Raw genomic sequence first — 72,089 nt, 5'->3', positions numbered from 1 at the left:
AGTGGCAGACCAGAGCACCCAGAGGCTCCAGTCTCTTACTCAGAGGAAGAAGCCCAGGCTCCACATTCCTTCCTGCAGCGAATCCATTTTCTTTCCTCTGAGGATTCCTCAGGTAGTAGGAAACTCACCTTTCCAAGGACTGCAGTTATGTCCTTGGCATGTTCTTAAAATTCTTCTTCCTTCTTTTTATGCCTCCTTCCTTCTTCCTACTACTCCCCCTCGCCTTCACTGGGCAGCCACCCACCGTCAACTTACTCAGCCTCTCCAATTCTTCGACCCTTGGACAGACATCCTCTTTGAGGGGTGGGAGGTGGAGGTGCCTCCAGCCCTAACCCCATCCCACCGAGGTCAGCGGAGGCCATTGGGTTAGGCCAGTGCATTTCTTCAGGTCCAACCCTAAGCAGGCAGGGCCAGCCCTCCAGGCTTGGCCAGAGCTGCTCCCATCAAAGGGATCTGGGCCGCGTTCTCCAGACACGAACATTCCCTGGTGGCCTGAGGCCGAGCGTGTCCACCCGCGGTTCTTCTCCTCCCCCAGAAACGTGGCCTGGGGCCTTTCCCAGCAAGGGCCTCTCCCTCCCCCACGCCTCCCCAAGCCACCCACCCAGCGCCGGCTCCAGCACGTGGCTCCGGGCGCAGATTCCCTCCCCGCCCAGGCAGCTCCTTAGGGCGTTTTTCACCCTCTCGGTTCCCCTACCCCCCGTGACTTCTTGTAAAAAGCTCCGCTGGTCCCCACCCACCTCCACCCTCCCGCGGCTGCCAGCCCCAGCCAGCCCCGTACCGCCTCCCCCGGAGGTAGCGCTCTCTCCCTGCCCCTGGCAGCGGGCTCCGCTTCGGAAACTGTTGACTCAGAGGGTGGCCGGGCGGCCAGCGTCTGATGTCAGCTTGGATTGGGGCCAGGGGAGCCGAGGGGCCGGGGGAGGAGGGTGCCGGAGGCGGGCGGGAGCGGGAGGCGCGGGAGGCGTGGGAGGCGGGAGGCTGGAGGCGCTGGGCGCGCGGGAGGAGCCAGACGCCGGTCGCGGGGCGCGGAGCCGGGCCCTCCCGGGGGCCGCTCGGCCGCGGCGGGGGTCTGCGCTCGGCGTCCCGGCTCCGCGCTGCGCGCTCGGCGGCTGCGGCTGCCCAGGCGCCCGTGAGTCACGGTGCGTCACCGGAGCAGATGCCCAGGGAGGCTGGAGGCTCCCCGGCTCCCGCTGACTCATCAGAAAGCCCTGCTCCGCGGCCAGGGAGGCGGGGGGCGGGGCGGGGGAGCGGCCCGGGCCGGCGGCTGCCGAGGTCGTTTGAGGCGCTCCGAGCCGGAAAACCCCAAGAAGGCGGCTGCGGCGGGGGCGCTGGGGGTGCTCGGCGGGGAGCGGGGATGACTGGCAGCGACCGGGGTCACCTGCGGCGCGGGCTGGCGGACGCCCCGCTGTCGGGAGGAGGCGGTTCCGTGGCTCCAGCACTGGCCTTGGCGGCGCCCGAGGTCACAGGGTCCTACCCCTCCCTTTAAGACTTTGGGTCTGTCTGTGGGAAGAGACTGCGCCAGCATTCCAGGGACTCGATGCTCTCATCCCCTGCCTCAGTCTTTCTACCCGTCCCTCCCCAAGGGAAGCTGCTCTGGTGCTGCGGACACCACGTGCTGGGTCAAGGCCTGGCCTCAGCTCTTTCCTGTCGCTGCCTGCTAACCACAAGCCCCCCTGACACTCCGGAAATGGAGCGGACGGGCCAGAGAACTATCAGGAAGGGGCATGAGCAGAGAGGATTTATCTTTGTGGCTGTCCACCCTGTCCTGGAACAGGGACAAATTCTGTAGCATTCAGGAAAAGCGTGGGGCTCCTCCACGCAAGACGCCTCCACCCCACCCCCAGAGACAGGCTGGGGCGGAAGAGGCACAGAGGAGTGTGATCGTCCCCGCCCTTCCTGCATCTACAGCCTGGCCAGGGAGACAACCCTGCGCACACCAGGGCAGTGACAGTCTGGGAAGGGGGTACAGGCGCTTCCAGAAGGCGCTTCCAGAAGGTGGAGGCTTCCTGGTGGAGCTGGCATTAGGGCAGGGACCTTGAAGAGGAAGGATTTCAACAGATGGGGAAAGGACATTCCAGATGGAATCAAATGCCGGGAACCAAAACCTAGAAGGGGAAAGATCAGGGGGAGTTCTGGGAACGGCAAGCAATCCAATTGGACTGGAAGAACTGAGGCGCACAGGAGCATCAGGGGCCTCTCCCGGCAGCACGAACGTGGATCTCAGAAGCAGGCACAGTGGCCCAGAGGGACCTGGAGTCACGCTGGGTTCCTCCCTCTGTCCCTGGGCACCGAGTCATGCCAGTTCCCAGACGGGTGGACTCTTTCCAAGTGTTCCACAGTCCTGCTCAGCCACCGCCGAAGGAGCCTTCCTGCCTCGGACAGCTTTTATTAGTTGGTCTCTAACGCAGACCCTCCTTTGTTCAGATATCGAATGCTTTCCCATTCTGTCCTTTGACCACTGTTTGTATTGATCTCCCTCAGTGTTTCTCAACCGCGACAGCACTCTGGAATTACCTGGGGGTGCTTTAGAAATCACAAATGTTGACACATGGGCTCCCTCCCAGAAAGGTGATTTCACTGGTCTGGGGTGGAGCCCAGGCATCAGCATTCTTTCACTGGGCAGCCAGGAATGAGAACCACTGATGCAGATGGTCACTGTCAAGAGTGTCCAGATGAGGCCCACACTCCCAGAGCGGGGGCCCCCTGGCCTTCAGACTTCCCAACTCCAACAACCCCCCACCTCCCCCGAGAGCGGCCTTGGCAGATCTCCAGGAGCAGTTGGGCTCCCCAAGGCTGGAGTTGAAACGTGTTTCCCAGGCATCCACTCTGCAGCTGAGGCCAAAGTTTCCAACAGGAAGGGAGGGTGAGGCTTCTGTTTGTTTCCCAAGAGCCAACTGGCCTTTCAAGCCAGTGATAACGACCATGAACCTCACTGGCAGGAGAACCAGGCATCAGTAGGAACTGCAGCCATTTCCTGTCGACAAGGCATACCTGGAAGAGGCCCTAGGTGGAGGTGGCACCACCTGTAACATTCTGTCCTCAGAGGTGGAGGAGGACCCAGCTAAGGACAGATTGGGGACCTGGGCAACAGGTCCTCTGCTTTCTTACGGGCAAAAAGGAGGTGATGCTTCCTGCCTCAAAGGTTCTTGTGAGGGCCCTGAGATAAATCACCCCAGCGTGGAGGTAATTTTCAGTAAGCATTCTTTTCTTCCTGTTTTGCTAGTAAGTCACAAATTTAGGGAAAATGTCCATGTCTGGGCCTCTCAGCTCTCTCAGCATTTGTCCACCCGCACCTCCTCAATCTACAGGATTTGGGGAGGACCCCAAAACCATATCTGAAGCCAGGGGTAAAGGAAGGTCAGGCTGAGGAGCTTGGCAGTGGCCTGTCTGCTGCAAGGGAAATGACATTAACAAGGGGGGAACCAACGGTCCTCTCCCAGGACTGAGAAGCAGAAATATGGCCTTGAACCTGGGGAGGATCTACAACTAGGAAGAATTTCCTGACAAATGGCAATGCTGCCTAAAGGACTCATGAGAGTTTGTGGAAGTCAGAGATCCATCCTGGATACCTGAGCCTGTCACCACCAAGCAGTGTTGTGTTCCCATTTGACAGCTGAGAAAACTGAGACAGCGACATTCAGTACCTTGGTAAAGCAGGCACAACCAGCAAGTGGCAGAGCAGTGACTGAAATGTGAAAGACCAGCAGTTAAGCATAGTGGGGCAAGACCTCCCCCAACCCCGCTTTTTGACTCTAAGATCTTGGGATTTTGAGTTTTTCATCTCAAGCCTTGTTTGCAATCAGAGCCCTAGAAAAGCCAAACTTAATCCTAGGGCGGACGCATTTAACCCAAAGAGAAAGTGTGTCACTGAAGTGCTTGTGCACTCCTCTCCCTTTGAATCCCCATTACGGAGGAGGAAACTCTATGAAGGGTAACTAGTGTGTATTGGAAGGTCTTTCCTGGGCAAAATGAGGGCGAACAAGAGATTGTCGAAGGCCTTGGGAAATGCAGTAGAGACGCCACGAGATGGCCCTTTCTTGGATTTAGGAATGGATAATTCTTCCCTCCCTTAGAATTCTCCCCGGCACATCTCCTGGCGTCACAAGGTTCCTGGTGTGAAACCTGCGGGCCTACTGGGAGGTTAGGTATTCCTTTTCCCATTTCACAGATTAGGAAACTAAGCTAGCACATCTCCTGGCGTCACAAGGTTCCTGGTGTGAAACCTGCGGGCCTACTGGGAGGTTAGGTATTCCTTTTCCCATTTCACAGATTAGGAAACTAAGCTGGACCGAGGCTGGGATTCAATATTGGTTGGATCTGACTGCATAAATTCCTTCCCTCGTTCCTGAGAGAGGACTGACCACCTACGGCGGACACGACTGCTAACCTGGCCGCCCTCCCAGGCCAGACTCTCCCCGCTGCAGGGCGGCCCGGGGCGCGGCAGAGCAGAGGAGCAGAAGGAACGGAACCGGCGCGACACGCGCACACGCCGAGGCCCAGGGCGGGGGCCCCCGAGCGCCAGGGAGGGGCGCATTTCCCTTCCCGCTCCCCTGGAAACCCGGAGCGGGGGGAGGGGGCAGCCTCTGTCCTCCCCATCCGCCCCGGCCGCCAGGTGCCCAGAAACTCGGCCTCCGCCCCCTCCCCCCGCGCCTGTTCCCGGCGCAGCCCGTATCTCGGCAGTCACGTCTCCCCATCCGGCTCCAAAGTACGAGTCAGCCACGGCCCGGCCAACCCCGCGGAAGGGCGGAGGCAGGGAGAGGGAGGGCGGCGCCGGGTGCGGAGTGGGGGCAGACGGCCCGGGCGGGCGGGGCCGCGCGCAGCACCCCCTCCTCCCTCCCTCCCGCGCTGCGCGGGCGGGTCTGCGAGGAGCCGGGTACCGCCCACCGCGCCAGGGTCGGCCCGGACTTAGGGGCGAGGCGCTGGCTAGGTCCGAGCAGCGCGGCCGCCGCCCCGGCTCGGTGCTCTGCGGGCGGGGGCGGGGCGGGTGGGGAGGCCCGGCGGGGAAAGCCGGGAGGCCGCGCCTCCGGAGCGGCGCGCGGGCGGGTGTTGCTGGGGAGAAAAGCGCGGCCGCGGCCCCGCCCCGAGCCCCGTGAGCGCGGCGCCCTCTGCTGGTGCGGACTCAGAAGTGCACGGAGACTCCCCCCGCATCTACAGCGACTACCCGACTGCAGAGGCAGAGGAGGGCTCCGGTCCTGCTGTAGGTTCGTAGAAATTCCTAGTTAATTAAAGATCTCCATTCTCTTTTAAAAATAATAATAATAGGGCTTCCCTGGTGGCGCGGTGGTTGAGAGTCCGCCTGCCGATGCAGGGGACACAGGTTCGTGCCCCGGTCCGGGAGGATCCCACATGCCGCGGAGCAGCTGGGCCCGTGAGCTATGGCCGCTGAGCCTGAGCGTCCGGAGCCTGTGCTCTGCAACGGGAGAGGCCACAGCAGTGAGAAGCCTGAGTACTGAAAAAAAAAATTAATAATAATTCCAAAACGAGTGCTGAGCATTAGAGGAAAATTTGGAAATGTGGAGAAGAAAAAAAGAAAACAAATTACTCATAATGCCTGTTTTAGAATTTTACTGTCTGACCTTCAAGTACTTCATATCTGCAAATCTGTGTGTGCATCTTTTATAGAATTTTAAAAGTACAATTTTGTCAGCTTTGTGAACTCATAGGCCTTGTTTTGTTCACTGCACCATCCTCAGTGTCTAGAACACTGTTTAGCAGTGTTCTGAGTGCTCAAAAACCAATTGTTTCTACCAACATGGGATCATGCTTTTCACACTTTCAAGACCATCATTTTTAGCATGCTTAAATTTTCTTGTATGCTCCCCTGAGTAGTAAAAGACTGATGATAAAATGGTCCACTAGCCCCCTTCTAGAATTTGAAGGAATGTGTTTGGAATTTAGAATTATTCACAGTATCTGTATAAGGTGACCACCCCCCACACGCCACCACCACCAGCTGCGGGCTCTGGAACAGCACAACACCCTGTAATCAAACACACCACATTCCTGCAGCAAAATGTGTGACTATTCGCACCAACTAGGATAAATAAACACTATAAACAGCTTCATGTCCCTTCAGGCAGGTTTTGAGGCCAAATGAGTTTGCACCGAACTAAACAAAAAACTTTTGAGTTTCCAGAACATTTTGAATTTGAAGAGACTGCACTAACCTCAGGTACAAGGGTCTGAAGATGTGAGTCTCTGCTGTGTGCGCTTGTTTTCCCATTTGCCTCAGTCTGTGCTCGGTAATCACAGGTAATTGAGGTGCCAGCTGATGAGATGTGAGTGAATGTGGGGTGCCCTGTGAAAGGGTAGGATATGGTTGGATTAGACTTTTGGATGTGGCCACACCTCCTTCTCTACTCCAGGCTTCCACCTTCAAACCAATGGACGTCACCACTTGTGTGGTTGCCTTTGTTTCTTCCTGGATTCACTTCTAGGGCTACGCTTGTCCCAGTGGACCCCACCTGGGGATTTTGGAAGAGAGCCGAAGTCCCCCAAAACACCCGCACCCACCTATGACCAAAGGGGCACGACAGTAACTTCTCCAAAAGGGCATGTCATTCGGCTGACATTCTTTGGTTGTGCTGTTACCACACGCACAGAACCATACGCAGCCTCTGGGCTGGGCCTCTCTCTGAACTCCAGACTGAGTACCCAGCCTCCCACTGATATCCCCACCCCAAAGTCACCTCAAATGCAAACATGTCCAAGACCACACTCACAAGCCTCCCCTCAAAACCTGGTCCTCTTCTCTTGTGACCAACGTGTCAGTGACCGAGCCCATTATCCAGTTACACAAGCTAGAAACTCAGAGGCATCCTCCCCCTCCGTCTCCTCCATCCTTATATCCAACTCACCACGTCTTGCCCATTTACCTCTGAAGCAGCCCTTCACTGCACCACCACCATCTGGTCCCAATGCCAGAGCCTAACCAGGCTGCCACGCCCAATTCTTGCCCTCCTCAGGTCCTTTCTCCACAATGAAGCCAGACAAATCCCTTCGAACACAAGCTCAATTACTTCCCATACACTGCAGGACCACCAGGAGAGGCTCCAATGTTTATGGCTTCACCTAGGATTTCTGCAGAATCGTTTGACAGCTCTGAAACACAGCCCACCTCGAGCTATAAAAGGAGTAACGCCACCCCTATCTTTCTTAGGATAAAAATAGAAATCCATTAAAAGGCTGGTAGAGCCCTGCCTGGGCTGGGGCATCCTACACAATGCTTGTGCTATGAGTCTCCATCCTCCAGGAGCACTGACCTTCTTCCTCAGGCCCTTGAATTTCCATCTCCTGGCCTTTGCACTGGCCGTACTCCTTGCCTGGAACATTCTCCCTCCATCTCTTCACCTACTTAACTCCACTCTTCATTCACATCTCAGGGCAACTATCATTTCACCAGGAAATCTTCCTGACCAAGCCAAGTGCCCCATCATCTGCTCTTTAGCACCAGTGCTGTTCCTTCAAAGCTGAGACTCTTTTGTAGTCTTGCATGTATTTGTTGATTCCCTCAGGACATGGTCCTGTCTGGTTTGCCCATCATGGTGTTCCCAGCACCTGGCCCAGTGCCTGGCATAAAGTCAGTACTTCTTGAATATGTATTCCATGAATCCGCTATCTTGTCTGCTCGCCCATCTTGAGACAACCCCGGAAAGGAGGCGGTGTTTGTGAGTTCATTCACCCACCCAACAAAGAGCATCTGTTATGTGCCGGGCTTTGGGGATATGAAAAAGATACAGCCATGACCTCAAGAGCTACTGGAAGATGGCAGACTGAGAAACCAGTTGACTGACTGCCTTCAAGATCTTAACTTCTAAATCGCAAAAACTGATTCATGGATCTAGCAAAGCCATAGTCACATAGAAAACATTCCCCACAGATCCAATCAGCAAGAGTCCCTTTTCTCCCAACCCACCAGCCCTAATCATTCCCTGCTTTTCGAGCTGGCCTCAACCACTTGATCCTACAAAAAGCCCAACCTGACCTTCAGACTGAGAGGGTCCAAAGGCTTGCCTGGTGTTTGGGTTCCTTGGATGCATCAAGCTATGTAAAGTTGGTTTTGTGTGGCCATAGGTATGTCATTGGTGGACCTGACATCCCAACTTAGAATTCAAAATGCACCTGGAAAAAGCCACAAAGTTTAACCACCACATTCCTTGAGTGCCCAGGTCTTCTAGCCTTTGGTTATATTGTCTCACACCCAGGAACAAGGGTCCCCCTTGGGCTCAGAGTTGTCACGGTAACTTGTCAGTGGGCTCAGCTCCAGCAGTTGTCATGGTCACTGCAAACCTGTACTCTGGGATTTGCAGTGGCAAAAGCTGTTGCTAATGGGGGTGGGTGAATGGAGGAGGGGAAGGAAGGTGAGGCAGAATCCCCTCTTCCTCCTGGCTCCGACCCACCTCGAAACCCACTGTAACAATGGATTGGGACAGAGAGGCGGAGGCTTGTGTGGCGTTCAGAAACATGCTAGAACATAAGAATTTAATACTACGTGAAATCAACTAAGAAAACCGAAATTGCTTGCTGCAACTTCGAGGGGGCACTATGAGCAAAGATAATCCACGAGCGCCATCTAGTGGGAAGATCAGCCATTGCCGCCCAATCCCTGAGCCCTTCTTGAGTGGCAGCGATGTCTTCTATGTTTCCACCAACAGGGAAGGCCAGCCATCTGCATCTGGGCCCTTGCTAGAAAGAGCATTTTGAGCTTAATTGCCCCTGGCACTGTGCTCTGCACTGTGGAAAGAAAGCTTCACTCATATCCTATGGATGCTTTGAATTTTGTTAACATTTTTAAAATTTGAATTTAAAGTGTTTCCCTTTTAACTCTGGCTGCTAGGAACCTCAGAGACAAAGCGTGGTCAGACTTTAGCAGCACCTTGTGATGATGACTTTTGGACTAACCTTGCCTCAGTTTTATCTAATATTTAAAGTTGTTTTCCACTTTACTGCCATATTTTTCTTTTTTTTTTTAATTTTGCGGTAAGCGGGCCTCTCACTGTTGTGGCCTCTCCTGTTGCAGAGCACAGGCTCCGGACGCGCAGGCTCAGCGGCCATGGCTCACGGGCCCAGCCGCTCCGCGGCATGTGGGATCTTCCCAGACCGGGGCACGAACCCGCGTCCCCTGCATCGGCAGGCAGACTCTCAACCACTGCGCCACCAGGGAAGCCCAACTGCCATATTCTTACCTAGTTTCTATCTTTTTTTTTTTTTTTTTGGCTGCATTGGATCTTAGTTGCAGCACATGGAATCTTTCCTTGTGGTGCACAGGCTTCTCTCTGGTTGTGGTGCACGGGCTCTAGAACACACAGGCTCAGTAGTTGTGGGCTTAGTTGCTCGTCAGCATGTGGGATCTTAGTTCCCCCACCAGGGATCGAATCTGTGTCCCCTGCATTACAAGGTGGATTCTTAACCACTGGACTACCAGGGAAGTCCCCTCTAGTTTCTATCTTATATGAAGGATATTTCAAAGAATTTTTGGAAGAAGGTAGAGTCACCAGTAATTCCACACAGTCTCCATTACCCAAAGCATCTTATTCAGGAGTCATCAGGAGCAAGAGGGTTCTAAGCCCCAGGGAGATTCAATGAGCAGGAACCCAGGAGATATAATGGCAAACACATACTGAAATTTTACTACATGCTGAGCACTTTTCTAAGCACTTTAAATGTAAAAACTCATTGAATTCTTACAATCCTATTTTTTGTAGATGAAGAAAAGAAGCTCAAAGTTTGGGGGCAATTTGTTATACATCAATACATGGAAGAGGTAACTGAGGATCAGAGAAGTTAAATAACTTGTCCAAGGTCACACAGCTAGTAAGTGGTAGAAATGGAGTTACGATACCCCAAGTCCACGTTCTTAACCACTAGGCTCTACTGCTGCTTCATGAAGTCTGAGTCAGGCAGCAGCCGAGGCCAGAATGGGGAAAAGCAGCTTTGTTTCAGGGTCGCAGACTGAAAGAGGAACTCACAAGCTGAGCTGTGTGGCACAGAACCACCTGCAGTTGTTGGTGTGTAATTGAGGTTGTGTGGATATTACACAGTTGCTGACTCTTGTCCAGCCCAGCATCCTGGATGAGGGATGCGGGGGACCCTGAAGGGTCAGACCACTTACTGTAGCAGGCCGAAAGATAAAGTGGGGGCAGGTCCATCCCTCAGAATCCAGAAGTGAGCTGAAAGCCTCTAGGAGGCCTCCTGAGATGGAAGTGCCACGTGGGCCGGGATTTAGGGTATTTTGTATACTGCTGTCCCAGCAAAGTGGGTGATGGCCGTCTGGGGGCTGAGTTGCGGGAAGAGAGAGGTTAAAGTGTTGACAATAAAAAGGGGCCACTCAGGTTGAGTGGTGGTGACAGAAAAAAAAAGGAGTGGTGACAGAATTGTAAGCACAGGCGAACAGGATGAAGTCTGGCACCGTCATTTAGGAAAAACTCTAACTGGAAGCTGGGGCTGAATCTAATAAGATCCTGCTGGTTTACCAAAGGATCTTTCTTCTCTTGCACTCTCATGCAACCCCCCCTTTTTTTTTTTTTTGCGTTACACGGGCCTCTCACTGTTGTGGCCTCTCCCGTTGCGGAGCACAGGCTCCGGACGCGCAGGCTCAGTGGCCATGGCTCACGGGCCCAGCCGCTCCGCGGCACGTGGGATCTTCCCGGACCAGGGCACGAACCTGTGTCCCCTGCATCGGCAGGCGGACTCTCAACCACTGCGCCACCAGGGAAGCCCCAACCCCTTTTTTCTATTGCCAATACATGATCACTTCGTCTGTTAGCCAGCTGTGGATTAACTTTGCACTTTCCCATAATTGACCCAGTGCTAAATTTCTTCCTAATCCATCAACTACAAAGGGTTTTGACAAGCATAAGCGGTATTATGGTAGAATCAGGATTTCAAAGATTAAAATGGAACTGCTTTTGAAACTGAAGCCAATATAGGTATAGGTCATGGAATTCAGGAGTAAGAAAGATGGTGCTTACCTGCTCCAAGACAACACACAAAAGCTGGTAGCTTATCCCTTTAAGTAGGTAAAGATCAGCCTCCAGCAAAAGCTAGACTAGAACTAGTGTTTGTTTCTTACCCCTAGGCCAGGTTTCTTCCCCTGAAAGCCTGCATCTGTAAACACTTTATACCATACTTCTATCCCTACTTCAGGATGGATGAGGCAGGGATTAAAGTATTTGTAAGATTTATTCACAACTTGAATATGCAAGATTAAGATTTTTTTTTCTGATTTCATACTTTCAAGCCAATTAAGCAAGCATCCTTTACTACATTACTGCTCAAGTTGCTAATAACTACTGTGAGGAAATCAAGAGTAACTCCCCAAAAAGAGACAAAAAAACCCAAAAAAAAACTGGTGTGGCTTTTTCAACCCAAATTTGCATTCAATATCAGCGCCCACATTTACTTGGAAGGAATATCTAGCTTAATTTATACAGAACTATTTAAGTATAAGTTTAAACCTGTTAGGAAGCTGGTGAATATGTGACCCAAAGAAAAATCTTTGGGCTCACATATATATTGGACTTTATCAAAGCCTTCAGTATTCCGTGTGTAATATCCAGAATCATTTTACCAGATTCAATTTGTTACTATGTGATAAAGCAAGATTCTGAAAGAATGCTTACAAGTTAACACACAAAGCTGATATGTAAAATTACAAGTCTTTCACGACAGAAGCCAAAGCAAAGCAAAACTAAAATGTAAGGAGGAATAAAAACATTTTATCTGTGTATTCAGAATCACACACAAGTTACCTTTACAGTTCAATTTACTATATAGAAATCATTTGGGTTTTATAGTTTCAGTTAAATTCTGAACTGAGATTACAATAGTTTAAAAAAATTGTTAACATTATTTTAAGCAAACCAAATTGAAATACATAAGTTCAAACTTCAGATTTATGGCAAACAGTCTTCAAATACAACACAGATATTTCTTAAAGTTACCGTATCATTCATGTCTTACTTGCAACTCTGAGCTGTTATACACAGAATAGCTCTCCTATAAATATGGCAAAATCGACACGCCATGAAACTCAAAGTTGTATAGTCAGGCCAATGACTCAAAGTTGTACCATCTCTTAAAAGATTTGGCATTTCTGGACCAAAAAGCACAAGTAAAGAAGGTTAGGAACAATTCCTCCTCATTACAGTTAAAAAAAGTTGCATGGTAGCTTGGAATTTTGCATAAAACCCCACATTACATCTTGGAAAAGCCCAAAGGTAATTTAGATGACAACAGATTGGGGTCTTTTTTTTTTAATTAATAGGACCCACAAAATTCAAATGGGAATTAATCAAATCAAAAATATTAAGCACCTACTGGTTTAAGAGATTGAAATTTATTAGAGATTCATGATCAATTTCCTTCCACCTTGAAATCAGGTGTAAAAACCAGCTATTAAGTGCATTCCAAACTTCTCCTATGTAGCACAGGTAGAATTTTCTGTCCATTGGCACCAAAGTGAAGTCACATTTCCTCTTGGTAGACAGAAATTCCACATCTGAACATAGAGTAAGTTAGGAAAAAATGACCCCTGTTGCTTATTACTATTGTGATTCTGAGATCTAGGATAACTAATATACTAGCAGTGAACAACGCAAATTCCTGGCAACAACTGTCATGTTAGTGACTCTAACTCACTTCCCCCAATCACCATAAAATTTTAGTATGAAAAGAATTAAAACTACACTAAGCTGAACAAATGGGAAATAACAAGAAGCTAAGTGAACAGCTAAAACAAAACAAACCCTAAGTCTGAAATCACTGCAATTGAGAAACTGAAAATAGGTGTGCTTCTCCCCACCCCACCTCACAATTTTCAATTTAAATAATATTCCGTGCAAAGGAGCATCAGGTTTCTGGATATAGATGTAGCCCTTCTTTAAGATTTAGTGCACTGCAGTTTTCTGCAATTTTATTTCCCTCCCCCAAAGTTTTTTCAAGGTACTTAAGAGAATCTTCCATTTCAGTCAAAAGATTTGTGATTCAAAGATTTACTAAGGTACTCTATGCATTCTATCTGTACAGAAACACCTATTAATTATTACAATTGGTTTATGAAGGATTAACATTTTTGGTGTTAAAATTGTTAAACAACATGCTTACTGCACATCAACTCTCCATAATGAATCTCAACTTCACAATGATTTACCAAACATTTTACTTAAATTACTAATTAAATAACTGAAAAATGTACTGAGCCAAACTAAACTTAAATGGGCTATAAAGGAAAATAACCTTCTAAACAGTCCATATACACATCTATTTCAAAACTACCTTTGCTAGCTAGCCCCTTTCCCAAAGTTTTAGCCTGAAAAAACAGTAAAATCTACACAAAATTTTATTGCAATCATACAAGGGTTACATTAGGTCAAATACAACAAATACTATGATGCAATTGTACATTTATTAAACTACAGTTCAAAGCACAAATTTACACATTCTAAATACACTAAACGTATCTAATGAAATCACACTGGTCTTCCACTGACATTTGATATATCTGGGTGAAAGACATTAACTTTACAAGACTTTTTAAACACGAATCCTTAGTATAAAAACTGTGTACTTGTATGTAAACGGTTTAATGGGGAACCCAATTAATGGGCTTCCATCTCCACTAAGTCATCCATTTTGTTGCATATTTTATTTTAAACGCTTAAGGGGTGGGGCAAACTGGTAAGTTTAAATGTGGATACATTATCTTAATCTCCCAATTACCCCCAGTGAATTATAGGTGAGAGCTAATTTTGTCTGGTCCCAAACAGCTATTACTAGTAGTTTTTGTTTCCAAGAGAATTAACAGAATAAGATTGTTCAAATTTTTTCCACACTGGAATGTAGACCAGACAAGCTTAACCTGCAACTTCATATCTAAAAAAGCGTTAATGCCTGCTTAAGCTTCAGTGGAAAAGTTGTCTTCCTGGCTCAACTGAATGCAAGAAGGCACAAAGAAGAAGTTCTTCATCATTGTGTCTGAAGTAATTCCAGCATCTTGCATCTCATACCTACATAAGAAAAAAGAAAATTTGAATTTAAGGATAAAGAGCACACAACCACATAACAAATGGACAATGAAATAGGACTGTAAAATAAGTGGTCTTCCAATTACTCTTTTTTTTTTAAATTTTCATTTATTTATTTGGTTGTGTTGGGTCTTCATTGCCGCACGCGGGCTTTCTCTAATTACACCAAGCAGGGGCTACTCTTCATTGCAGTGCGCGGGCTTCATTGCAGTGGTTTCTCTTGTTGCGGAGCTCAGGCTTTAGGCGTGCGGGCTTCAGTAGTTGTGGCACATGGGCTCAGCAGTTGTGGCTCACGGGCTCAGTAGCTCCGCAGCATGTGGGATCTTCCTGGACCAGGGCTCAAACCCGTGTCCCCTGCATTGGCAGGCGGACTCTTAACCACTGCATCACCAGGCAAGTCCCCCAATTACTCTTAAAAGATCATTTTGCTATTACTTTTTAAGTTGTGCGTTCATTACAGAATTAAAATTAGCAAACATTCTGTCACCTCAAATACCCAATCTGCTTTAAAACAAAAACAACATCTTACCAATCACTGTATGACATCATATAATAAATAGCTGGCCTCTGAAAATCATTAAAAGCAGATGGTTCATGGAAAGAATCTGCTCCCATATTATCAAAGATAAGCCAATCTCCCACATTCAGCTCAGGAAGAAGACAGTTTTCCACAATTTGATCAAGCTCATCACAGGATGGACCCCAAAGGCTGCTTGTAAACAGAGGCTCATCTTCCTTGTATTTCTGTAGGAGAAAAAAAGGTGGTTGTTTTGTTAGGTTTTTACTCAGGCAGGCACTGAATTTGAAGGTGGATAAGAGCATTTTTTCACTATCTCAGATCAAATGTGCCCCTGGAAGAAAGGCCTAGAACCAGCGGCAGTGATGCTCCTTAACTCTATCTAAAGGAAGCAACTAAAGGAACTCAGCCAGAGATATGCAAATCCTCAAAAAAGGGGCAACCTTCCCCCATCCTAAAATATTTCTCCAAATATTGGGATGTATCTTAAAAATAACAGCTCGTTCATAAACTGCCATATAAGCAGTTTTTATATTATATGTAATAAAACTTGCCTTGTGAACCTCTGGAATGGTATTTAAGTCCTCAGACAGTTTACTTGCAAAAGAACCATAAACACCATCGTTCATATAATACATGAAGGTTGGTTCATCACTTCCGGTTTTTCCTACTGAAATGAAACAGGAAAAGTAAAGATGAGTTTAGAGTAAAACATCTAAAAGGTGTATTAAAGTCTGAATTAGTATTTACAGAACTGACTTGTAGGTTTCACATTCCTCAAAACATAAACACCGATATATATATACTGACATACCTTAAAACTGTTAGCCTAAAATACTGAACACACTTCACAAAGGAGGATAACCAATGAAGACATGAAAAAAGTGCTCTACATCATTTGTCACCAGGTAAATGCAAATTAAAACTACACACTGAAATACCACCACCATACGCCTACTGAATGGATAAAATTTAAAACACTGACACCACCCCCCCCACAAAAAGTCAGTAAAGGTGGGGAGCAACCAGAACTTGCATATATACATTGTCATTGGAGGGGCAAAATAGTAACACCATTCTGAAATCTTTGCAGACACCTACTCTGTGACCCAGCAATTCTATTCTTAATCATTTACCTAAGAGAAATGAAAAATGTCCACAATTCCAGTAGTACAAGAATGTAGTAATAGTTTTATTCTTTTTTTTTTTTTTTTGTGGTACGCCGGCCTCTCACTGTTGTGGCCTCTCCCGTTGCGGAGCACAGGCTCCGGACGCGCAGGCTCAGCGGCCATGGCTCACGGGCCCAGCCGCTCCGCGGCATGTGGGATCTTCCCAGACCGGGGCACGAACCTGTATCCCCTGCATCGGCAGGCGGACTCTTAACCACTGCGCCACCAGGGAAGCCCTAGTTTTATTCTTAATAGCCCAAAACTGGGAACAATCAAATAATCATCAGCAAGAGAATGGATACAATGAATATACAATGTATATTCATTCAGAAAATGGAATATTAATTGGCAATAAATGTAAAACAAAATGGTTCAGACATTATACTGAGCTGTCTTAAACAGAAGAATATATGTTATATGACCTCATTTATATGAAGTTCAAGAGCAGCCCAAACTAATCTATGGTGGAAAAGTAATCAGAGTGATTATCTGGCAAAGGAACAAAACTGAGAAAAAACTTTAAGATACGAAAATTATTTGTAGCTTGATAGAGATGACAGTGTAAGCCTTCATTAACTTGTCAAATCATACATTTAAGACTGTACTGGTTCCTAAGGGGAATCAATCACGTGGGTAAGTTTATCTAAAATAAGCCTATCTCAACATCAGTATCAAGGAGAGTTGGATTCAGAAAGTCTTATTATGGAATGGGACCTTGGCTAGGGCATTTTGAAAAGCTCCCTAGCTGCTGCCTACTGATGGATGAAGACCACCCACAACTTTATAATCCATGAAATGTCCTACAGTAAATTTGTACCTGTGTAGTATCTGATAAACTCATCTTCGAACTAACTGGAATTACCTACTAACAGAAACAAAACTATAAACTTTTTAACTTACCTCCAGAGGAAAACTTATTTTCAACAACTTTCTTTGCAATGATATTAACTGCAAGTGTAAATGCAGAAGACACATAGTAGCTTCCGGGTTCAGAAATTATCTTAATGCCGGATCCTTCAGGAAAGTAGACATCCAACAAAGGGCTGATAACATGATTAACCTATGGATTTAAAACCCCACATTATGGTTTTAATATTGGATTAGATAATTCACAATATTAAGAGACTAATAGCTATTAAATTTTCTAGGAAAATTAAGTATTTGAATTATAGACCATGAAGCTTTGTGATAAAGCAGGCTTTGAAGTCATCAAAGTTTATTTTCTAACTATCATAATGGCATTAAAAAAAAAATTTTCTTAACTCCAATGGCAAATGGCTACTGGTGATTGTTTAAAGTCATGTCTCTATATATTCAATCACTATCAATGAAGGAACAAAATTTCAAATCAGTTTCTATATATTAGGAAGGTGAGGAGTGGTGTGTATCTGGATAAAATAGCTCAAGCTCTCCAAGTTATGAATTCATCTGTGCCATCAAGTACTGAAAATAGAAACTTTCTGTGATAAAATTATGCTATAGAGTTTAAACTTTTCAAAGTTAAGCTATCTTCTCATTGCCTATTCATTTTCTTAGAATAAAATTTTAAACAATGTTACACCTTTAGTTGCTGCTGTAAAAACTCTCGTCTACAAATCTACCAGGTAAGCAGTAAAGAATGAGAGATTATTCCAGTATGTCCACCCACTGAACAAGGTTTACCTCTTCCAACTGAAATTCGGTTCCTGTGAAGCCTCCACCAATGTCTAACATGTTCATTGTGAAGCCAAATTCTCCCTAGAGATGTGGAGGGGGGAAAATCTTTAAATGCTTTTCCAAATTGTAATGCATATAGGGACATTTCAAAAAAAAAAGGGAGGTAAATAATCTCTGTTCTGACCTTTAGTAAATTTCTTGCTTTCTACTAATAGAAGCAGATTCATTCAATGTTATATATATTGTCTTCCTGATGTTTCTGTATTATCTTTAGACATATGCAAGTAAATTACTATTTAATCCCTTCACACCCATTTTTAAAAATGTGCATGTCATAAAAAAGAATGAATGAGCGTACTTCAGAGGTAGAAAACCACTGAATCTTAGATAACATCCTGGCTTAAAATATCAAAATAATTTAAGGGAAAAACTTACAGCCATGTCAAATACACATCGAGCATCAGATAAAGCATGTACATATACTTGAGATTCTTTGCAAGCACTTGAAACATGAAATCTGAAAGAAATAAGAGTAATAAATTTGAAGCTGCTGCAAGTTTTAGAGGCCTTTCCTGTAAGTCCTTTCTCATTCACCATACTGACACAAAAAATATTCACATTAACCTTACCAAATATTTAAAGCATTAGAAGCACGAGCCTCTAATCATCCAAGTTACAATACCAGCCTTTTAGAAAAGTATTATCCAATATTAGGATAATACTGTAATTTTATAAACAATTTTTTATAAGTTATCAGTTATGCTTCATGACTATCAGATAGGGACATGCTTTTTATGCATATATGGTAAAGTAACAAGCATCACCCTACAAAACCTTTAATTTGAACGCACAATTTTATCTAAAAATATAAAAATGTATCTACTGTGAAATAAATACAAGTGAACATTAATTCAGCTGAGTAGTACTGATACTGGTTAGTATTCATTAACAGTGATACTTATCAATGATTCAGACTATTTAAATTTAAATAGGGAATTCCCTAGCGGTCCAGTGGTTAGGACTCCATGCTTCCACTGCAGGCGGCCCGGGTTCAATCCCTGGTTGAGGAACAAAGATCCCACAAACTGCATGGTGCAGCCAAAAAATAAAATAAAATAAATTGAATTGAAATATGGTTCTTTCTGTACCCTGACTGTGGCAGTGGTTACAAAAATATGTTAAAATTCATAGAAGAATATACCCCAAATCAATTTTCCCGTGTGTTAACAATAAAATTTAGCTGAACTATGAAAACTCTCCAATACTGTTGATATTATCAAGTATGGTAGATTTAAGCTTAACAGTGGTGATTCTTTATCCATCTTTATGAGCAATTTTAAAATTTGGAGCATTAAGCTGCTCCAAATTTGATTCAGATCATGGTTCTGAAACTATGATCAAAATCATTAACTCTCTGGGTCTTAGTTTCCTCACACAGAAAGCTGAGAGGGTAAAACAAAGTCTACTGATTTTTTGAAGTGCTCCTGAGGAATTAAAAAGAAGAGAAAAAGTCTTAGGATAGGAAAAAGAAAAAATGAAATGACATCTCCAACAACTTAGAAGCTGAATGCCATTTTGGTATTCATTAGAATTCTAGTAAATCCCTCCATTCAATTTAAAAAGAGGTGATTTACATTACTAGCTGAATTGTTATTTACTATTTTCTCTCTTTACTGGGTGACGGGAAGGTACAGGTACAAAACAGTATGAAGGATAAGCATATTTAGTTGCTTTCCTGAACTAAGGGAAATGTGTATATTAAACCCAAAGTTGAATCTATTAGAGTTCATGCAAATGAAATTCTAAATCAGTAACATAAAGACAAAGATTATCATCACAAAATGAAGTTTAAAACAAATACTCACTTAACCCCAATAATTTGGACATCAAGTTCCTTAGCACATTCCAAAAGATGCCTACAGTTCTTCAGGGTAGTGCCAAACTTCATGTTACCCTCTTCACCTCCAATATTATCTTCTGTTGCAATATGTAGTAAGACCCTAAGAGAAGGGGAAGATGATTGGGGCAGAGTTGGTTTACATCATCATCAGCACATGTGAAGCCTGAAGATTGTAGGAAGTGTGTTGATTATGTTGTCAGCGCTCCAAAATCCAGCGTCGGATGAATCAAGTGAACCTAATGAAAAACAATCCTGTATAGAGAAAAAACTAGCAATTAGGGCCTAAAGCATGAAGCTTACAAGGATGGGAATTTGGAAAATGCAGGAAGTTAAGACTCTGTTGTAGCATCAAGAGTCGGTTGGGCTCTGTAATGAAAGACATTACTTTCAAATCAAGTCCATCAGTCCATAAATCCACCTAGAAAGACTAAATTGAATAGCAATGCCATCGTTGTCTTTCAGTAAAAACGATCAGGGCTTTAAATGTTCCAAATTTCCTAAATTGTTCTAGTTAGCGAAACTTCTACCACTTATTCTGAACATTCCTCCCATTAATTTTGTACAACTAACAAAAAAATTAGGAAGTCCTAAGTTATTTTACGTATCTCAACAGCAGCCTTTTAGACTGCTGATTCAAATCTATTTGGTATCTCCTTCCAAACCACGCCAACCAAGGCAAAATGATCATGACTATCAGGCAATCTCCAAGTAATTACAAACCACTAAAAAAATGCAATTATACAAAAATGCTGTTTGTAAAAGCAAAATTATTCTACCTACAAGTAGAACCAGCTCTATCAAGAATATACCATTCCATTTATAATCTAATACAGTAAACACCCCAAATCAGGTCACAGAAAAGGAAGACTCCCCCACCACCACCCCCAGAAGACTTTTAAGAGAGACAAGCGGTTCCCTAGAACCACTTTATCAAAAAACTGGCCTTTATCAAAACAAAGGTTTTCAGAGTAATAAATCCTGTCAGGATACCTTTCTAAGAATACCATTAAAGTCAATAAGAAAATTATGAATACAAGGGAAATATGGATATGATACACATTTTCGGCAACATATAACATACACAATAACCTATTAAAAAGGAAACAATTTTGTACTAATATACTTTCAGTATATTGTAAAATCCTCTTGATATACCAATTCATGGCAATATTAATTTTGCCTTAAATTTTTTTGCTTTTAAAAAGTGAAGTTTTTAGTTAAAAAAGTAACTCTTGGGATGCATATAGGTACAAGTAAAAACATTAAATTTCCTGTTTGAGGAGAAGGGCCTTCAAGAAATCCCAGGAATCTATGGACTAGGCTCCTAAGACACTGACACAAAGGACAACCATTCAAGAAACCACATCTAAAAGGGCAGATTAAACCCTCAGCTAACCAGGAAAAAAAGCTGACCAAAACACATCCTGTTGCCAATATGACAAATAACTAGCATGGTTAATGTAATTGTGAGAATATAGCTGTGGCTCTAATTTGATTATCCTACCAACCAGATTCTCTTCCTTGAATTAAAGATTATAAATTCATATCCCAAAATGCCCTTATCTCATTCCAGCTCCACAGGAAGGATCAGAAGTAGCCAATAAAATGCTAGTAGCATTTTCCATAAAGGAACTTGAAATAAGTCACAGTAATCACAACATATACCACTGCTCTACATAAATGCCCCCTTTTCCCAGGCTAAAGACAACCCCAAACCCTAGGTAATAATAGTCCCATGTACCTAGTTTTACACTTACTTGGCATTTGGGTGATTACGTGCAATTTTCTTCAATTCGACTTCATTGTCACATGTCATGATATTCACTCCAACTTTTGCTGCATACTTTATTTGAGACACTTGCTTGCAAGGACTTATGTAAATGATGTTTTCTGGAGATACACCCAATTCTTGCACTAAAGCCATTTCAGTCTAAAAACAGATTTTAAACAGTGTCATCTAAAAGGCAAGCTTTCTATTACTTTTCAATCACTACCCCATACCTTTATTTTTGGGTTAAATTCAAATTACATAAGGTTAAATTAGGATTATGTATGTCATAGTTCAGATTCCGGTAATGCTTACCATACTGTACTCTGTTAAAAACCTTTTAAAAAGGTATACAGGGACTTCCCTGGTGGTGCAGCGGTTAAGAATCCACCTGCCAATGCAGGGGACACAGGTTCGAGCCTTGGTCCGGGAAGATCCCACAAGCTGCGGAGCAACTAAGCCTGTGCACCACAACTACTGAGCCTGCACCCTAGAGCCCGCAAGCCACAACTACAACTACTGAAGCCTGTACGCCCAGGCCCATGCTCCGCAATGAACAGAAGCCACCACAATGAGAAGCCTGCACACCACAACAAAGAGCAGCCCCTGCTTGCACTAGAGAAAGCCCACACGCAGCAACAAAGACCCAAAGCAGCCAAAAAATAAAATTAAAATTAAATACTGATCCTATTTTTTTAAAAAAAGGTATACAGGCATATCTCATTTTATTGCACTTTGCAGATACTGCATTTTTACAATTGAAGATTTGTGGCAACCATGTGTTGAGCAAGTCTACTGGCACCATTTTTTCAACAGCATTATTTTATTTGATGTATGTACATTATATTTTAGACATAATGCTATTGCACACTTAATAAACCACAATATAGTATAAACATAACTTTTATATGGACTGAGAAACCAAAATATTCATGTGACTTACTTTATTGCAGTGGTCTAGAATACAATCTGCAGTACCTCTGAGGTATGCCTGTAATTACCATCAGAGAAATCTCATAGTTTAGGATATTATCTTGCTGTCATAAGAAGTAATTTGGTCAACCTAGCTCTAGGCTAAAAATGAGGAATAACAGTTTTTGATTAAAGAAAAATAAAGCTTATAAAATCTCATCTCATTGAAACGTTCCTTGAAAGGTACACTTGAAAGTTTGTAAATTTCCAATATTAAACTGCAAATTTAAACAAGAGTTAGGAAACACATTCAAAAGTCAAAACTTCCTTGCAACTGTTCTCCTATTGCTGTGGGTCACCAAAAATTAGTCAATTTTAAAATGTTGCAGTTTAGTAATAAAGTAATGAAAATGACTTACTTTACTGGAACAAGCAAATCCAGTTCCAAGAGCTGCCAGAATCTCAAGTACAGCTGGAGTGGAGTTGCACTTTACTGTGTAGAATGGCTTTATCTGAGCCACTATGTTCTGCCACTGACTGTGTTTCTTCACAATCTTTCCAAGATCTCCCACAAAAAATGCATTTTTCCCTGTCTATTATGGTTATGAAAAAGAAAAACATAAAAAACTATAGAAAACAGAGTATCATAAATAGGAAATAACTCCCTTTTCCTCCACAAATGAGCCAAAATAAACATTTACATACTACCACACTTAAGGCTTGTTTCTTTTTAAATTTGACTCTGTGCTGTGCTATGCTATGCTGGTATAGAAAATATTCTCTTTGATAAAAAAAAATATATCAATTATAGTAACTTTCTACTTCAGAATTGACTCAATTTTACTTTTGGGGAGTGGAGGGGAAGGAGACTACCTATTTCCTTCCATGCTTTCCTTAACCGTTTAAAATGAACCTACTTTAGCAGTATACAATCTAATTTCCTAATACGGTGAGTAGAATGAGGAAACCTAAACAAAAAGCTGTATCTCCATTATGAATTTCACTTAAAGACAGTAAAACAAGGAAACAAAAGAAACCAATTTTTAAGGAGATAAAGTTGGTAGTTTGTGTGCATATAGGTGGCAAACTTGAATTTAAAAATACAGAAGTACACTAAATGTCAGATAAATCTGAGTAAGGATATTCTTCCCTCAAAAGAAAGAAAACTGGGGGATTTCCCGGGAGGTCCAGTGGTTCGGACTTGCGCTTTCACTGTTGTGGCCTGGGTTCAATCCCTGGTTGGAGAACTAAGATCCCACAAACCACATAGCGTGACACAAACAAACAAACAGATTTTAATTAGGGATTGGGAGAGATGTGTAATGATTTCGAAGTTGGGGCTACTCTAGGGGTAGAGAGATGACTATGCATGTCATCCAGAGCATAAATTACCCAATGTTAGATGGAAGACAAAATAATCTTATTAAAAACATACAACATCCAAATATTGTTTGAAAAGCCATGAAGCTATTACTGTTTTCTATAGTCCACATTATTTGAAGATATACATTACTGGAACATACTGACCAAGAAACAGACACGACCAGAAATTATGGGTTACGGGTGGCACATATAGGACAGTTGTACTGAAGTTACCCCATCCTTAAAAAACATGCTGCCATCCCCAGGAAGTGTGTTGTAAAAGTGACTAAGACTAGTGACATCAGAGAATTAACTGTAGAATGACTTAGCTATAGAACAGACTGAACGGTAGGACAAGCGTCACTCTTCCTCACCCCCCAAAAAGAATTCTGATGGCAGAAGAGAGAAATAACAGGATTTTGCTGGTGTGTGAGAAGACTTAAGCACGTTTGTAAAGGTCAAGAGAAGAAGAAAGCTTTTTGGATATCCTATTACTGAACACCAGTAACACAAAAACAATTCTTCGAATTTGGGGAATATGGGAAATTAGCTTCAACAAAAATTCTATCAGTAAGGCAGTAAACAAAATTTTTCTATCAGTAAGTACGAAACAAAAATGATCTTAAGTAGCAATAAATATGATTCTATAGAAATTGACACTTGGGCAGTGGAGAGTAAGCATTCAGTATAAATTCTCATTCAACATACACAACCAAGATTATCTGAAATATAAATTAAAATCTACGGAAGTACACAGTTGAGAAAAATGGGTAAGAAGCCATGTACTGATTAAGTGGATAGCTGGCAACATATCAAGAAAATAAAAGAACATACAGGTCTTCCCTGGTGGCACAGTGGTTGAGAGTCCGCCTGCCGATGCAGGGGGAAGATCCCACATGCCGCGGAGTGGCTGGGCCCGTGAGCCATGGCCGCTGAGCCTGCGCGTCCGGAGCCTGTGCTCCGCAATGGGAGAGGACCGTGTACCACACACACAAAAAACAAAACAGGTGCTATAAAGCACAGAAGAGAAAGGGCTGTCCGGAAGCATTTTTTTTTTTTAATGTGAGCTAGAAAGAAAATCTCATCACTTCTCAAGGGGAACTGGGGTTGTCAAGTCAAGACAACCTGGAACAAAGTACTTTTATTATATTAAGACCTTGGAAACAAAGCACTGATGCTTCAGATTTCAGAAATTTATAACACTGTTTTCAGAAATGTGAGATGACACACTTACCAGGGTATGTTCATAAACATAGTTATCAATAACATTTCCAAGGTTTGTTCCTTCATCCAACAGGCCAACGGAGTAGTTTGCATCGTCAATAAATCCTTTCATCTCAGCCGTATTCCACAAAGCCGAAAGTCATAAACCAGGAAAAACAAGAGACGGGCCACCAAGCCTTACGTCTGGGTCCTTAGAATATGCAACAAACTGTCAAAATAGAAGTTATTTCCAAGTCTGTATTATTTCATTAGTTAAACCTAATGTATGAGTTGTCAATGAGAGTGTGTTAATAAGAAGTACCCAGTTCAGTGAAGAATCTGTGATCACTTAACACTTTCAGAAATACTAGATCACTAATATCCTTTCCTTTAGTGCCCATTTTAAAGCAAATAAATGTGAATTTATACATTAAAAAAATAAGCTTAATATGACAATTTCTTGAGAAGGTAATTGACACATATGCACAAAATATTACAAGTAAACATGGTCACCTTACATACAGAGTTGCAGAGCCAGTCTGTTTTATTCATCTTGTTTCGTGATTCCTCCATCACACAGACAATTTTACTCATTTTAAGTAAAGAAAGCTAGCGGAATAAATGTCTGCAGCTAAGAAATCAAAATAGTCTGAACTTCAATACACTGCCAGCCACATAACAGTGTGCTACCAGGTAACTGCAGATAAACGTCTTCTAAGTAGAATTCTAGAGTAGGTGATGTGTAAATATCAACAATAGGAATGAGTGAAAGTGGAGGCCAACTTTAGGGGACAATCCGTAGTTTTGATACACACTATCTAGATCCCACCACAAGCTAAAATGGACTAGTTAAATCAAGTTAACAATGTTAAGTCTCTTATGAGGTGAGCTGATTGGTGAAAATGTTACTGGACTACAAGTCAGAAGACCTAGTCCTGGCTGTGTCATTTAATAGCTGCGCAATCTGAGGTCAACTTCAGTTAACTACCTTAACTACTTCCTCAAAAGATGGTTGTAAAAAAATTAAAATCGCTTGTTTAAGTGTTGACTCGGAAGAGCTAAAATTAAGTCACCAACTGCCAGAAATACAAAAATGCCATCATAATTTGAAACTAGGCATAAGCTAGGAACCTATTATACATCCTAAACCATTTATTTACTAAGAACTCTGATTTTTAAAAGGGCATCAGACTAAATCCAACCCCTCCCCAATCAAATAGTTTTCCCTCTTTCTCCAAATCACCCACTGTCCTCTGGAGCGGCACACACAATAAGTTTATGTTCTTTGCTGAACTCACTGATCCTTACATTACTTTAGGCAAAGATTTATTTTAATATAAAGTCCATAAACAAAACAAGTCCTCTAGACAGGATGCTACTCATTGCCTGGGACTGATTTCTGGTTGCCACATTAACTATAACGGACATAGACCAGCTCTTGGCAACCTATTTTAAAACCTGCACAGCTTTTCCTACATCCTTGATTGCCCCCTTTCCTTTCCCCTCTCCCTGCTCTATGCAAGAGTTCACCATGGGTGACGGCCCTTGTCCTAAAAATATACTCCATTTCAATGGTTCTCAAAAGTGTCGGCTTTCACGGAGCAACTAAGCCCATGCGCCACAACTACTGAGCCTGCGCTCTAGAGCCCACGAACTACAACTACTGAAGCCCATGTGCCTAGAGCCCATGCTCCACAACAAGAGAAGCCACCGCAATGAGAAGCCCGCGCATCACAACAGAGTAGCTCCCGCTCACCGCACTAGAGAAAAGCCCACGTGCAGCAACAAAGACCCAATGCAGCCCAAAATAAATAAATTAAATAAATAAATTTTTTAAAAAAGTGTCGGCTTTTTGGTTGTACCAAAACAAACTCATCAATAAGCCAGAGCATTAGTCAAATTTCATAAAATACAAGCAGTATTTTAAAAATGACAATTTTATTTTCCAAGAACTCAACTACATTCAGTTTAGCTGAGCAAATCTCTTAGATTATGATACCAGAAATGATTTAAATCTGTACCCAGAAAGTACACATTTTAGGCTTGAGGATACATGTTTATTTTAAGCAATGTAAGACCAGCTGGAACATCAATTTTAGAGGGATATTCAACTATGCACTAAAGCAACAGAACAGATAAAACCTACTCATTCAAAAAGATCAATTATTCTATTAATGATGAAAAATACTTAATCAAGATCTTTAGCCTAGTATTTCCACTCATGAGACTCTATGCAGTATTTACCTGGGAACCTTGAGTTATCAATTACTGACCATCACAGGCAACTGCTACCAAATGTAAAGTCTAGCTTTTAAAGCCAGGACAAGATGAACCTCAATTTCCTACATCTAGTGTTTACAAGAAGGCTAATTTTCCTCTAACATCAGGATCCTAAACAGCTGCACAAACATCAGGCCCATTCAATCCAGTCTTACATGCTGAATGCCCACATTCTTCAGAAATTTTTCTAGATTAAGTAAGGTTATGGTCATAGGGATAGGAAATTTTTTCCAACTATTTTTTCTTTTTCTTTTTTTCCTAAAAATACATATTTAATTCTCATAATATTATTCACAGAGTTCTTGGCAGAGATGAATTTTGAGGTTCATGTTGTCTCTCTTTCAGTCCCCAAAGCTCTGTTTTGAGTTCTCCAGGCTTTGGTGGAATTTCAGGTATTGTCAGGTCTGGCCAGTAGTACCGGTGCACCACCTCTGCGCCGGCGCACATGGCCAGGAGGCTGGCAGGGAACATTTTCAGGTAGGACGTCCAGGACACGCCCGCGGGCATGGTCGGCAGGCTCGAGCTGCACTGGCACTCGGAAGCAGGTCAGGGGACAGTTGAAGGGCGCTCTGGAGATGGAGCGGGCGGCCGCTCCAACTATTTTCAAACTATAAAATCTACAGATTCAACTCTCACTGCCTGCTAAACTAGCTTAAATCTAAAAGCAGACATTTTTTATAAGTGTGCCAAGTACTTATACAATATTCTCTTAACCTTTAAAACCACTATGACAGGGACTTACCTGGTGGCGCAGTGGTTAAGAATCCGCCTGCCCATGCAGGGGACACGGGTTCAAAGCGTGGTCCGGGAAGATCCCACACGCCGCGGAGCAACTAAGCCCACACACCTAGAGCTCGTGCCCCGCAGCGAGAGAAGCCACCCCCACTGAGAAGCCCCTGGCTCGCCGCAACTCACAACTCTCGAGAAAGCCTGCGCAAAGCCTGCGCATAGCAACGAAGACCCAATGCAGCCAAAAATAAATAAATGAATAAATATTAAAAAAAAACCCCACTATGACAGTATTATTCTGTTTTACAGATGAAGACACTGAGGCACAGAACTAACTAGGCTAGCTCTAGAGATGCTAATGATCAAATTAACAGGCATACCTTGGAGGTTCAGTTCCAAACCACTGTAATAAAGTGAGTATTGCATTAACGTGAGTCACACGAACTTTTCAGTTTCCCAGTTCCTATAAAAGTTATGCTTACACTATCCTCTAGTCTATTAGGTGTGAAAAAAAACCCAAAAACCCCACACACACCGAAATAACACAAACAATGTATATACCTTAACTAAAAAATAATGCTGTTGGAAAAATGGCACCAATAGACTTGCTCAAAGCAAGGTCACCACAAACCTTTAGTCTGTGAAAAATGCCGTATTTGCCAAGCGCAATAAAACGAGGTATGCCTGTCTGTTAAAAGGAAAACTCTGTCTCCCCAGCAGTCCCGTTCCTAGAAAACATGGGATCCCTCTTCTGGAAACCAAACACAACTCTCAGTCTCTTTGATAGACTAAATGACACCCCCATAATCAATTAACCATTTCTCAGACATATAAATCCCCATAGTTCCTAAACCTCTGTATAATAAAGTTTATTCACATGTGGTACCAAAACATCCTATCATGCCTTCTCATAGCCTTTCAAACCTTTCTTTATGACTAGTTTCTACATTTCAACCTTGCTCCTTCTATATCTTTTGTCTAAAGCTCTCAGGTAAACTCTAAATTTGAATTTTTCTTTCTTTTCCATCCATCTTATCAACAGTTTACATGCAATAATGTACACCCACGCTTTGACTAATGTATACACCATTGTAACCAGCACTACCATAAAGATAAATTTCTTCATGTCCCTTTTGGCCACCTCAGGCAACCATTTTTATCTGCTTTCTGTCACTACAGACTTTTGTGAAGTGGAATAATTTTAAACAGTAAAGGCCAAACTAAAACAGCTGACAAATAAATGTACTACCAACATGAATAAAGATGTTAAAGCATGCCCTGCTCTAAAGGAAAGATTGAGAGTACATTAGAGTGGATATATTACCATCACTGAAATGGAACTCTGACTTCTGAAGTAACCATAGGGTTAGTTTACCAATCCTTAGCTTACTCACAAAAGGACTGTGACAGAAAAAATAAAATAAAATCTGCTATATTGGCAGGACCTGACAAAAAGGATTTTGGGACCAACACACCTGAAACAACTAAGACAGATGTAAACGTAGAACTTTTTTACTTCCGTAATTATACCAAGCACTGCAATAATAGTTGATTAAAACCAATACTAATAACGTCTATACATAAAAGATGGTAAATGTTGAGATAAGTGAGCTCTATCTCGGCTTATCTTCTCAGATGCTCCCTAAGAAGGTCTTAAGATTTCCATAATTTCCTAGCCCAGAGTAGGTGCTGAGAAAAGATGGACAAAGGACAATTCTAAGAATGGGGAGTTCTGAAACTTAAGCGTTGTGGTGATGACAGGAAAGAACTCCCTGAAGTGTGTTGAAAAAGAGGTCCATCTTTCACATCCTTAAAAGGAGCCCAAAACCTTGATATACAAGTGACCCACATGTAAATGCAAAGCTCAACTGTCAGTTAAAAACTAAAAGCTAGGCCCAGGAAAAACTAATTCCTCAAAAGAATCCACAAAACACAAAGACCTTCAGGAAAGAGGGTTTCTAACACATTTTGAGCCACAAACCCTGTGCTCAAATGAAATGTTCACTTGGAAGCCCAGTATTTCCAACAATTGAAAAGGCTTAAGTTGGTGGCTAAGCATAGACTATTCTTAAGTCTTTCCTACACCCGATCTCACTGAAAGAGTCCTAAAAGCAGTTCATAACCATACCCTCAGAAGCCTATGCTTGCAATTTTCTTAACATGTGAGCAAAAATACTTTAAAGTTTCACTGTTGCAAAAAGGTTCATGTTCTACATTTCTGCTTTACAAGGCACTAAAGTAAAGAAATATTTGAGTAAAATGTTTTCAAGAGGCATTTAAAATTACTTGGTGGTAATGTTAAACCAAAAATCTGACACACAGCATGTCCTAGGGAGTCAGAATGAAAATAAGTGTGCATGTGTTGGGGGTGAGCAGAGTTTATACTGTATGCCAGATCCACCAAGTTAATCCACATCACAGGGAATTTCCAGGGATCTCTCCATTAAGAATGCAGACTCAGGGAATTCACCTGGTGGTCCAGTGGTTAGGACTCTGCACTTCCACTGTAGGGGGCCCATGTTCAATCCCTGGCTGGGAAACTAAGATCCTGCAAAGTGCTCCGGCCAAAAAAAGGAATGCAGCAGACTCAAACCCAAATGATGCCAAACTTCCCCCATGTTCCAATCTAATCCTGGTTATAATTCCCAACGGACACTGCACCATTCTTTTTTTTTAAAGGTGTATAAATCAGAAACAGGACTGATTTATTGGTTCCAACATGTTATAGACCACTACATACTACAGTCTAGTGTTGCTGGACATTGACTTATTTAAATTAAACTTAAAAGAGCAAATCCATTTTTAATAAAAGCTCCCAAGTTTATTTCTATCAATAGACACTAAAATGTGTTCTCTACTCACAAGAGCCTTTGAGCTATTTTCAAAACCAAACACCTAAATATATGGTGAAAGAAAGCTCAGCTTATTTTACACTAATACAAGTGCTGCAATCACAATACTATGTTTATAAACGAAATAATTTCCTCTTGGACATCATAGCTGGGAAGAAAAGAGCATGTTTAACAATCCTTATTTACACCTTCATATTGGTGTTTTTGGATAATACATTTTTCAGGAAGAGCTGCCAAGGAAAGAAAAGGCTCCCAAGAACCACACACTGCTCCCTGGAGTCTTTCATGAGGTCGTGAGTCCTCATGTCATCGAGAGGGTAGCTCCAAGAGGAGTGGTTGCAGCAGCTGGGCACTTGCCTTGTTACACACCTGCTACAAAGGCTTCTACAGTTGATTGTACTTCAGAAGAAACTGATACATCTCTCAAATAATCACAAGATAATTCTGGCAGCAACAGCCCACTTGACACCAAGCTGGATGAATATGAGTCTTGGATTTCTGAAGTGAAGACCTCCCTGGAAGTAGAACAGGGAGAGCTGAAAGTTTGAGGGTACTGTTTCAGAGACATCTAAGCAGGAAACCCAACCTTAACACATGACCAGTTTTCTAAAAGGAATTTTACTCATTAAAAATGAGAACTTAAGATATTTTGAAATTTACACTACTACTATTATTCTGAAGAAGCCTAAGGGTATTTCTACCTTTATTATTATTATTATTTTTTTACATCTTTATTGGAGTATAATTGCTTTACAATAGTGTGTTAGTTTCTGCTTTATAACAAAGTGAATCAGTTATACATATGTTCCCATATCTCTTCCCTCTTACGTCTCCCTCCCTCCCACCCTCCCTATCCCACCCCTCCAGGCGGTCACAAAGCACCGAGCTGATCTCCCGGTTCTATGCGGCTGCTTCCCACTAGCTATCTACCTTACGTTTGGTAGTGTATATATGTCCATGCCTCTCTCTCGCTTTGTCACAGCTTACCCTTCCCCCTCCCCATATCCTCAAGTCCATTCCCTAGTAGGTCTGTGTCTTTATTCCTGTCTTATCCCTAGGTTCCTCGTGACATTTTTTTTCTTAAATTCCATATATATGTGTTAGCATATGGTATTTGTCTTTCTCTTTGACTTACTTCACTCTGTATGACAGACTCTAGGTCTATCCACCTCATTACAAATAGCTCAATTTCGTTTCTTTTTATGGCTGAGTAATATTCCATTGTATATATACGCCACATCTTCTTTATCCATTCATCCGATGATGGACACTTAGGTTGTTTCCATCTCTGGGCTATTGTAAATAGAGCTGCAATGAACACTTTGGTACATGACTCTCCCTGAATTATGGCTTTCCCAGGGTACATGCCCAGCAGTGGGACTGCTGGGCCACATGGTAGTTCCACCTGTAGTTTTCTAATCTACCTTTATTATTACTTTTACATAGGCATTTGATGACTTAGCACTCAGCTCACAGCTTTAAAAATAGACACAATGGGGAAAAAAAAATAGACACAATGCTGTCAAAGTCACCTCTGCATTCTACATCCCACAGAAAAATGTTACTTACCACAGAGAATACCTTTGGAAATAATCGGCCAGAAGGGATGACACTGGTACTACAAACATGAGGTCTGGAGCAGGCCTCCAGGAAGGCAGTTCCAGGAAGCTACGTATCAGAACTAGTAGGTAGAAGTTCCAATAAATTGTGTGATCATAAGACCATATGAACTTTTGCCATGTTGGACCAAAAGTGATGGATAACAACAACAGCCTACACTGAGTACTTAGGATCATCAGGACAGGGGTTGCTTTAATTGACAGCAAGAGGAAAGCCAATAATGGCAATAAACACCCTTAAGTTTATTTTTCAGCTGATAAGGTTGAAAAAAACTAACTCTAGAGGAAGAACACTAAAGGTGACTGCTGACGAATTATTTTAAAAAAAACAGACAAGAACAAGAATGAATAGGAAATACATAAAGGTGGGGGGAATCCTAAAGGAAATGAGCCCAACAGGCTAAGTTTGAAATGCTTGGGTAAAGGCTGCCCAATGAAATGCCTCACATTAAACTCTAAAATACATCTAAATGAGAAAATGGAAATACAGGATTTTCATAGCAATATACTTTTGCAAGTGAACTTGACAAGATTAGGCTCTCTTAAAAAATGTGTCTTGACTATCTGATGTGAAGACTAAATTTCTTCTGGAGCAAGTATGTACCTGTACATAAGTGAAATATGTAAATCCCTATGGTGATAAAAATGTAGTAACATTACAGATAACTATTATAATGCAACATGAATAGCAGCAAATACATAACCATATTATTTCAAGCTTTCTAGTTTTCCTGGTGCAGCACAGGAAATAACCTTTTAAATAAATGCACTTAACTACTATTTTGATTACCCTAGGGCAGATCTCATTGCCACCTCACCAAGAGGAAAATTTATTTTTATTATATAAAGCATGTGTCCATTACAATGACTGCAGTAAACACCAGGTTAAGGAAGACTGAATACCTCAGAAGCCCCTAAACATCTTTACAGGTAGCAGTGGTCGCATCTCCTTTAGAATAAGCATGTTCAGACTTTTCCAATCATCATTCCCTTGTTATTTAATCTTTTTATTCCTCTATCTGCCCTCTAAAACATCGGCTTTACTGGTTTTGAACCATGAATGGAGTCACTGTTGTTTTCCTACTATGACGTCTTTTGCTCAACTTTATAATTTCAATTCCTTCACACAGATAGATGGGACTGGAGTCCCATCTATTAATTTTCATTGCTGTGTACTATTCTTTGTAGATGTACAACATTTATTTATCCAAAGAGGACCTATAGGTTGTCCCATTTTTTTGCTATATTGTTTATAAACACCATAATATAATTTCTTGCTGTTATTTATGTACCCAAGGGGAACACTGCTCAAGTTGTGGTCTGCAAACTAGCTGATCCACAAATGAAGAACCAAGCAGTGTGCTACAGTCTAGGGCCACATACCTGGGAGTAGAAACTGCTGTTATTAGTGAAAAATTGTTTTTAAGGGCTTCCCTGGTGGCGCAGTGGTTGGGAGTCCGCCTGCCGATGCAGGGGACACGGGTTCGTGCCCCGGTCCGGGAGGATCCCACGTGCCGCGGAGCGGCTGGGCGTCCGGAGCCTGTGCTCCGCAATGGTAGAGGCCACAACAGTGAGAGGCCCGCGTACCGCAAAAAAAAAAAAAAAAAAAAATTGTTTTTAAGCCTTTTGCTCATTTCCCTACATGTTTTTTGCTTTTTCTTATTGACCTATAAGAGCTCTTCATGAATTCGGGATAGCAAATATCTCTCATTTTGAGTTTTATTTATTTTGCTATAGTATCCATGTTCAACATACTAGGATATCCCATCCTACTCTTGGTCATGCCAAATATAACATGCCAACCATGCTGAACCTAGATGATGAACTAAGGAGAGACTATACTTATTTAGGAGCTCTTTATAAACTGGGCACCACAGTATCTTTGCAGTAAAAAACAAAAAATAGGGAATTCCCGGGCGGTCCAGTGGTTAGGACTCCATGCCTCCACTGCAGGGGGCCAGGGTTCGTTCCTGGTTGGGGAACAAAGATCCCACAAGCCACCCCCCGCCAAAAGAAAGAAACAGATCAAAAATAATCTGAAGTCATATATTCAACGTAAACCTAATATTAAGTTCAGTCTGTATGAGCACATGAAGTATAGCAGGGAGCTGGATCTTAAGAACATGCTGGGCAACTAAAGAATTCAACTAGAATATAAAACTGAAAAGCCCCTACTGTCAAGAACAGTTTATTAGACAAACCTAAGGAGAAAGAAGAGAATGTGTAATTCTTATGATTCTTATTAATAGATATTTTAAGATTAATATGGCTAATACCACTCACATTCACAGTAACAATTATCCTAGAGTGATGCTGTCCAACAGAACTTTCTATGATGATTGAAACATTCTTTGTCACTGTCCAAAACAATAGCCATTAGCCACATATAATTCCCAAGCATTCAAAATGTGCCCAAGTAACTGAACAGCTGAATTTTTAATGTTATTTGATTTGAATTCTTTAAATTTATATAGCTACCTGGCTAGTGGCTACTGTACTGAACAGAGCAGTTCTAGAGAATGCTGTCTTCATAAAAAATTTTAAACTTCTAAGGATCAAGTCCACACACATCACAGATAAAAAAACAAGAACAAAAACCATGGTACCCCCAAATAATTTTGCTCAAGGTAACAAAGATCAATTCACAAGTTTACAAAACTAGACGGTAAAGGAAAGAAAGGTCAAAACTCCACACCAAGTAAATCCTAGAGAAATGAAATGTGTGCTTACATAAGATAATGAAGAAAGGTGGAAAAGTTTAGAGCAGAGCATCCCGAAAGGGTTTTATCATCTTGACTCCTGCTGCAACTCACTCAGTTACAGGCATTTAAGACGTCATGGTGGCTGGGTATGGTTTGGGCAGGCTGAACTTCATCAGCCTAATCCTTGCAACTCAGTACGCTGCACAAATATTTTCTACTTATGCCATAATATTCTTCACATTATTCCCTAGATTAGAAAAAAGGATGGCCAAATCTTTGTTTCAGTTAGGTTGTGACAAACTGCTTCAGTGTGCACGGATGGCCCTGGAATGGAGGTGAAGGACAAAATCATCTGTCTTCTAGGCCTTACCAACACGACGGCATTGCACTTGCAACGGCCTCCTTAGGCCGGTCTGAATAATGGCCAGCCTAAACCTGCAGCCTACCACTTACCTAGATTTTATAGCTTATGACGTACAGTTTACACAATACCTTATTTACTCCTAATCAGAAGAATTAAGTGTCTCTAAATGCTTTTTTGAGGGCAGAGAAGAAAAACCCCAAACTCAAAAACTCTGAATTTAAGACCAAAGGGAGTGTAATGGAATACACAGATTGGTAGTGACTATTAACTTTCTCAGCTCACTATCTTCTGTAATAAATGCAAGAACAATTTTATTCCCTTTAAAAATGGTCTACACTGCTTTCTAATCTATTTGGCCCCCCTAGAAAAGCCTAAATTTGCCTGAAGAAAGAATACCATGTCCCCCAAACCGTTTTACCCATTAACATCCTATTACTCCCATTGGGCTTCTACAGAATGCTTTTTTGCTATTTTACACAAGCAATGAGGCACCACTGAATACTACTTTTTGCATGCCAAGGGGATACACATACTTCAAAAACTGGTCCCTAAATCTGTGTATTTTCAATGATAGTTTTATTTGTCTTCGTGGTCAAAGAGCACCAAAAACCATTAATAAAAGTTCTGTGAATTTGCTTACATCACAGAATCTTTAAATTACCAAATATTGGTAATTTAAATATTTAAAATTTTAAACAAAATTTGTCCATTTAGACAAATCAATTAATTGAATCCCTTTTCTATTCTTAGAAACAAAACATTAAAAGTTATATGTTAATAATTAACTCAATCTGACGTTATCACTAGATCTGCTAATAAAAGCAGCTGGTTACAAGAGAATTTAGTTTTCTGAAACAGCCTTTAAAATTTTTCCATTAGGCTGATCTATTAATTATAATTGGCGCTCTGGCTAAAATAACTTGAAAATATAGCCCACTGAAAAAACTACTGCAGCACAGAGCCTAAGAAATTTAAAACGTACACAAAAACTTTTCCACAATTAGAGCCCTTCAGTAATCTGAGATATTATTAAGCTTAAGCATTTGTTATGATATCTTTACAGTGTTCACACATTACACCACACACATATCCAAAAGAAAAAATTTTACTATGCAAGCAGCTTATAGTTTCCATATACTTAATGAAATGAACTATCTAAAAATTCAGATGGTTACCTGGATTTGAAAACCTAACTCTGAAGCCAAATCCTAGAGCTTAGACCACCTGCACAGAAATCCTACTGGAGTGCTGGAAGCATAACATGGGTCATGGAATTATACATTTTGCAGTGCTATGTGCTAAGTGTTTTCCATGAAGGCCAGTGTGTTAAATCCTTTGACTTCTAATTTTCCAAACAGTATTGTTGCTCCACAGGAAATATCAGGATTTCAATGTCTAGTATTGCAAACAGCTATTGATACCTAAGGACATTTCTGGAATGTACAATTTCTCTTGCCACCTTTACTACTTCTAGTCAAGAAAACTTTAGGGCAAGGTATCTTTTTGGATTCAAAATTTCTCAGATTTTAGAATGGCAATTTAGTACATATACGTTTAATATATTATTTAACGCTCTCCAGGAGGCAGCAGAATTAGGAATATTAGCACTAAACAGGATAAGTCAAAATAAAAATAGCCTCATATTAGCTCAGATTCAGGTCAACTTTTTGTTCCCAAATCAGGTTAGGTCACATCAAGGAAGCTATATAATTTTTTTTAACTTTTGGATTTTGGGATTACATGAATAAGGGATTGTGGCTGTAGCTTTATAGCAAAGCACCAAGAACTAAAGTTTCACTTAACATAATATACACTGTACCTGGGCATAATAAATAAGTCAGTCACTTTGGCTGCCGGAACCTTCAGAATGTAGTGTTAGCATTTTCTACCTGTGCCTATATACACTACGCCTCCACAAACAAAAAAAGACGCGGAAATTATAGACTTTTTGAGTTCTACAATATTAATTACCTTAAAGACTTTTCCCTGAGTTGGCAGAATCATTTATAAATGTATGAGCTCACTAATATGTTTCTCAAGCCTAAGAGGAAACACCAGTAGAAATATAAAATATAATGCCAAGTTAGGTTTCCATTAAAGAGACTTGGGGCTTCCCTGGTGGCGCAATGGTTGAGAGTCCGCCTGCCGATGCAGGGGACGCGGGTGTGTGCCCCAGCCTGGGAAGATCCCACATGCCGCGGAGCGCCTGGGCCCGTGAGCCATGGCCGCTGAGCCTGCGCATCCGGAGCCTGTGCTCCGCAACAGGAGAGGCCACAACAGTGAGAGGCCCGCGTACCGCAAAAAAAAAAAAAAAAAAAAAAAGAGACTTGAAATAAAAATCTTATCCTTTAATATGGTCGTGCTTAAAACATGAAGCTTGTTATGAAACTTCCAACTTAGAATCTATTCCCCTCTCAACTATGGAGTCAACTACACCCCACTCAAAAAAGTTTTATATCTCTAAGCCAACTTGGGAGAAAACATCAGATATCCTGGAAGGAGAATAGATGACTAACAAAAATTAAAGAGATAACTGGCTTGGCAGTGAACTGGTGGCAACTGTACTTCTCTTTAATATGCATACAAGCCACTTGGTTAAAATGCAGATTTCTGATTCAGGTTTGGGTGGAGCTGAGAGTCTGCAGTTCTATTCTAGGTTATGCTAATACTACTGTTCCAAAGACCACACACTGCATTAACAAAGGGCGATTAAAACCCTCAAAAAAAGATAAATCATTGTATCAATTTACAGTTAAAGGAACTGTTCTAGTTCAACTTTATTTTACAGCTGTGATTTAAAAAATAAGCAATATGCTCAAATTCACACAGCTAGGAGAAAGCCAGTATGGGAGTACAGGAAACCCTCCAGCCTGGGTTCCAAGTCAGTAGAACTTTCAAGAATTCGTATTATTTAAACTGTTTCCCCCCTTTCTCTTTAGACTTAAAAAAAGAAGTCTAAAATTGTAATTTGAGGTTAACAGTAAATGTGTTGAAAAGGTCTGCTTTAACATACACCCTCCAATTAGATCTCTTTCCTGAAATTTTCTAACGTTACTCCCTCCAAGTCTCTAGCCCACTTAAAGGCATCCAAACCTCAACTCCAAAACCCAAATTTCAATTGCAAGAAATCTACAAATAATAAAAAATTTTAAATGAACCACACAAATCTAGCAGCACAAGTTCAAACAACAGTTTACTGTGGAACTGCATTGGGCACAGAGGTTTAAATTCAAAGTTAAATCCATACACAGAAAATCAAGTATAGTCAAAAACTATCCCTGAAGATATCTTGGGAAGGTAGCCGGTTGAGAGATAAACATGTATCATCTCTCAGTAATACCTCTAAAAACAACCAGTTTTTCTACCAGGTGAGTATTATACAAAGTCATTTTGTGAAAAAGAACATAAACTCTTAGAAATTACATTGTATTTGGCAAGATGCTCATAACTAGAAAAATAAGAACTAAGATTCACCTCTTATATCTCATGCTCTGTGGTAGAGGTTTGAGTGGAATGGAGAGCAGAATTTTTTGCCTGAATACTTGAATTCAAGTATTGAATACTTGAATACTCCAAATACTTGAATCTAACAAGTTAAATGACTGAATGGCGTGCTAAACTACTACCCACACCTCATTAAAACACAAACAAAAAACCACCTCTCCAACTTATATTAAAATCTGGAATAGTAAGATTTCCTAAAACTTACCCTGCAGTATGTACTTAGATATAGTAAATAAGGATCCAGCCACTAGTAAACAATGCATACAACTGAATCAACTTTAAGGAAGTGGGGGAGTTCCCTGGTGGCCTAGTGGTTATGATTTCAGGCTCTCTCACTGCCATGGCCTGGGTTCAAGCCCTGGTGGGGGAGCTGAGATCCCTCAAGCCACCCAGTTGGGCCAAAAAAAAAGGTGGGGGGTGGGGTGGGGTGTAAGTGGTAAATACAATTTCAAGTTTTGAAAAAGACTGAGCAACAAGAACTCTCCTTTACTTCTACTTTACAAGACCCTCCCTCACACTCTCCAGATGTGAAAATACTTACATGGACAAGTTAGGAGATGGAACCCCCCTATCATCAGCTAGGTTCCCAAGGTGGCTCAGCGTTGAAGTCGAACTGCTCTCTATACAGCACTTCTCCTAGGCCCTCTGGGTAGTTGTATACTTGGTCAGAAAGTTCGCCCTAAAGAAGAAAATAAAAATATATAAGTCCAGTGGTAAAAAATGTTAGGTGGCGCTTCAAGAAGGTTAAATTGATGTAAAGATTAAGTGCGGGAAGAAGTTTTAGTTTGAAGTGTTTCATTAAAGCACATTACACAAAATGATGTTTCCAAAGGGTTTATCACAGTACCAAGTACTTTTTTATGTAGTAAGCATTTCCAAGCTGCTAGAGTACAGAACTGACAGAATTTGAGGTCATGGTCATCTTACCAAGTTACTCTATCTACCTACTCAGTTTCCAGCCTTCACCGAATTTCATTTTTGCTTTTATTTGTCCTCCAAAACCCAAACTTCTAAGTGGCCTCAAATTTTAAGATGTCCAAGTGCCCTCACTAACCTGGTGTGTATGCAAGATTTTATATGTATATCTAATAGTGTGAAACTACCCACAAGCCTTCTTCTACTCTCCAAATTCTAAGTTCTTCTTTGCTTAAGTGTAAAATCCTACTACACATCCAAGAGAAAAACATTTTGTGACTTAGCTAATACACTAAGTACACATGTGAAATAACTTTTGAGACCTGCCTTACGTATCCGACAAGTAACCTCTTAAGGTTTACCTCCTCCTCATTCCCAACCTAAGTCACTCTACTATCACTAGGAACAACATATGAATGTGAAGGTGCTTGGCACGCTACAAAATGCTAAATAAGTTTTAGAAATGGTTTTTACCTATTATGATTTGACAGGATAGACTTATCACCTCTAATCTAAACAGCTACATCTATACTTCTATTTGTAACTCAGTGATTGCTACCTTAAAGTAATACAACCTGACAGTATCTGCTAGAAGATGGGTGGTAAGAAGGGAACCAGAAAAATAATGAAATTTAGGAATTAGAAGAATCTGAGATTTCAGAAGCACTCTAGACAATCTTAAGCATATCTCATCTCAACCAGGATAGAGGCACCCTTAGGGGAGGTAAAATGTTCTTTCAGTCTACTAGGGGTATCCTGCTCACATGCTCAATGACACTTATGGACAATGAGGCAAAAATCCATACTAATATGCAACAGTGACTATATCATCACGTTAGATTCCAACTAAGTACTCCAAAACAAACGTTCCAATTCTTCCCAAACCAAGCTAATTTTAAAAGTAAATTAAAAGCCGACTCACGCTAGAGACAGAGACAGAGTTTACTCTAAACTGTTCTAAGGAATAGGATAATTATCCTGGCTGAGACATTTTCATCCATCCCCCCCACCCCGACCCGCTATAGATCAATAGCTATTTTGCTGCTTAATGCAACCCAGGAGCAGTACTGTGAAATATTGAGAACATTACACTTCAGACATTCAAGAATGTTCTTCAGCAGGATCTCTAAAATATTTCCACCTAATGAAAAAGATACTAGTAGGAAATGAAGACTCTAAACTTTGAAAGGTACCCTTTAATATAAATAAAAGGGGTACAGGGCCATTTACACAAAGGATGAACTGAATGTTCATCTGTACAGTCAAGATAAACCATAAGAGGAGGTTAAATAAAAATATGGAGGGTTTCCCTGGTGGCTCAGTGGTTGGGAGTCTGCCTACCAGCGCAGGGGACGTGAGTTTGGCCCGAGAAGATCCCACCTGCCGCAGAGCAACTAGGCCCGTGCACAGTAACTACTGAGCCTGCGCTCTAGAGCCTGTGAGCCACAACTACTGAGCCCGCCTGCCACAACTACTGAAGCCTGCACGCCTAGAGCCCGTGCTCCACAAGAAGAGAAGCCACCGCAATGAGAAGCCCGTGAGCAGCGACGACGACCCAACACAGCCAAAAATAAATAAATAAATTTATAAAAAAATAAAGATATGGAAAAATAGTAGGTATAGGGAAAGATAAATTTTTCTCATTTAGAATGGTGTTTCTATCAGTTGGATCGTGTACAACACTGCAATCAAATTCCTTAACTGTTTGAAGAGAATGTCCGTTTCTACACTATCTTGGCAGACAGCACAGGGAAAACTACAGTTAACCGAGTCAGCAGCTGGCCAATAAATCACCAAAAACCTCCCATCACTTTGACAGTAACTACCCAGAAACTTAGTATCCCCCAAACTATCAGTATTTCTTTGAACAACTTACATTGCCTTTACCAATGACTTTTCAAGTTGTTCTGGGTATTCTTTCCAAAAACCCCAAACCCTAGTCCAATCATGAGAAAAATATCAAACAAACCCAAATTGGGGACACTTTACTGGGTATCTGGCCAGTACTTCTCTAGACTGTCAAAGACATGAGAAACTGTCACAAATCAGAGACGACTGGGGAAGACATGACAACTAAATGTAGTGTGGTATCTTGGATTGGCCCCTGGACAGAAAGCACATTAAAAACTGGTGAAATCCAAAGAAAGTCTGGAGTTTAAGTGGCCGTAATGTATCAAAGTACTTTCTTAATTTTGACAAATGTACTATGGATACCTCTTATAATAAGGTAAACTAGGTGAGAAATACAAAGTTACTCCATGTTATCTTTGTAACTTTTCCATAAATCTAAAATTATTCCAAAATAAAGTTGTTTAAAAAAAAAAATCAGGCAAGATATTCATATAATGGACTACTACTCGGCAGTTAAAAGTAACAATTTACTGATGAATGGATGAATATCAAAAACATTCTGAGTTAAAGAAGCCTTTCACAAAATACAATGCATACATTATATATGCCTATGGAAGTTCTAGAATAGGTTTACATAATAACTAATCTATATGGTTAGTAAAAAGTCAGAACAGTGGTTGCCTCTGTGGGTAGTGAGGGATGGAGTTTGAAGGGGCAAAAGAGAATTTTCTGGGTTTGATGGCAATGTTCTCATCTTTGTTAAAGGTTTGGATTACACAGCTGTATTTCTGTCAAAACTCGTCAAATGATATACTTAAGATTTGTGCATTCTGCTGTTTTGTGAATTTTACGCTATTAAACTCTACTTAATGATATGTGCATACTGAAGTTGGAGGGGTGGTGAAGTGTTCTGGTGTCTCCAACTTACTTTGAAATACAAAGAAAAATAAGACTGATGAATGCACAGTGGAATGGCAAATAAAGGAAAATGTTAAGTGTTTACTGAACGTAGGTGAGGGTACAATTCTTTCACTCCCTCTGTATGTTTGACAATTTATAAGTTAAACCTGGGTGGCAGGAGGGACGGCACTGATTATTACTTGATTCCAGCACCTACCATATCACCTATAATCATCAGGACCCTATCTTTCCTTCTAACTCTTCTGGGCTTATTTGCCTTCATAACCAGCATCTGTACTCTCCTATGGTTGCAAAAGAAATCAAAGGATTGTTAGAGCCTTGCCCTATAATCATTAGCTGTATTTCTGCCAGGCTCGTCCACATCAACCTTTCCTTGATCACACATCCTTCTTAAGTGTCCTCCGGTTCCCATCCAAGCAGGGGGTTCAACAGTGGAAACCAGACGGGACACAAAACATCTTAATGTATCCACGAGGCAATCACAAAAGCCAGTTAAATCTGCTGAAACATCATGGGGCCGTAAACTGTGTTCCCGACCGTTTCAGGTCGCCGAACCAGCAGCTTAGCCTAAGAAACACACGTTCAGGATATACACTGGGGAAGGGTTAAAACAGCACCATTAACTGCCAAAACAGTGCTTGATAAGCCACCCAAGCCTACCGCTCTCCCTCTCTGCCCTGGAATCGTGGCGCGGCCGGGAAAACGAAGCCATGGTGACTAATCCTCGGGCTCCAGGAGGTGGCTGGGGTGAGTGAAGGCGACTCGACCCAATCAGGAGCGCCGCAGGGGGCGGAGCAGCAGCCCCGAGGCTTCCAGAAGAGGCCAAAGGCCTCTCGCTCGCTACCTGACACCGGGGCTTCCCCGCCGCCTGGCCCCTTGCGGCGTCAACTTTCCTCCAGCAGAGGGGGGCCGCACTCCCCGCACCCTCGAGCACCCGTCCTCCTCCGGCAGCTGTCACAGGAGGCCGGCGCCGGGCCCGCCCCGCTCCATTCATAACCTAAGGCCGCGGCGGTTGCAACCGGTCGCGCTCCCGCCAGGCTCCCGAGGCTAAGGCGCGGCGCCGCTCAGGGTCGGGCGGCGGGACCAAGGCCCCTCAGGGCTGCAGCCAGTCCCCCTCCCCGGAAACAGCAATGCACCACGGGAGCGGGGTGGGGGCCGCACGCCGCCCGGAGGCGCCGCCGACCCCCGGCGGCGAGACCCCCGCGCGCGCCCCCACACACACGCCCCCTCGCCCCAACAGCAGCTGCTCGGGCTCGGCCCGGCGGCCAGCGGCCTCCCGCCGCCCCAGTCCGCCGCGCCGCCGCCACCGCGGAAGCACCGGCAGCCGCCACACACGCCGCCATCCGCCATGTTCGAGGCGGCCGGCCGCGGGGCGCTGCGGGGACGCCGGCCGGGCGGCGGGGCCCAGCCGGAGGCACCCGGCAGCACCCCAAGGCCGCCCCGCGCCCCGGCCCCGGCCGCGCCCTTCGGGTCAGTACTCACGTGAGATAACGGCCCAAAGAGTCGGGTAAAGCGTCTTCTCTTTTTAGGCGGAATTTTTAAAGAGGGATGTGGTTACCTTGAGCAGAAATACCCAAGGCGGCCTGGGCCATAGGCTGCGGGGACGACGTGGGGGGAAAAGCGCGGCACCGACACCAGCTGTGCAGCAGTGGCGGCGGCGGCCGAAGGAGAGAAATAGAACAACAGCGCGGGCAGAAGAAGAAAGGCGAGGGCTGGGTGCGGAGAGGATTCAGCCTTGTCACACCGCAGAGCAGAGAGCGAGAAAGGATGAGAAGAGGCAGAGAAGGCGAAGAAACCAAACACTGCAACCGAGCGAAGAGCCAGAGAGTGTGAGAAGGCGGCACCAGAGACGCCAGTATTTATACAAAGGGGGCGGGGTCTAGTGACGTCGCTCCGGCAGGGTCGCCGCGGGAGCCGGGCGGAGCGGGGCTGCGGCCCGGAGAGAAGGGAGGGGGCGGAAGAGAAAGGGGTACGGCGCGGAGGGAGAGAAAGGGGGTGGGGCCGGGCGACCCTGCGATGCAGGTGCCGGTTTTCCGGTAGCTTCCCGCCCTCGGCAGCTTCCCCGCCCGTGGAAGACCGTCGCGCGGACGTGGGCGGGCGGGGGATAAGGGAGGTGGCTCCGGTAGAACGCTGCATCGCCCGCGCCCCTGCCGCCTGGGCGCCTGCGCTCACGCCCGAGGCGGGCCCGGGCGCTTTAGGAACTGGGCCGGGCGGCCGCAGCGCCGAGCGCAGTCCGGGGCCATGAGCTGCGCGACGCGAGCACTGCCTGGAGAGGGTGAAAGGGAGGTCCGTGCCAGCCACCCCGGAGACTCCCCCCCTCGAGAGCCTCCGCTTTGGAGGGCTCTGTAGGCTGCGCCTGGGGACTGCCCTCCCAGGGTGAAGCTCCAGTCCCCGCGGGATGCAGCGCTCCTTTTTGGAAGCGAGTTCCTAATGGCCAGGAAGGCTCGGCCCAGTGTTCGGGTGGTTGCAGAGGCTCGTGACCGCGTGGAAATGTCCCCGTGCTCGCACGTTGCAGTGTGGTGCAGTAGAAATTTTTTTTTTTTTAAGGAGTGGCATTTATGTCTTCCTTTTTAAAAGAGTTGGTGCAGTCAGACCCAGTCCTTATTAATGAAGGACCAGTGTCGGAGAGGGCATTACCGACGTTACAAGGGCACATTACTTTAACCCCCTACGTCTCGTTGCGCGGTCATTTGAATTTTACTACTCCATAACAAACTTATTTTTACTGGCGAACCTAGGACGACCTGCATGCCTTTTAGTTTATTCTCATCTTTTTAACATGTCTTCGCGCTACTCATCAGAAACCCTGACTCCTCCCGTGCTATTGCCTTGCAACTGAGACTCAATATGTACTGATACACCCCTCCAAAATCTTTGAGATAAAGACCCAGACTTTTTTCCTCTGGTACTTGCCGACCGTCTGTTTACTTTGTGAGCTGCACTGTGGTTGATTACTAAATCATGAGATACGAAAGTAAGAGAGAGAACATTCCTGAGTAGAACGGTAGCAACGCTGAAATGTAGGCTCTGGGATGAAAGTATTAGGTAGAAATCAGGAGCTGTGGACTCTTTTCCTGATTTCATGTCTCCGTATTTCACTCTGCTGCCTCTTGATTTTCTCTTTCATTCCATAAAAATTCTTTTCGCTTCAGAACATTTATAAGCACAGCACTTTACTAGACCCCCTCCCTGGTGGAGGGAGGAGGGCTAGAAATGAATACCCCACTTGAAATCTTGCTTACAATCTAGCAGGGGAAATAAAACAACTACACAAAATAACTAAATTGTTGACAGATAGATAAAATGTTGCATGGAACCTAGTGGAAGTGGGAAATGATTGCAGCTAAGTGAGAGAAAGGCTGGTGGGGAAAGGTAGAGATAGATTTTGAGAGCAGACATTCCAGACATGGGAAATAAGTGATTTTGAGAGCAGATATTCCAGGCAAGGGAACTATTTGAGAGAAGGCACAGAAATGGGCCAGTTCAGAGAACTGTGAGTGACCTTTGTGACTCCAACTTAGGGCATCGTGTTGCAAATGAGATGGAAAAGGTGGGTTAGGGTGAGATCAAGAAGGGATCAGAGCTTGGACTTCATTCTGGAACCATTTAATCAGGGGCATGATATACTCAAAGATATTTTTAAAAGATTACTCTGGCATCAGTGGAATTGAAAACAGAAAATGTGGAAGAGGGAAACAGTGAAGGATACTCTTATAGCAGTTAAGAAGAGTACCAGGAGGTTCAGAATAGATGGGAGGGAAAAGTCAAAGAAAGTGTAGAGGTAATCTTGAATATCAAGGGAAAGGAGAAGTTGTCAAATGATTTGGAGATATGAAACTAATCAACAGGGAGAATTCTGGAATCATGAACAGAGATAGAAATAGAATGACCTAATTCGGAGGGAAGACTATGAGCCTTCCTTGAGCATAGTTTGAGCTGTTGATGAGATATCCGTGTAAAAATGGTCCAGGGCTTCCCTGGTGGCGCAGTGGTAGAGAGTCCGCCTGCCGATGCAGGGGACACGGGTTCGTGCCCCGGTCCGGGAAGATCCCACATGCTGCGGAGCGGCTGGGCCCATGGGCCATGGCCGCTGGGCCTGCGCGTTCGGAGCCTGTGCACCGCGGCGGGAGAGGCCACGGCAGTGAGAGGCCCGCGTACCGCAAAAAAAAAAGGTCCAAAAGCCCCTGGAAATAGGGAGATCTGGAGCCCTTTTGGCTGTGAATTGAGGAGCCTCTCCTACAGACATGATAATTAAGGAAATGTTAAGGTCTACAGGAAAAGGGATATAAGCACAGGACTTAGAGAAATGCCAGAGAGAAGATAGGCCAGTAAAGAGGACCAGCCAGAGGAGTTGGAGGAGAATCACAGTAGTACGATGTCAAGCCATTCAAGGAAGGTGTTTCAAGATGGAACGAATGATCAGGATGTCATATCCCTGAAACGGCTGAAAAGGGGTTCTGATTTAGGAAAATGGCAAGTCATTGGTAAACTCCAAACTCAGGTTAAGAAGTCTGGATTTTTAACACAAAAACGTTTCAATCATGGGAGTGATTTGAATTTTAGAAAAGGGGAGAGTGTAGGGGTGAGAAGAAAAAGGACTATACGTGTGTGGCAGGGAGAACACTTGGAAAGCTATTATAAGGATCCAGTAAGGAGAATGATAAGGGCCTGAAAACAAGTTATGTGTGACTTTTAACTGAATTTCAGTGGAGTGGGAGGCACAGACACATGGCAGAGGTTCCAGTGGGGAGCAGCTGAAGTGAAGTCAGTGAATGTCCACCCTTTCAACTGGATTAGACCCTAATCCATCATCATTTATACAATGAAGCAACCGAACAATTTATCATTCAAACTATGTGCCCTCACAATTAGTATTTGTGTATTCAAATCTAAATAATGCTAGCTTTTAATGAATACAATAGAGCCTTAAAAACTGTATTTCAATGAACTAGACAACATAGTATGTAACTTTAACAGAATGATAGCTGCCTAATGAGAACAGCATATTTAATTGTGTTTCGGGTTTGAGGTTTGGGTTTTTTTTGCCAAGTCAGGTTACACATACACAAAAACACAGGTTGTGCCAGAGAAAGTATTATCATTAAGTAGAGAGCCTTAAGATAAAATGATATAATACCATTCACACTTAGATCATACTGGTCTGTTGATTCAAAGTTGTTTGCCTTTGTGCCAGTAGATATAAAAGACTGAATGAATTAGATTGTTGATAATGACAAGTCACTCAAAAAACAATAGGTAAACCTAAAATTACTAGCCTGTAATAGAAATATCTTGTAGTCACATATATAAATGTGACAAAATAAAGAGGCCAGTGATAACTGAGAGTGAAAATCCTAATTTAATGGGAATGTTTAAAGAGAGCTTAATAAGAATTTCTATTGCTAAGGTACATTCTTAGAGTACACCTTATCATGTAGAAAAGCAAAATATATAGATTTCGAATAGTTAAAACATTCACACTTTAATATGTTATGATATTTCAGTTGTCTACCACATCTTTTTGTGCACTGATAATATTCGAAAAAGCTAACTTGCTTATCAAGAATCTGGTGCTATGTCTTTTACGGACAGGTAAAAATGAGTTATTACTCACTTGCTCTGTAAATTACTTTGCTGAGCACAGAGTTCAGATTATACACCATTCTCTCTTTGAACAGAATTGATATAAGGTGCTATCCTTTATTTGCTAAGAATCTGTTGTTATAATCTTTTAGAGTCGTAATTCCTTTACCTAGGTTGATTTTCACCTCAGATGAAGATCACTTAATTTGGAAGGAGACTTTTTATTGTCATATTTAATTTTTTTTTCTCACAAGATGTAGGGATCAGGTCAGCAGGGGTTATGTGGCATTCCAGTCCAGGTGTCCTGCATCCCAGCACTGATTTGAAATCGCTCATGTCCATCACCCATATCTTTGTCCACAGGACAATTTGAACTATAGAATGGTATGCCTGGCAGGCAAAGGGTGAGAGAGCCCAGATACAAACCCAGTTTGAGGGAAAAGAATTTTTTTCTATTTTTATTGCAGTTGTTGCGTATGTCATTAGCTATGGGTCAGCATATCTCCCAAGTGATTTGGATGGTTTCTAAGATAAGCACGTCATAAGCAATACACTGATGTCTTTTATTCCTTCAAGAAATAACAAATTACTCACTGTTAATTTAAGAGGACTGTTTTTGAAACCTCTGTAAAAGGGCAAAGCAATAATCCAGTTTTACAAATTAAATGTAACATACAAGTATTCCCTGGTGCTCCAGTGATTAGGACTCCAAACTTCCACTGCAGGGGGCATGAGTTGGATCCCCGGTCAGGGAACTAAGATCCCACATGCCACACAGCTTGGCCAATAATTAAATAAATAAATAAAAATTTTAAAAAGAAATGTAACGTACATGACTAGAATAATCAATGGACGTGACCCATGAGTTTACTCCCTCATATCTTTCTCTAATCCTTGGAAGTTAGGAAATCCTTGGAAAATTAATCTCATTTTCACTTTGCTGTCAGGCATTATCTGATAAGTGTTTTGTTTGTTGGGTAGTACATAGCAAGATAAGCTTGTATCTCTCTGTCTCAAAACAACTTCCTGGCAGACATCCTAAACTTTTTGGTTCAGGGCATATAGAAGATCGGAGCTCTGAAATCTATTCTTGTCCAGTCTGAATTATGATTTACTCTATTTTTTAAAATAAATAACCTAGCCTAGGTGCTGTCACCTGAGCACCTAAATGATTATTAATAAGTAACTGCGGGCTACATTTTATTTAATGAGAATTTTTTGTTACTTTGTCATTTAACTTGAAGTTTTGCAAGTTCTTGGATAAACATTTATATCAACCTAAATTTGCTTTACCTAATACTAACTAAAAGGAGGAAAGACCATGCAGTATAAGACAATAAAAGATTAGTTCCTTCTTTACTTAAATAGGGAGAAGAAACATAAATGACTTGATTTCACAAAAGTAATATTTTTGGGTCATTCAACCGTCTGTAACAACAGTAGTTTGAGAATCTTCATTTCATCTAGGTCCTACTTGTCTAAATCACTTAATTCTAAGCCACCTCCATTGTTTTTATTTATTTATTTATTTATTTATTTTGGCCACGCAGCATGCAGGATACTAGTTCCCTGACCAGGGATCGAAACTGTGACCCCTGCAGTGGAAGCTCAGAGTCCTAACCAGTAGACCGCCAGGGAATTTCCCCTCCATTGCTTTTAGAAAATGTACTCCTCATCCCTTTGGGAGAACATCTCCCCTGCCATACCCTGAGTTCTGCTAGGAACTGCTACCTTCTCAACCTTCTGCCTTGCTGGGACAAAGTAACCAGTTTAAGGGTTGACAACTTCTCACCCTCTCTTGGGGGCAGAGGCAGCTCAATAACGATTGGCATATATTTGATTCAGACCTTGGTTGGAGGGAGGAGGAATGGACGAGGGAATCATTTTTTCTCGAGGGAATCATTTTTTCTATGGCTCAAGTCATGACAGTATGAGCCAGGAGCCGCTGCCATAAGGGTCCCAGTAGAAAGCAGTGTGAGAAAATGAAGCCACTGCTCATGATGAAGAAGGGATAGTCAGCATTCTAGTTGTCCCATTTTTCTTGCTCTTCAGTTATGCCAACAGAAAAATTTGTCTTTCTTAAGTTTTTAGTTCCAACTAGCTTTCTGTTACTTGCTACTAAGAATCAAAGCCTACACAAGAGAGTGAAAGGAAAAGACCTTCACTTAGGTTAAAAAAATCAATTGCACGGGAATTCCCGGGCGGTCTAGTGGTTAGTGCTTTCACTGCCATGGCCCTGGTTCGATCCCTGTTAGGGGAACTAAGACCCCACAAACCGTCTGACCAGCCCAAAAAAAAAAAAAAATCAATAGCACAAGTACAAGACAGGAGAGACCTATTGTTCATTAATTACCTAAATAGTACCTAGAGAAGGTAGTTGGCCACAAGCTTGCCATGAACTGATAAGGCATGTGTGGAATTGCTAAAAAACAAAACCAAAACAAAAAAAACTTGAATGCAATAATTTTGAACATTCAATAAATTAATGCATTAATAGAAGTACAGGTTAGAAGGGAAGTAGTGGTTTGGTTTACTGTTTTGGTCAGAAACCAACCAACAGGAAAAGTTAACATTTTGGGGGGAAATTTTTATTGTTGTAAAGTTCTAGGTAGCACATTGTACAGGAGAATGAAAACGAGATAGTTTGGAGGAGGATAGCCATAAAGGTGAGGAGATCTAGAAACAACATATTATTAGGAGTGATAAAAATATTAGAGATAAATTGGGGAGAAAGAAACAGGGAAAATGAAAAAGAGGTAAAAGCAAAAGCTATGAGTTTTTATACACCAAGTGCCAGGCACTAATGCTAAAGCCCCTTATATTATTATTTAATTCTTCAGTAAGCTTGTCAGGTAGGTCTTACTATGCCCATTTTACAAATGAAAAAACAGAAGTACAGTGAGGTTATGTAACTTGCTCAAGGTCACCCAGCTAAAAAAGAAAAGGTCCAGATTCATGTCCAAAGATGTCTAATGCCCAAGACCCAGCTTCAAGCCCCTCAACTATATTGCCTCTTTGGACTCGTCTATAGACTATGTCAAGCTCTGCAAGTGGACAAGAGAAACTACAATGTCAGTCCAGACAGCAGAGCTAGGACCAGTGGGTTTCCTTGGCTAGATGTGCTATCTCATTCCTCCCCTTGAGTTTCCACAAGGTTTGGTTTGTGCCTTCCTATAGCCCCTTTAATTTCTTGTCTTATGTTATTGTAATTATTGTCTGAACTTTGTGAAAAGTTCACGAAGCTTCTTTATGGCAAGGATTTTATTCTTATTTTTTTAATCTGATGGAACACTCAGCACAGTGCCTTGCATGTAGACCTCTGATTACTTCCTAACAGCATAGTAACTGGCAGTGTCCTAGGATGTCTTGTGGAGCAGAAAGCTATCAATATGTTGTCACTGGACTCACTCAGAGATACAGAAGGGATTTCTGCCCTGGGAGGATGTTGCAGAAGAGGGACCTCTTAGACACTTTCCTTACTTAGTCACAAAGTAAAGGTGAAACATATTCATTACTACTCATTAAATATTATTTTTTAAAAACCAGCAAAATTTAAAATTATTTTAACTTTAAATGTGATGATTGCATATTAACATGTGAAGTTCTATTTCTTTATAATGCATTATTTACTCATACTAAAATTAGGATGCATTTTATCTGTGATTAGCTATTATTGATTCCTCCTCCTCCCCAAGGAAATCAATAGCCTACAGTAGGAAAAAAAAAAAGGAAAAAGAAAAAGCAAGAAAAGAAAATGCCTCTAATTTGAGAGAACTGAATAGTGCTTGTTTGTTTGTTTGTTTGTTTTAATTTTAAATGGTAGTCATAAAAATGGAGATAAGCTATCCAAGAAAAACTGGGGTGTTTTATGTTTACTTGTGTGCCTAATTACCAAGAAAAGAGTGTTTGCTTTTCAAAGAAAGTGAAGAAATAGAAAATGAGGGACACTATAATAGTATAACATTAAGAATGCTTTAAAAGAAAAAAGTCTCAGTCATTGTTCTTTGTACACAAAAACAATGGTGCTTAACAACATATTTGATTCCTAAGTCAAATTTCCAGCTGCCAGCAGCAGCCCTTGAGTGGGAGATGATTTAACACAGAGGGTCTGTGTTGTGGCATGCCTCTTACTTCCCAGGCACCGTACCCACTGGCAGCAGAGTTACATGACCATCAAGCACTGGGATCCAACATTTGGTTGCTAATACCACAGTAAAATGATGAACCAAACCTTTTAGTTGTTAGAGAACAATGGTCAGAAAATCAAAATCAATATTCTTCCAAATGTGATGAGCTGGCATTACTCAGGGCCTCCTGTCACTTCTTGTTATGCCTTCTGGTTGCTTAGATTTGGGGGAGTTAGATTAGACTGGGCCAAAGCCTGAGTGATCAGACAGCCCCAAAGAGTAATTCAGACTTACAGGGGAGAAATGGGACTACCCATTCTACAGTGATAGCCCTAGTCATGAGGAGAGAAGCCCTTAGAGAAGCTCCTTAATGTTCTGTCATTTATTTATTTATTCATTTATTTATTTTTTGCGGTACGCGGGCCTCTCACTGTTGTGGCCTCTCCCATTGCGGAGCACAGGCTCCGGACGCGCAGGCTCAGCGGCCATGGCTCATGGGCCCAGCCGCTCCGTGGCATGTGGGATCCTCCCGGACCGGGGCATGAACTCGTGTCCCCTGCATTGGCAGGCGGACTCTCAACCACTGCGCCACCAGGGAAGCCCTGTTCTGTCATTTTTGACACTTTGGGAAACTGCCAAACCAGCTTACTTGAAGTTCAGCCATACTCATAATCCTACGCATCCTGAGTACTGAATGTATGGGTGAGGAAAGCAAGAAGGTACTAGAATGTGTGTCAACTATGGGGGCCTACAAAGCTCACAGAATTAGTAAAATCAACAATGAAAAATAAAACTAGAATTTCAGCTTTATCGTACTAGAGTAATAGCACTGAAAATGGGAGAATAGCCTTTGTGTTTTTCCTAAGTACATTCTAAATTGTAATCTTAAATTTCTGAATTATTTCATGCAAGTTTTTAGTTGATCAGTGTGCTCATAAAATATTTTTAGAAAACAGATGAAACTTAGGAGTGCTAATTTAGTAAAATGGGTTTCAAGATCTTGTAGATTGTGTTAAACTATTAGGATTTCTAAAGATATATTTGAAACCAAATGATAAAATCCTGTGAATCGCTCAATGTTTCACATTTTGATAAGATTGGAGACTTCTCAAATTAGGAAATATTTTCTTCATGCCTGCCATATTTCCACTCAACTTTAAAATCAGTTCCTAAGAACTCCACAGTCCAAATTATAATCGTTGGATAAACTTTTAACTTGGCCATCTTGTCTCCTGATAAACTCCTGTTTATCCGTTAAGAATCAGTGCAAGCGGGACTTCCCTGGTGGTCCAGTGGTTAAGAATCTGCCTTCCAATGCAGGGGACTCGGGTTCCATCCCTGGTCAGGGAACTAAGATCCCACGTGCCACAGGGCTACTGAGCCCACGCACCGCAACTACAGAGCCCACCCGCTCTGGAGCCCAGCACCGAAAGGAAAGATCCCACGTGAGGCAATTAAGACCAACACAGCCAAAAAAAAAAAAAAAAAAAAAGAATCAGTGCAAGCATAATTTCCCTCTAGGTAAAATTGCCTTCTTTGTGCCCCACCTGTGCCTGTGCCCACCTCAGTGGATTCAATATTTATTAAATTGCCAATTTAAGTGAACTAGCTACAAAAGTAATGAGTATGAGTGTCTAAGAATATAACTGTTAGATATTATGGCAGGCAGTTGCTAAAATGGCCTCCAATAATCCTGCCCCCTAGTATTCACACCCTTATGTAACCCTTTCCCCTTGACTTGTTTCTAATGAATAGAATTTGGCAAAAGTGATGAGATGTTACCTCTGAGATTTGGTTGTATGAGACCGGGCCCTCTCTCATTCACTCACTTTCAGAGAGAAGACAGCTGCCGTGTTCTAAGTGCCCTTATGGAGAAGCTTACATGGTTAGATACCAATGTCTCCAGCCAACAGCCAGGGAGCGGAGGCTGCTTCCAAGCTCACTCAAAGCTTGGAAGCAGATTCCCCAACCACACCCCACCCCGACTCTGGAAAGCCTTGATATGACTGCAGTCTGAGACCCAGAGAAGGTCAATAAATTGTCAAGTTCCTATAGCTAACAAATAGCAAAGCCAAAATTCCTGTCTCTTTTCTGCCTCTTGATTCAATTCTCTGCTGTCTCCTCCTATGGCTTTTCTCCTCTTCTCACTGTTTCCTCTCCCTTGGATAATTCATCCATTCCTACAGTTATTTGACAAGACGATTCCTATGACTCCAAAATGGATATCACTAGTTTTGATCTGTCGTTAAAGTACAGCTCTGAATGGCCAACTGCCTCTAGGACATCTCTTCTAGGATGTTCTGTGTTATCTCAAATTCAAGATTTCTTTATCTATATAACATGATACTTAGTTGTTCCACATGGTTAGATGCAAAGTCTCACTTAGCTGTAAGATTCAAATGAATCTAGGTCCCAAACTAAATTCATCACTGTCCACTCCTTCCCCCTAAACTGATCCTTCTCTTTCAGGTCTCCCCTGCCCATGCTTGATATAACTCTCAGCCAGGTTCAAATTTTTGAAAAATTTTAATCCCTTCTTTTCTTTATCTCTCCCACATATAAACCGAGTTCTGTTTGTTTTTATTTTGAAATTATCATTTTTTCTCCTCCCTAGTCCAATCCTATACCACATCATGTTTGGATAGTTGCAAAATCTGTGGCAAGCCCAATTTTTCCTGCCCCAATCCACTTAGCATGGATGTTTCTCATACTAATCTTCCTTAAATGCTGTTTTCATGTCCTTCCACTGGTAAAAACCCATAATGAAGCTTTGTTACTTACAAATCATATCTTTTTTTAAAAATCTTTATTGGAGTATACTTGCTTTACAGTGGTGTGTTAGTTTCTGCTTTATAACAAAGTGAATCAGCTATACATATACATACATCCCCATATCCCCTCCCTCTTGTGTCTCCCTCCCACCCTCCCTACCCCACCCCTCTAGGTGGTCCAAAGTAGACTGCCTATTTCCTCTTCATTTGTTTGGTCTGGTACGTTTTTATCTTGCTCCTTCATCTGCTGTGTGTTTCTCTGTCTTCTCATTTTCCTTAACTTACTGTGTTTGGGGTCTCCTTTTTGCAGGCTGCAGGTTCGTAGTTCCCGTTGTTTTTGGTGTCTGCCCCCAGTGGCTAAAGCTGATTCAGTGGGTTGTGTAGGCTTCCTGGTGGAGGGCACTGGTGCCTGTGTTCTGGAGGATGAGGCTGGATCTTGTCTTTCTAGTGGGCAGTACCGTGCCCAGTGGTGTGTTTTGGGCTGTCTGTGACCTTATTATGATTTTAGGCAGCCTCTCTGCTAATGGGTGGGGTTGTGTTCCTGTCTTGATAGTTGTTTGGTATAGGGTGTCCAGCACTGTAGCTTGCTGGTTGTTGAGTGGAGCTGGGTCTTAGCGCTGAGATGGAGATCTATGGGAGAGCTTTCGCCATTTGATATTACGTGGAGCCGGGAGGTCTCTGGTGGACCAATGTCCTGCACTCGGCTCTCCCACCTCAGAGGCACAGCCCTGACACCCGGCCGGAGCACCAAGACCCTGTCAGCCACACGGCTGCTAGTGTTGGAGGGTCTCCTGCAGAGGCGGGGGGTGGCTGTGGCTCACTGTGGGGACAAGGACACTGGCAGCAGAAGTTCTGGGAAGTACTCCTTGGCGTGAAGCCTCCCAGAGTCCGCCCACAAATCATGTCTTGACTCCTCTGGTGGCTTATAAGGCTCTTCAGACCCCAGCCCCACCCTTGGGAGCCAGCCTTCTAAACCCCCATACAAACCTTCAGCTTCGGTTTGTCTGGTTTGCTCGTGGGCCCTCGAGCTATCCATGATTGTCTCTGCCTCAGGGACTTTGTACAGTTGTTTTATTGTCTACCCAAATTCTACTGTCCGAAGTCCCAGCTGAAGTCCAGTATCCTGTTTGAATCCCAGGAGGCCTGTCCCACTGTTACTAAACTTGACATCACAGGTCTTTCTGGGCCTTTAAGGCCACTGTGACTCACTGAACTACCCTATTCCCATTCCATATAAGTGCCAAAATGTGAATGCCTCTGGTCATCCATCTTCTCCTGTACACTGGTCCCCAAACTGCCCTGTGCCTTCCCACACGCATTCCCCAGCTGCCCCTTTCCTTCTCACACTTTTCTGTTTTCTCTGGAACCCTCATTTCATGGTGAACAAATCCTTCCACATCCCCAGTCTGTCTCCCATTCCTTGCCTTAACTGAAACCTGGCTATCGTCTTGAATTGAGGGATGTTTACTCTCACAAGCCTCACATACTTCAGGGTTGGAAGGCAGGATTGGCCATTTCCCAGCTCCACAATATTACTGCCAGACCATTACTCTGAAAATAAATAGGAGATAAAGTCAGCTGGCCTGCCCACGCCCTATCCATGCCTGTATCATCTGACACCTTGCTGCCACTCCCACGACGATTAAAAAAAAAGGCACTTAGGTCATTGTCCTCCTTTCCTAAAGTAAAGTTCCTGTATTATAGCTTTAAAACAACTTTCATTATTCTTTCTCCTTAAAAAGATACTATAGTAATAAAATTCCCCTATAATCTCAGCTATCCCCACCCCACTCCAGTGATGGCCACCATCCCTAACTGGACATGTATCCTTCTGAAGTTGCAGTCTTGAATCTCCTTGTGAAGTCAGTATCTTTGGAGATAAGGTTTGGGTCACCTTAGCCATTTTTACTGCTCAACTCCAGGGGCCCTCACCTGCCCTAAACTATTCAGTATTGGGGTCTTCAATCCCAACATTCCTCCCTCTGATCGCAACCTCCTTTACCTTCCAGCAGCCTCATGCCATCCCCGTACCTGCTCTTCAGGTAAAATTGCCCAATTTTTTTTTTAAAATCAAGCTGAAATTAACAAAAAGTATAATTAACCATTTTAAAGTATAAATTCTGTGACATTTAGTGCATTCAAAATGCTGTGTAAATACTACCCAATCTGCAGATTCAAACGTGATTGCTATCAAAATCTCAATGGCTTTTTTTTGCAGAAATAGAAAAACCCATCCTAAAATTCAAATGGAATCTCAAGAGAACAGCCAAAACAACCTTGAAAAAGAACAAAATCGGAAGACTCACACTTCTTAATTTCAAAACTTACTACAAAGGTGTAATAATCAAAACAATATGGTACTGTCATAGGACAGACATATAGACCAATGGAAGCTAATAGAGAGCCCAGAAATAAACCCTGAATATACGGTCAAATGCTTTTTAACAAAGGTGCTAAGACCATTCAATGAGGAAAAGACAGTCTTTTTAACAAACAGTGCTGGGAAAACTGTATATCCACATGCAAAAGAATGAAGTTGGACCTTACTTTACGTCATATACAAAAATCAGCTCAAGTTCTCTCTGCCAGCCGTTCAAGATGCCGAAGGGAAAGAAGGCCCAGGGGAAGAAGGTGGCCCCGGCCCCTGCTGCCGTGAAGAAGCAGCAGGCCAAGAAGGTGATCAATCTCCTGTTTGAAAAAAGGCCCAAGAATTTTGGCATTGGACAGGACATCCAGCCCAAAAGGGACCTCACCCACTTCGTCAAACGGCCCCGCCATATCCAGCTGCAGTGGCAAATCCTCTATAAGCAGCTGAAAGTGCCTCCTGCTTTTAACCAATTCACCCAGGCCTTGGACCGCCAAACAGCTACTCACCTGCTTAAGCTGGCCCACAAGTACAGACCAGAGATGAAGCAAGAGAAGAAGCAGAGGTTGCTGGCCTGAGCTGAGAAGAAAGCTGAGGGCAAAGGGGGTGTCCCCACCAAGAGGCCACCTGTCCTTCAAGCAGGGGTTAATACTGTCCCCACCTTGGTGGAGAACAAGAAGGCTCAGCTGGTGGTGATTGTACATGACATGGATCCCATTGAGCTGGTGGTCTTCCTGCCTGCCCTGTGCTGTAAGATGGGGGATCCCTACTGCATCATCAAGGGGATGGCCAGGCTGGGACATGTGGTCCACAGGAAGACCTGCACCACCATTGCCTTCACACAAGTCAACTCGGAAGACAAAGGGGCTCTGGCTAAGCTAGCGGAAGCCATCAGGACTGATTACGATGATGATATGACAACCTCTGCCTTCACTGGGGAAGCAACATCCTTGGTCCAAAATCAGGGGCTCACATTGCCAAGCTGGAAAAGGCAAAGGCCAAGGAGCTGCCTACCAAACTGGCCAGGTGAGTGTACACTATTGAGTTTTCTGTACATAAAAGTAATAAAAATTCTTTGGCCAAAAATAAACCTAAACAAAGAAAAATTAGCTCAAATGGGAATTCCCCAGAGGTCCAGTGGTTAGGACACAGTGCTTTCACTGCGGGGTCCCAGGTTCAACCCCTGGTCAGGGAACTAAGATCCTGCAAGCCACGTGGCGCAGCCAAATAAAATAAAATGAAATAAAATAGTATGTATGAGCTATGCATTATATGCACACACACAGAAACTGTAAACTTCGTGAGATGTGGAGCTGTATCTTGCCCCAGACATTTTTTCCCACAGGTCTGGTACACCGCAGTCTTGTCCCAAAGGAAGTTTCAATATATATTTTGAATTAAATGAATGAAGGAGAGAGAAAGAATACTCTGTTTAATTCTTCCATTACCACCAGCATTATTCTTCTAAAATTCAGAGGCAATCAGGCCATTTTTGGCTCCGAATTCTTGCATGACTTCCCTCCCAGTGCCTCCGGAGTCGAGTGTGGGCTCGTTACCTGGCAGGCAACCTCCCTCCCTCTGCTCTCTGCATCCTCTCCACCTCATCCTCACCACGGTACAATGGAGGGAATGGCTTTGGCCTTTGTGCACTTGGTAAAATAGGGGCAATAGATACCACCTCAAGGATTGCTGAAACGATTAAATGAGGTGACATCTGAAAATGTCCAGCATATACTTGAGACCAGTCAATTCGTGCTGGTTTCTTTTTCTCCCTCCTGCACCCTGCTCTTCAGCCACATTGTAGTTTTTGCTGTCTCAGAGCACACACATAGTTTCCCTTCTCCAAGTTTTTGCTTATCCTTTTCCCACTGCTTCACATATGTCCTCCTGGTCACTCTATAAAAATTTAATGAACACTTCAAGACATATCTCAAAGTGCATTTACTCAGTGAAAGTTTTCTGACTCCCCCAGGAGATTTAAAATTGTCTGGGGGCTTCCCTGGTGGCACAGTGGTTAAGAGTCTGCCTGCCAATGCAGGCGATATCGGTTCAAGCCCTGGTCCGGGAGGATCTCACATGCCGCGGAGCAACTAAGCCTGTGCGCCACAACTACTGAGCCTGTGTGCCACAACTACTGAAGCCCGCGTGCCTGGAGCCCATGCTCTGCAACAAGAGAAGCCACGGCAATGAGAAGCTGGCGCACCTCAATGAAGAGTGGCCCCTGCTCGCCGCAAGTAGAGAAAGACCATGCACAGCAACGAAGACCCAACGCAGCCAGTAAATAAATAAATAAAATAAATTTATGTATTAAAAAAAAAAGCTGTCTGGGAGGAAGAAAAGCTTACCTCTACCCTTCTAGGTTCTTCTGGCTGGTCTAAGAATGAAATTGTTGTAAGACTGATGAACAGGAGAAAATCAAATTTTAATCTGTGCATATGGAAACCCTACATACATGAGAGGTTCAGAGACAGAAAGATAAAATGAGGCATATATGCCATCCTGAGCTAAGGAATGGGATCGGGGCCTGGAATTTCCAAGGACAGGAAGGCAATTTCAGAATGATAAGAAGAGCAGATGGCTGGGAATTAGATGTTTACTCTGCCATATAGATGGCGCTGCTTAGGTAAAATTTATTTCTGGTAATAACTTTTTCTGGGAAAAATCCCCAATTTTAATTCTTCCAGGTAGTTAAGGGAGGGGCAGTAGTTTCTCTTGAGCCTACAGGGTCTCCATTGCCTTTAACACAAAATAATCCACATGCCAAATTAGCACACCTTAGGGAGGCCTGTTCTTAACCCTTATAATCCTTTATAAAGCTTTCATGTAATTTTGTAAGTTTCTTAAAAGTTTTCTTTTTTAAAAAAATTTATTCATTTATTTATTTATTTTTGGCTGCATCGGGTCTGCGTTGCTGAGCGCAGGCTTTCTCTAGTTGCAGCGAGCGGGGGCTACTCTTTGTTGCGGTGCGCAGGCTTCTCGTTGCAGTGGCTTCTCTTGTTGCCGAGCACGGGCTCTAGGCATGCAGGCTTCAGTAGTTGTGGAGTGTGGTCTCAGTAGTTGTGGCTCGTGGGCTCTAGAGCTCAGGCTCAGTAGCTGTGGCTCACGGGTTTAGTTGCTCCACGGCATGTGGGATCTTCCCGGACCAGGGCTCGAAGCCCTGTCCCCTGCATTGGCAGGCAGATTCTTAACCACTGCGCCAGCAGGGAAGCCCCAGTTTCTTAAAAGTTTTCTAAGAAACTTTCATAGAATTGTCTTGTATTATAATTATTTGTGGACATATCTTATGGGCATATATGTCTTATCTTCAGAGCCCAACACAATATTTATTAAATTGAATTGATTTTTTTTTTTTTTTTGGCCGTGCTTCAAGGCTTGTGGGATATTAGTTCCCTGACCAGGGATTGAGCCCTGAGCCCTCAGCAGTGGAAGCATGGAGTCCTAACCACTGGACTGCCAGGGAGTTCCCTTGAATTGAATTTTTTTGACCAGGAAATTTGGGGCTTAGATTTCATAAATGAAATACATCATAAAGGCTTTCCAAGTACAGTCTCCCTATAAATAGCTTCTCTCTTTATGTGATAACATCCAGCCTGGCAATTTAGCACCCTTGCCAGCCACAGCTCTCTGGAAGATATAGCTACACAAGACAGTGTAAGATAATGTGACTTCTAGGGATGGGCGGTGGAGGTGATGGGGGTGGGGAAACGCACAGCTGATTGGACCAGGGGTGAGCACACACCTGACCCAGCAAGAACCAATCATTTGCTCAGAAACGACCTGAGTGGCCCAGGTTTTCTCAGAAGGGCCAGGCTATTCCTTCCTTTCTGAAGGACTTCAGTGTGTGTAGTCAATTGAGGGTGGGTCCTGGAGCTTACCAGCCATGGTGTAAGTCCAGGAGGAACGGCCAAGCTGTGCCTCTGGCAGGGTGAAGGAGCAGAGAAAGGAAGGCAAAATGGAGGAAAGGCGGAAGCTGGCGCAGAAGCAGAGACAGAGAGACACAGGGAAGAGTCACCCTGCTCCTGAGGGCTCCCCAGTTCTCTGGCCAATTTGAATGGAGCCCAGCAACACTTCGTTTTCTGTCCTTGGATCCTGTGAGATCTCTGTGTACTCTCAGTAAGTACCCCGTTTTACCTCAGTTGGACTGATGTTTCTTACAGTCACGCACATCCTGGCTACAAAAAGGAAACTGTTTTTGTTTGTTTGTTTTTTGCGGTACGCGGGCCCCACACCACTGCGGCCTCTCCTGCCGCGGGGCACAGGCTCCGGACGCACAGGCCCAGCGGCTACGGCCCACGGGCCCAGCCGCTCCGCGGCACGCGGGACCCTCCCGGACCGGGGCACGAACCCGCGTGCCCCGCATCGGCAGGCAGACTCTCAACCACTGCGCCACCAGGGAAGCCCGGAAACTCTTTTGCTGAATCAACTCCAGCATGTAATGTGTCCAGTCACCTGAATTTATACCTCATCTTTGTCCCTCCTTTACTAGCTAATGATGACTTTCAGCAAAATTTTTGCTCACTCCATGTCTCGTTTCTTTAATAGGTAAAACACAATAATTTCATATCATGTTTTACCACTTACCAATTACTTTCCATACATTATCTCACATGAATTTTTTTTAAAGTTCTTAGAATATGGCAAAGAAATTTTATTCATATTTTACAGACTTCCCAAGATCTCTGTATACTCAGGTCACCATCAGCCTACCTCAGAGAATGTAAATATTTTTTTAAAAGGATAATAAACTGTAGCTTGAATGAATGAATGAATGCACTCTAAATGAATGAATACACTCTAAGATCTCTTCCATGAGAATTTTTGTTGAAAAACTTTCAAGTCGTTAGAGGTAACAGTGACTTCATATTCTATTTATATAAGTCCTGTTTCAAAATATATTGATACTGAGTTCAATAGTAGGACCACTAGATTGAAGACCTCCAGTTATGATAAAATGCTATATTTCTAAAAATATGCATAATATTCCTGCCTGAAGTTTAATTTCAAGGCTACAGGCTCAAGACCTTACCTAGACCTGTGAGCAATACCTGGTACTTTCCCACTTTAAAAATATGCTATCTTGGGTCACAAAGAACTTTCAGTACTAGCATGATGCCACACAGTCCTGTGTCCCAGAACTTGCTCATGGTGTCCCCAAGGCCACTGACACAACCTGACCAGGTCCCACCACAGGCAACTTTCTTCGTCTCCTTCCTACTTGCCAGGGCTGCCTGACAGGCTGATTCTGCTCAGAGCTCGCAGCCCACACATGGCTTAGGGGGAGGCCGATCGTGCTGCTCCCCAGAGCTGCCCTGCACTGTTCCACGCAGGGTCCTGCTGAGTCACCACCTTCTCCTCCCAGCTGCCACCATCAGACCACATGGCTTCTTTCTCATTTCAGCCCGAAAGAGAAGAGTACCTTATGCAAACTAGGCGCGAGCACAAAAACGCAACCCCCTTCCTCCCTCACACCAAAAAGCACGTCCTTATATGATGTAGGGATTAACCAACACAGCGTGTTATAATTGCACCCACCTGAAAAAGAGACGGAAGGAGAAACCAGGTTTGGGGCTGGTTCACTGCTGAAAGAGCTGACCCTCAGTTGGACCTGTTCAATACCGCTCCAAGAGAAGCACCAAGTGTGTGTGTTGGAAGAGATCATAACTTTCATCTCTTTTGCTATAATGCTGATAGCTCCCATTATAGTCATATGTAATAATGTTAGTAACATTGACATCATATGCTATGTTAATTCCTGTATGTACATTCTGTACATAATAGAATGCATGTAAAGCCTTTAACATAGTGCCTGTCACAAATAAGTGTTCAATGAATGACAGATACAGAAGTAGTGGTAGTATATTATGTTATTATATTGCATAATATATTATTATTGCAGTACTAGTAGTAGTATCTTACTTATCCCACCCCCAAATCTTTGCTGAGCTTTTGCTTATCCATCAGTCATCCCTTCAGGAAACATCTACTGAGCATGTTCTACATACGGAGCACTGTATTAGGCCCTGGGGGCACAGAAGGATAGGCCCATGCTCTTTCAGGCATGGGTTCCAATCTAGCTTAACCACTATCTTTCTGGGTGGTGTTGGGCATGCTCCTTAAGCTTTCTGAGATTAAGTTTATTCAACTGTTAAATGAGTACAATAATTTCTATGTCATAGGATTCTTGATGGGATTAGAAGCACATGCAAAGGGCTTAGCCCAGCACATTACTCATACAAGGAGAAGCACTTAATATAATCTTAGGATCATTTAATATGGAATTTTTATATGTCACTCTTAAAAAAGAATCCTGGGATTTCCCTGGTGGTCCAGTGGTTAAGACTCTGTGCTCCCAAGGCAAGGGGCCTGGGTTCAATCCCTGGTCAGGGAACTAGATCCCGCATGCCACAACTAAAAAGATCCTGCATACCACAGCTAAGACCCGGCGCAGCCAAATACATAAATAAATATATATATATAAATTTTAAAAAAAGAACCCTAGGAGAGAATTCCTTTTCAAGGTCACGCAGGGATCACTAGTAGAACCTGGGACTCAAACCCTAGTCTACCTGCAGGCCACATAATGAGCCAATGCGATTCTGATTTTGAAATCAGGATTTTCTCTTAGACACCCTGGTATATCTAGATTCCACATGTCTCCTGGACACATGAAGCATCGATATACATGGAAAGGAGATTTTTAAAAATAGAGGAATCTAACTCAAGCATAAATTCAAATTTTTTAGAAATCTTCAGACACCTGATATGACATGAAGTTAAATACAACGGCATCCCTGTTCTGTGATTTTTCTGATGAAAAAGGAAGAAATGTGAAGCTGTACAGCCAAACAAACCTCAAAAACCCTCCGGAAAAGAAATTTTTCTCTTTGTTGATTACCATACGGACCTAACGGTTTTGGAAACTTTGAACAGAATCGGTTTGCAAGGAGGCAGCCCTTGCTCCTACCCCTTCCCCCCTACACACTAACTGTAGCTTATATTCTGAGAACTTTAAAGTCTTCAAATCTGAATGATTTGCAGGCCCAGTGAAAACTAAAATCAAAACTAATTTGGGGAAAAACAGTAATTTTCTGACCTCTTTGCACTCACTCTTCAGAGCATTTTTTATGCTTGTTTATTTTGGTAATGTCCCTTGGTTATGTGTTTTTCTTGCTTCGGTTTCATATAAGAAATGTTCCATTTCTTATATGTGTATTCATTTTCTGGATTTATTCCCCAGAATTTTAAGTAAAAGATAGCTTAGAGCAGTGTTTCTCAAACACTTTTTCTCTTCAATCCATAGTAAGAAATATATTTTACATTTTAACCCAAATACACATGTATTTACAAATATCTAAAAGTTTCATGAACTAATATCCATACCATGAGGTATGCACTATGATTTTTTTATTCTATTCTATCTTGTGTATAAAAAATTGAATTACAGGTCCAGGAGGAGTGGGGGAGAGATGAATAGGCGGAGCACAGGACATTTCTAGGGCAGCAAGGATATTCTGTATGATATGGTAATGATGGACACATGACAGTATGCATCTGTCAAAACCCATAGAGTATCACGAACAGCGAACCCTAACAGAAACAATGGACTTTAGTTAATAATCATGTATCAATATCAGCTCATCAATTAAAAATGTCCCTTCTGTGCAATTTTTGTGTTAACCTAAAACTGCTCTAAAAAATGAAATCTATTAAAAAATATCTTAAAAATAAAGATAAAAGTTGGTTGCAATTTATAAAATTAATTTTACTACCTGCTGGTGGCTTCTTCTCCACAATTTAAAAACTTGTGACCTGTAGGAAGTGCCCTGGCCTTTTAACCAGCTCTGTTGCTCCATGGAGGCTGGCCTTAGACAAGCCGCATGATATTGTGTCAACTTTCCCATCTGAGAAATGGGGTTTTTTGATCAGAAAAATGCCAAGATCCTTTCCAGCCCCCAAATGTAAGTATTAATTCTAAGAATCTTAGAAAGAAAGAGAAATCATTGTAAATTACATATACATTATTTAGGTCAACGCCGTTTTTATAGGCATCTCATGGGCACTGTTATTTTGTCTATTTTAAATAAATAAATAAATAAATAAAAAGTAATGGTTCCCAAACAAACTATATAATTGCATTTTTCTCTGGGTTCCTGATTCAAGATCCTTGTGGGAGAAGCAAATAAAGAGCATTTAGAAAAGATGCAAATGGCACTTCTAGTGTGGGTATTTGTCTGCCCTTCTTCCATGGCCTGGCTAGAGTTCACCTGAACTCGGTTCTCATTGTTTGCCCCACTCAGTGTTTGCTGGGAGCCTACCGTAGCCAGGCCTTGTGCTGGGGGTGAGTGCAGTGCTGTCCCACCTCTTGTAGCTTGGGTCAGGAAATGGAAATCAGGCTACTTCACTCCAGATCTTTCTTGCTTTCCCTACCCCAGGACCACTATGGAGAAGACAGCAATCTGGGAAGGATGCACGTAAGCTCTGGCTCAGGCTGACCTGGGGTGAATCTCAGTGCTCAATGCTGCTTCTCAACAGCTGTTGAACCTCAGGTAAGTTATCTGACCACTCCCCTCAGTGTTCTCAAGTGAAAATGGGGTAATAATATCCCACCTCATAGGACTTTCCAAGGATGAAAGAGGGAATGGAGCTGTCATCTTGGTCCTACACAGTACTGCAAAGCAGATGAAGGTGCCCTTGGAACACCCTTCCCATTTTTCATATTTGCTCTGCCCCCTCTCTACCTCACCCCTACTTTCTGCAACCAACAATGTTATAGACGCTTCCCAAACACGTAGTGCTTCCTCTCACCCATTCAATTTTTTTGCCTTATTTTCTAAGAAAGGATGACCCTAAGCAAGTTGTGGAACAAATCACCTGTGTGTTTCCCCTCCCATGACAAGAAGTTCCTGTAGGGGAACCCAACTGGCATTGAACTTCAGAGGCAGCCTAGAGAAGGAAAAGTCCATCGCAGTAAGAGGGCAACACTCTGGGAGGTGCAGTTGCAGTCTTCCCGCTCCGTTTTAGTGGGACTGCTTTTAGGTTGATTGCACAGCAAATAATAACAATAGCATCTAGGTTATTTAATGAAAGTCTATAATTTGCTGGGCATGTGCTAAACAGTTTGCATAAATATCTCCAGGCCTCACAACCACCATGAAAGGCTGGGTTTTCCTTGGTGTCCCTTGAGCCTCTCCATGAAGCAGCAACATGAGCTTGAATTCTAGGTCTATTTCCCTGAGATCAGGGAAGCCCAACCTGACAGTGGGGTGTGGGGATGGAGGAGGGGAAGGAGAGATTGCTTTAATAACAATCACAGAAATCCCTCAAGAATAGTTACCAGGGCTTCCCTGGTGGCGCAGTGGTTGAGAGTCCGCCTGACGATGCGGACGGTCCGGGAGGATCCCGCATGCTGTGGAGCGGCTGGGCCCGTGAGCCATGGCCGCTGAGCCTGTGCGTCCGGAGCCTGTGCTCCAAAACGGGAGAGGCCACACAGTGAGAGGCCCGCGTACCGCAAAAAAAAAAAAAAGAATAGTTACCAGGGTGAGGGTACCAGCCAAGGGAACACCCTGGAAAGAGCAGCCCCAGCAGGGAGGGGGCCACCCTTACTGGTGATTGAAGTCCAGCAATCCCACTGATTGGAGGTGGTGAGCCAAGCCCGTGTCGGGCCTCGCTGACGCATGGCTGGGCTGAAGAAAGAACTCATTGAATTGTTCATGGAAAAGAGTGGTGCCTGAGAGGCCAGAGCTGGAGAATGAGGCCGCCTCAAGCACAGGGCTTGGCAGGACACCAGGGTGAAAGGTACAGCGAAGGACTCCCAAAATCAGTTCTTGGAGCAGGGTTTTGCGTCACAAGCTGGCCACTGAGGGGAAAGATGGGCACTCGCAGGTTTTGCCTGTGTGTTGAGGTTCACCGCTGACATCAGATGTGTCTGAGCTGTGGCTCCACCTTCGCGTGAAAGGGGAGACCTGGACCTGCCTGAGCAGGAGGCGCCTGAAGCTAGACAAGTCAGGCTATGCCCTGGGGCTTTGTCAGCGGGCCCTGGCTTCTTGCTTCCTAGAAGCTACCTGCACGGTCAGGAGCGAGAGGCCTTGGTGGCCAGATAACTTGGGTCTAATTCTGGCCTGCCAGCTGAATGAACAAGGCCACGATGATAAAACTTTATTTACTGTGTGCAAACACTGCCCTAAGCACTTTGTGTCTCTTACCTCACTTACTCTTCTTTTTTTTAAAAAATAAAATTTATTTATTTAGTTTTGGCTGCTTTGGTTCTTTGTTGCTGCACGCGGGTTTTCTCTAGTTGCGGGGAGCAGGGGCTACTCTTTGTTGTGGTGCGCAGGCTTCTCATTGTGGTGGCTTCTCTTGTTGCGGAGCACGGGCTCTAGGTGCTCAGGCTTCAGTAGTCGTGGCTCGCAGGCTCTAGAGTGCAGGCTCAGTAGTTGTGGCACACGGGCTCAGTAGTTGTGGTGTGCAGGCTCAGTAGTTGTGGTGCACGGGCTTAGTTGCTCCACAGCATGTGGGAATCTTCCCAGACCAGGGCTTGAACCTGTGTCCCCTGCATTGGCAGGCAGATTCTTAACCACTGTGCCGCCAGGGAAGCCCCCCTCACTTACTCTTCGAAGCAACTCTGGGTACTATTATTATCCCGCTTCTGCAGATGAGGAGACTGAGGCAAGGGATAGTTAGGTAGTTTGCCCAAGGTCACACTGCCAGGTACTGATGGAGTCAGGATTTGAACCTGGCTGTGTGACTCTAGGAACAGAGCGTTGGGCCGCTTTCTTACCCTGCCTCTGATTCTCCAGAATTGTAAAATGGGCTAAACAGAATGCTTCCTTCCTAGTGTGTGGTGATAGTCAAGTGGGATAACCCGGATAGCAGCGTGGGCACAGTGCCTGCATGCAAAACAGTGTGAGCTGCTGTTGGTGTGATTTATCACAGCCCTCTGCGGCCTTGCTACTCTTTCTGTTTCTTCTCAGATAACTTTTGTTTTTGCGGTACGCAGGCCTCTCACTGCTGTGGCCTCTCCCGTTGCGGAGCACAGGCTCCGGACGCGCAGGCTCAGCGGCCATGGCTCACGGGCCCAGCCGCTCTGCGGCATGCGGGATCTTCCCGGACCAGGGCACGAACCCGTGTCCCCTGCATCGGCAGGTGGACTCCCAACCACTGCGCCACCAGGGAAGCCCTCAGATAATTTTTTGATTAAGCTTCATGAGCATTTCAGCCTCTTGGGTTGGGACACAGTGTCTATTTGGCATGCGTGGAGGGGCTGGGCAGCAAAGTTTAAAAACCCTGTGGTGTAAGTGGGGATTCTGTGCTTACCTGAACAGTATTCCAAGAATCCTTCAAGGATGGAAGTTCAAGTTTAGTCCTCTGAGCAAAAAGTTTAGAGAGGTTCTTCTCTGCCTTTGTTTAACTGTGAAAAAAAAAAAAAAATTCTCCATAGTAATAACAACAAACCTCCTGGTTTGGTTTTGTTTTTTGTGGCTCCCAGCACTCACAGAAAAAGAAAACAGATAAATTAAAACCACTTATGTCCAAGGTTCCCATTAGTAAGAGAAGGAAAGCTTTCTCCTTCTTGGGTAGGGGCAGATACGTGGAGGCGAGGGAGGGGTTTCACACCATTCTGGTGCCTCCCCTCCAATGCCAAAGCTGAGTCAGAATGAGTGACTCAGGAGAAGCCCCAGGGAAATTCTAGGTCTTGCTTCCCTGCATGCCAAGGGGATTCTTGAGTCTCCCCTCAAGGCAGGGAGCCCCTCAGATGCAGCCCAGCCCCTCTATGGAGAGAAGTTTCTACTCACCCACCTCTTAAAGAAGGTACCTGTCGATGAAAAATTAATCAGTCGATCTAAGAAAGAAATGGAAAACTTTATTGGAGGCAAATTTGAGGATTATAATGCGGGAAGAGCACATCAGAAAACTCTGAGAACTGTTCCGCCAGTTAGAAGTCAAGGCACAGTTATATACGTTTTTTGAGACAGAGGGCTGTACATAAATGACGTATTATTGACGGTTTACATAATCCAGATCTAAGCGTCACGTCATCATGGTGGGTCATGTGACCCCTTATAAGATCAAGAAAGAATGTTATCTTTTAAGGAGTTGTCTTGTTGTTGCTCTTTATGGCTGAGTAGGTATTGCTGCTCACGGGGGAGGTCTGGTTGAAGTATAATGCAGATACACAATGCACAGTGAGGGGAGAGGGGAGGCCAAAGGGCAGAGATGAATTTTTTTTTTTTGCCTCACCACGTGGCATGCAGGATCGCAGTTCCCCCACCAGGGATTGAACCCATGGCCCCTGCAGTGGACTTGCAGAGTCCTATCCACTGGACCGACAGGAAATTCCCCAGAGAAGAATTTTTATGTTTAGATTTTTCTTGTCTTGCCTTGAAATATAAATTTTATTTCACATGCCTAAGGACTTGTGGATGGGGAGATTCTGGATTCGTTTTTTTGTTCCTTTTCCAGTTCTCTTGGGCTCAGCTGTGTGCTGCCTGGTCATTAGGGACCTGCCAGCCCAGGGCCCTTGTATACTCATGCTTATCCATAGTTTTTTTACTGCTCCAGTCCTGATGTCAGCACTCTAGGTCACTCCAGGTCCTGCTGGACCACTGTGGGAGGGACAGAGCAGAGAGGCCTGGGTCAAATGTGCTGCTTCTGAGATTGCCCCAAGAGACCTGCAGAGAGCTGGTGGGCTTGAGGATTAAAGACCTGAAAAGAGTCATAAGCCAGTGGCTCAGATTTCTCTTGCTGTTCCCGTAGAGAGGCATTGGCTGATAGAAAATACCATGCGAAATTTGAAGCTGTGGCAATGTTTGTATGTCCAACCATCTTTACTTCCATATCCGATCTCTGCAATTGCCTGATAGGGATGATTTGCCAGCCTCCAAAACTGTCTGTGGAGGGGAGCAAAGGAGAAGGCTCTAAGGAAAGATGAGGGAAAGGGAAAGAGGGGAAACCAATATCAAGGACTCTCTTAGGAGATTTTTCAGGGAAGGTTAACCGGAAGCAAAAAAGAAAAAAGGAAAAGTCACAAGTTTTGTTTTTAGAGGATATAATACATCTGTGTATATAATTACAGCCCCACTTAGAAATGCTACAGGGAATTTTCCTTTTCCTCTGCCTCCTCCCATGCAACAGAAAGCTCCAGTTTGGATTTCACACAGGAAGTGTGATGTAGTGCACACCAACTTTCAGGAAACCGGGAAGCCAGAGCTTGATACTTCCTGGTGGGAAGGACCTCTGGGGGCTCTTGGGCCCCAAGGGCAGTAGCCCCAGGGGACTCCAGGAAGAATGATGTGGTTCACCTGTAACAAGTGGAGAGTGGCCAGTTCTGAAAGCTTGCTTTCGGAAAAGAGAAGCTGGATTTGGCTGAGCGATAAGCATGGGCACCTCTGACCCTTTTGTGCTCGGCAAAAAGGGAGGAGGTTGACCTCAAAGAGATACAGACTGTTTTCCTTTGGGCTAGAGGACCCAAGCTCTATTTTGTTTCTGCCTGGAAGACAAGTAGAGCTCATTCCAGTGATGTCAAAGGTCACCAAATACCAGCATCCCTCGTCAGAGTAGCCGTGCTCAGTGTGGGCCAAAGACACCTGGGTTGGTGGTGGTGGATTTTGTTTTGTTTTGCCCTGCAAGAGTGGGTACAACAGTCAGTTAAGGTCTGGTTACCCTGGTGCCAAAAAACAAATCCTAGTACCTCCGGCTTCTGGCTCAGTTGTCCCCAGCCCTCGCAAGTAATCCAGCTGGAACGTGGAGAACAGAAAGGGACCGGATCCGCCCCTTCCTGTGGGTGGGTTCCTTTAGAGTTCTTGCCCAGGTCAGCGCACTTCCGCTGCCAGAAACAGAGCCCGGTGTTTGGGGCGACAACTCAAATTGCTTCACAAGATAGCAGCAATTAGTTGCCTGGGGCCAATGGCTCCCCACAATCTGCATTGCTGAAGTAGTCTGTCACAAACTGATTTGTAATTCCAAATGTACCTGTGCCCCACCCAGTTGTCAACACCTTAGTAATTACCCTAATCCTAAAACCTGGTGCCTGGCAGAAAGAAAGGAGGAGGAGTGGGGATTCAAAAGAGCAGCTGCAGGGCTTCCCTGGTGGCGCAGTGGTTGAGAGTCCGCCTGCCGATGCAGGGGACGCGCGGGTGCGTGCCCCGGTCCGGGGAGATCCCACATGCCGCGGAGCGGCTGGGCCTGTGAGCCATGGCCGCTGAGCCTGCGCGTCCGGAGCCTGTGCTCTGCAACGGGAGAGGCCACAACAGTGAGAGGCCCGCGTACCGCAAAACAACAACAACAACAACAAAACAGGGCCTAGATGTGCCATCCAAGGCCTGCTAAGAAGAGCTCGCATTTATCCAGCACTCACTCTGCCAGGTATGCACTAAACACTTCTTTATTTCCTGTAAACCTCACCACAGTGCTGGAAGGTGCCGGTGATTCCCATTTTGCTGATGGGGAAACTAAGGCTCTGAGAAATGGAGTCGTTTGCCACGTGGCCAGTAGGAACTCACATGGCCAGTAGGAACTGAAAGCAACTTTGAACTCTCACCTGATTCTCAAGCCCTGAGCTTTGCAGCATCAGGGTGTACTGCTGCTTCAGGCGGATAGATTTAACAAGGGTGGGCGCCAGGAGATGCCAGTTGAGCCAGGAAGGCAGTCATTGCCAAAGTGTCAAAACCAGAAGGGGTCTGAGACCTGAGAAGTGGCAGTCCAGTAGCTGGAAAGCACGGGGCCAAGCGGAGGTGCTCCTGGGACACCAAGTGGAGGCAAGAAGAGCAGACCCCGTGCGCCTGTTGAGGAGCATAAAAGGCAGCATCCTTGGCCACTGCCTTATGCTAACCCAGTTTGGAAGTGGCAGAGGTGTGGAGAGCCAGGGAAGAGTTTCTGAATTTGTGTTAATGTCATCTCCCAGCTAAAGGCTGGTGGAAACCATGAAGTTGATGTTGCTTAAGTCATATGCAAATATAAACTGGTCTTCTTCCAAGATGTTTTGAATGGAATGAATGCCCCA

At 43.4% G+C, this 72,089-nt stretch overlaps 1 protein-coding gene and 1 pseudogene across 3 annotated transcripts; one reads left to right on the top strand and one right to left on the bottom strand.

The window, feature by feature from the left end:
- Positions 1 to 13,318: 13,318 nt before the first annotated feature.
- Positions 13,319 to 44,061, bottom strand: AZIN1 (antizyme inhibitor 1). Of its 2 annotated transcripts, none has more exons than XM_082674770.1 (12): positions 43,728 to 44,061; positions 39,100 to 39,237; positions 24,540 to 24,737; positions 22,363 to 22,536; positions 21,021 to 21,193; positions 19,229 to 19,363; positions 17,799 to 17,880; positions 17,370 to 17,444; positions 16,608 to 16,767; positions 15,093 to 15,208; positions 14,551 to 14,765; positions 13,319 to 14,003 (listed from the first exon to the last, which is right to left on the bottom strand). In XM_082674770.1, exons 3-12 carry the CDS (start codon positions 24,639 to 24,641, stop codon positions 13,892 to 13,894), a joined length of 1,344 nt encoding a protein of 447 aa, XP_082530896.1. In that variant the 5' UTR covers positions 24,642 to 24,737; positions 39,100 to 39,237; positions 43,728 to 44,061; the 3' UTR covers positions 13,319 to 13,891. The 2 variants fall into 2 exon arrangements, with proteins under 2 accessions (XP_082530896.1, XP_082530897.1); XM_082674771.1 differs by having other exon boundaries at positions 24,540 to 24,719.
- Positions 44,062 to 57,321: 13,260 nt separating this feature from the next.
- Positions 57,322 to 58,121, top strand: LOC309835223 (large ribosomal subunit protein eL8-like; annotated as a pseudogene). Its single transcript has one exon. The product of its transcript is annotated as a large ribosomal subunit protein eL8-like (transcript).
- Positions 58,122 to 72,089: the final 13,968 nt, after the last annotated feature.

The sequence above is a fragment of the Grampus griseus genome, assembly GCF_964374135.1.
Source record: "Grampus griseus genome assembly, chromosome: 17".
In the NCBI taxonomy this organism is placed as follows: domain Eukaryota; kingdom Metazoa; phylum Chordata; class Mammalia; order Artiodactyla; family Delphinidae; genus Grampus; species Grampus griseus.
Note: the sequence above shows the minus strand (reverse complement) of the source record. Positions and strands in the feature narration are given on the sequence as shown.

Bases quoted from the DNA above. Each gene is read 5' to 3' on its own strand.
- AZIN1 (XM_082674770.1), bottom strand. From the start codon at position 24,641: ATGAAAGGATTTATTGACGATGCAAACTACTCCGTTGGCCTGTTGGAT. The intron at 22,537-24,539 runs GTAAGTGTGTCA...TAACCATAATAG, and splicing joins ATGTTTATGAACATACCCTG to ACAGGGAAAAATGCATTTTT. The intron at 21,194-22,362 runs GTAAGTCATTTT...ATCTGTTTTTAG, and splicing joins GATTTGCTTGTTCCAGTAAA to ACTGAAATGGCTTTAGTGCA.